General features: G+C 42.1%; 3 protein-coding genes across 9 annotated transcripts in view; 2 read left to right on the top strand and 1 right to left on the bottom strand.

The window, feature by feature from the left end:
• myo6b (myosin VIb) overlaps positions 1-16,496 on the bottom strand; it is a 68,220-nt gene extending 51,724 nt beyond the window's left edge. For 2 of the 5 annotated variants that reach the window (XM_012867810.3, XM_012867812.3), the window contains exons 1-10: positions 16,294-16,494; positions 13,195-13,341; positions 8,274-8,343; positions 8,111-8,184; positions 6,417-6,546; positions 6,129-6,234; positions 3,589-3,644; positions 3,414-3,511; positions 3,163-3,327; positions 572-652 (exon numbers count right to left, since the gene is read on the bottom strand). In XM_012867810.3, the coding sequence (XP_012723264.2) occupies positions 572-652; positions 3,163-3,327; positions 3,414-3,511; positions 3,589-3,644; positions 6,129-6,234; positions 6,417-6,546; positions 8,111-8,184; positions 8,274-8,343; positions 13,195-13,311 (897 nt within the window). In that variant the 5' untranslated portion in view covers positions 13,312-13,341; positions 16,294-16,494. Of the gene's footprint in view, positions 1-571; positions 653-3,162; positions 3,328-3,413; positions 3,512-3,588; positions 3,645-6,128; positions 6,235-6,416; positions 6,547-8,110; positions 8,185-8,273; positions 8,344-13,194; positions 13,342-16,293 lie in introns of all 5 variants that reach the window. The other 3 variants (XM_012867808.3, XM_021319141.2, XM_012867809.3) reach the window with 3 other exon arrangements.
• Positions 16,497-22,980: 6,484 nt separating this feature from the next.
• On the top strand, positions 22,981-26,547 carry colec11 (collectin sub-family member 11). Of its 2 annotated transcripts, none has more exons than XM_012867767.3 (7): positions 22,981-23,039; positions 23,286-23,453; positions 23,542-23,613; positions 23,954-24,025; positions 24,691-24,744; positions 25,157-25,252; positions 25,432-26,547. In XM_012867767.3, exons 2-7 carry the CDS (start codon positions 23,315-23,317, stop codon positions 25,821-25,823), a joined length of 825 nt encoding a protein of 274 aa, XP_012723221.2. In that variant the 5' UTR covers positions 22,981-23,039; positions 23,286-23,314; the 3' UTR covers positions 25,824-26,547. The 2 variants fall into 2 exon arrangements, with proteins under 2 accessions (XP_012723221.2, XP_012723220.2); XM_012867766.3 differs by having other exon boundaries at positions 25,414-26,547.
• Positions 26,548-30,160: 3,613 nt separating this feature from the next.
• Positions 30,161-60,595, top strand: LOC105929853 (doublecortin domain-containing protein 2). Of its 2 annotated transcripts, none has more exons than XM_036150917.1 (12): positions 30,161-30,639; positions 32,924-32,972; positions 33,500-33,576; positions 33,688-33,819; positions 35,814-35,969; positions 37,999-38,047; positions 45,992-46,115; positions 49,082-49,182; positions 50,961-51,071; positions 55,351-55,423; positions 58,459-58,511; positions 60,465-60,595. In XM_036150917.1, exons 1-11 carry the CDS (start codon positions 30,356-30,358, stop codon positions 58,473-58,475), a joined length of 1,173 nt encoding a protein of 390 aa, XP_036006810.1. In that variant the 5' UTR covers positions 30,161-30,355; the 3' UTR covers positions 58,476-58,511; positions 60,465-60,595. The 2 variants fall into 2 exon arrangements, with proteins under 2 accessions (XP_036006810.1, XP_021174796.2); XM_021319121.2 differs by having other exon boundaries at positions 58,459-58,514; positions 60,467-60,595.
• The last annotated feature ends 10,818 nt before the right edge of the window (positions 60,596-71,413 follow it).

The raw sequence follows: 71,413 nt of genomic DNA, 5'->3' as shown, positions 1-71,413 counted from the left end.
TGACGGTGGTAGCCTGGTGTCCAGGATACCGCTGTGGTTGCTGCCTCATGAAGCTCTGACTGCAGCTCAGTCAGTCTCTGCTAAACTCTCAAAAAGGATTTGCCTCACAATCCTCCTGGTTGCCCACCTTACCACTACCGCAGTTTTTCCTTCCACTCAACTTTCCATTACTATGCTTGGACACAACAACCTGTTAGCCTCTTGACCAAAGACCTTTTGTGGCTTACCCTCCTTGTGGTTGGGGGAGACTGTCTGCTGACCAAAGATAAAGTCAGCAGTCCTCTCCATGATTGTGTCGGCCATGACGTGATCAGAACAAAACATTTATGTATTCATAATTTTCTTATGTATTCAGACCAATTTTCTTTTTGGAAATTGGTCTGATTTAATGTTGACACTTTGTGGAAAAACTGCATTGTTTTAAGAAAAAGAAGCTTTAAACGTTGGTTAAATAAAATGAACAGCTATTTACCCTTACAGTATATACTGTTGCAAAGAGTATATATTATTTCTATATTGTGCAGAAAGACCACACTACTAAACATTAGACAGGGCAGGGGGGGAAGCTTACCTCAGCACTTTTGCGGCTCTGTAAGATTTGTTTATCAGAGTCCTTACTGGCAAAGTATCTGGTGCATCCCCGGTTCAGGTACTGCAAAAAACAACAACAATTCACATCATTTAAGAAGTCAATATTTTACTGATCCTTGGGGGAGAATCCTTTGAGGACGCTGCAGCAGGTTTTCACTGTTGAAAGATGCATAACGGTGTTTCTCTGCGGATGACCAGAAGCGAATGAAAGTAGCTTCTTCTGTCAATGTGGACGAGGCCTTGGAGATAAACATCTACAGGAACAGCCCAAGGTGTTTGTTATTCTGGAGAAAACTGTCTGGGATGGGGATTTAAATGTACTGCAACTGCTCCTTGGTTTTATCCTTTTGAGCTGATAAAAACAAGAAAATTATGAATCATGAAATTAAAATAACAGTAAATGTCATTGGCACGTCAATCTATGCAATATTGAAAGGACAAAGGAGTGCATGGGGGCAATATTTGAGTGGCTGTTATATTTCAGGTGCTGTAAGTTTCTGGAAAAGTTGGTTTTAACAGTTTCTAACAGAAAAGTGTGGTGTGCATTCAGACCCCTCTTTACTTTAAAAGCCCTAAATTAAGTCCAGGAAAGACAACAGGGTCAGAAGTAACATAATTGGAGTGTGTGTGTAATTTCAGTTCAGTATAAATAAATATTTAGGTTTTAAAACAACATCCCAAGACTTAAACATCTCCCAGAACTCTGTTCAAGCCATCGTTTGAACATGGAGAGAGGTAGCCTGGCCCGCCGGGCGGACTTACGGCGTATCAGTCTGGTAAGAAGCAGGTAAAGCCCGTTTTTTTTTTTTTTTATTAAAACTGGGTAGAGCCTGGTTTTAAAGGCGGGACTAACAGGGTCAGCCTCATCAGTTTAGAACCAATCGGATGCATAATGTGTAACTCATAAAGTCCCGCCTCCTGCACTGTGATTGGTTCGGTCTGTTTTGGGCCGGAGGAAAAGGAGCCTTTCCAGGCTGACTGTGTAATTCAGTCTGACTGGCCAGGCTAGAAGAGAAGATGGACCACCTGTACACCAACCAAGACATGGACGTCCACCTAAGCTGAGAGGAGACCATTAACCAGAGAAGCAGCCAAGCGGCCCATGGTAACTCTGGAGGAGCTGCAGAGTTCCAGAATCTGGGAGAACAACTATTAGCATGTACTCTGCAAATTGTAGAAAAATGGCGAGGAAAAAAAACATTGTTTAAAAGGAGCAATATGCGGAATTTCATTATTTCAGATAGAAATAACTAAAAAAATAGTTTTGTGATTAAGTAAAGGCATCTTTTTAGATAAACATCAAACACAATCTCTCTGTGTTGTTCTCCAGTCTCTTGTTTACAAGCCGGTGCCATAAAATGCCACCGCCATGTGCAAAACGGCGGAGAGCCCGCCCATCGGATCAGAACGTTCTCTTGCTAACAGCATTATAAAGTTATGCTGTTTCTTCACTAGACATGTTCCTCTGAAAGGCGAGGCTGTTCTGCTGTGTTTTTATCCTTTGCATATATGCATGAGAAGGGGAAATGGATGCAGAGTGCTGGAGCGAGGTAGAGAGAGGTGTGGCTTGATATACATCTTGTTTTTGTCTACTGACAGTGCTCAAGCTCCACCTAGTGGTGAAAAAATAAAAAATAAAAAATAAAAAATTGCTTATTGCTCCTTTAAAGAGACGGCACCAGAAACCACGTTTGCACTTCACCACGAGCCAGAGGGGATCACAGCAAACGTGTACGAATTATGATGATTTTCTCCAGCAGGATATGTAAACTGATCCGAGGTGATAGAAAAATGGATGGAGCTAAATCCAAGAAAGTCCTGGGAGAAAAAAAAACCTGTTAGAGGCTTAAAAAAAGACTTGAGATTTGGGTGCAGGTTCACCATCCAGCAGATCTACCACCCTGAACACACAGCCAGAGATGCAATGAGATGGTTTTCAGATTAAAGCACAGGCATGTGTTAGAATGGCCTAGTCAAAGTCCAGACCTAAATCCACCTGAGAATCTGCTTGAGGACTTGAAGATTGAGAGCATCCAATCTGACCGATGTTTGACTATTTTCCAAAGATGGCAGGGCAAAAATGTTAGTTTCCAGATGTGCAGCTGGAAGAGACGTACTCTGAAAGCAAAAGGTGGTTCTACGAAGTATTAACTCAGGAGGCCTGAATACAAATGCTTGCCACACATTTCAGATTTTTGATTTGTTAAAAATTAGCAGGATAATCAAGGAATTATTAGCCTTCTGCTTCAAAACTATGCACTACTTTGGGGATTCCCAGTTGGACCTAAATCTAGCAGACAAGACCTAAGATTGATGTTTACACACACTCTCCAACCAATCAGAGCTCGAGCCATTTTCCAAATAAGAATGGGCGAACCTTTCTGTTTCTAGACATATAAAGCTGATTTAGCACAACTGCGCTGTACTAAAAGGTAATGATTCAGGTCATTAAATGGTTTTAATGTGACAAAATATGAAAAAGGTCGAAGAACTTGGCAGGCTTAAAGACAAACAGGATTATTATTTCCTGTTGTCGCAGCAGCAGACTTGTTTCCATTGTCACACACTGACCCTGAAATTATCGGGGGAGTCCAGGTGTAAAGTCTTCTTCAGGTCCTCAGACGCCCCGGCACAAAGCCTGTAGAAGATGTGGTAGTTCCTCTCGTCGTTGCTTTGCATACAGATCCTGGATTTCTCCAACAAGTAATGGGAGACGAATCCACCCACAACAGCATTCTGGTGACGCACAAGACAAGTCCCGCCTTAACAGCAGATTAATCAATGAACAACTGACTGAGAAGGGATCAAGCAGCACCACTGACCTTGTCGTTGAAGTGAATTTCTACAAACTTCCCAAATCGACTGCTGTTGTTGTTACGGACAGTTTTTGCGTTTCCAAACGCCTCCAGAAGGGGATTTGCTGGCGGGAAACGGCACAGTCAGAACGACCGCATCATAAAAACAACCCTGAGACGAGCCACCAGTAGCGTGAATTACCTTCTACAATTCTTTCATCAATATCTTGACCGCTGCCATATGTCGTCGTCAGGTATCTGCAGGAGGAGCATGAAGCAGAAAAGATAAACACAGATGGCACGCTTTACCTTGCAAAGCAGCTGCTCCTGCAGAAGTGTCAATAATGAAGTCATACACACACAGGAGACAATTGTTTTAGGTGCGGCATGTGTCTTTAAAAAATACAATACTTACTACTACTTCCTCATCTTCAGGCTCCGCTTTCTTACTGCACAGCTGCAGATTTGAATTTTTCCCTGTCTACCTGACGTGTGCAACTCTGTCTCTGTTTGGTTTGCACACTTAAAGCCAGAGGAATAGATTAAAGGTACATAGCCATGTTATATGCTTATTAAAAAAAAAGACCAAGCACCATTTGATCATTATAAAATAAGGTTATATACACCAAGACTTCCTCCTGATAATGTTTTGATGTCCCAGCGCCAGACGTGATGAGCAGATATAGTGAACACCAACGATCAGACTGTATTCCCAGACAAATTCCAGGCATTTACCTCTTGGAACCAAAATTTAATTTAATTTTTTACATTTTTTTCTCTGAATCATTGGTAATTTTTTCACTGGGAGATGCTAATAGACGTTAGCTGCTTCCTTGTTTTAACACCTGCTGCGCATGCACAGTACATACTTCCGTTAAAATAGTAAATAAACACTAAGGGCTTTATTTACTAACAAATTAAGCTAAAACAAAGCATAAAACATCAAAATAACTAATACACCAGGAGGACGTGATAATCTTTCATAAAACCTTTGTATGCAACCAGAGTGAGCTACTGACATATAAATAGAAAAGTCAAATGACGTGGCTATGCACCTTTAACAATAATGCATTAAGTTTGTTCTCTAAGAAACTTAACCAACCTGGTTTATTAAACATCCTTCTGATGATATAAAAAGACAACAGTTATTTTCATAAGATGAATAAAAAATTGGAAATATGTGCATCCTTTTGTTTTCAGCCCTCCTTTATAGAACCACCTTTTGCTGCAGCTACAGCTGCAAGACTTTCTGTGTACGTCTCTAACAGATTTGCACATCTGGAAAGTGAAACCTCCGCCCAGCCATGTTGGTAAAATAGTCCAACATTGGTCAGAGTGGAGGGCAACCATCCAATTGTTACAACTTTATCAGATTCTCAGGTGGATTTAAGTCTGTACTTGGACTAGGCCATCCTAGCACATGCATCTCTGGCTGTACGTTTAAGCTGGTCGTCCTGCTGGTAGGTGGGTTCCCTTGTCTTCATGATGATGGTTGTTCTGTAATACCCTCTCTAAAGACAATAACTTTTCTTTAACTATCAACATTTCATCAATCTGTCCTTCTCTCCAGGTGAAACGTCTCGGCGTCATTAGCACCATTTCCTTTCAGTCCCACATTAATAACATTATTCGCTCTGCTTCTTTCCACCTCCATCAAACGCCTCCGTCCTTCCCTTATTCCCCTCTCCACCTCAGTCCTTATTCATAGCCTAGTCACCTCCCGTCTTGACTATTGTAACTCTCTGCTCTATGGTCTCCCACAGAAAAACCCTGAATAAACACATCACATGTTCTACAACAGCTACACTGGCTTCCCATCCAATTTAAGTTACTCCTCCTTAATGTCAAGGCCATCCATAACCTTGCCCCTCCTTATTTGTCTAGACTTCTCCACATTCACACACCCTCTCACTCTCTCAGGTCATCCTCTTCCGTTTGTCTCTCTGGTGGCAGAGCTTCTTCTTATTCTGCCCTCCAGCTCTGGAATCAGCTGCATCCTGACATCCGCCATCTTGACTCCCTCCCCCATTTTAAAAGTCGCCTTAAAATGTAAATTTTTAAAGCTGCCTGCTCGCTATAGAGGTTTTATTTTGTATTTGTTTAACATTATTGATGCTTTGTTGTTGTATTGCCATTTGTTTGGTTTTAATTTTGCACAGTGTCCTTGAATGTTATGAAAGGCGCTTTTCAAATAAAATGCATTATTATTATTATCATCATCTAAAGAATCTCTAATAATAGAAACAGAACATCTGCATTTAAACCGAGATTAAATGTTACACATGCTAGCTGTATAAACTACTTAGGCGACTTCCAAAGAGTTGAAATGGATTTTATTTAAGGGTACCAAAGGAGAGGAGGATAATGGCAGAGTTGAGTTGTATTTGTACAAATATTTGAAAACAACCTTTTTTTCCCTTACACTTCACCATTATTATTGTATTTTTTAAATGTTTTTTTTTTGTTTTGATTTTGTTTCTGACATTCTGTTTTTTATCCTTTTGTACGGTGACCTTGAGTGTCCAGAAAGGCACCTTTTAAATAAAATGTATTATTATTATTATTCACTTCTTTGTGTTTGTGTGTCATTGTAACATGACTTTATATAAAAAAAAAAATTCTAAGGCGAGTGAACTGTGCTACAAAGTATTGCAACAATAAGCTGAAGTAAACCAACTGAATTAGAAAGAAGACACCATGAAAATGAAGACAAAGGAAACAGCGAGTGACACGGAGGTTTACCTGAGAACAAACTTGGTGTTTTCAGTCTTTCCAGCACCAGATTCTCCAGAGACTATGATGGACTGGCTCATCTTTAAAACCTTCATGTCCCTGTAGGCTTTGTCCGCTACAACAAACAAGACATAAAACAGATCGCTTCATTTCTGGTCATCATACATGTATAATTTTAAGATGAAAACATGCATTATTGTATTATTCAAATTCTATTGAAGAAAACTGCAGGACAGATGACATCAAAGCGTGCATGCTGCTTTTGCAAACATTAATCTCTACAGTGGGAGCGCTCACCTATAGCATAGACGTGTGGTGGCAGAGTTCCCAGGGATTTCCCTTGGTATGACTTGATGGCGTCGGGACCGTAGAGTTTTGGTACTTCACAGTAAGGGTTGACAGCTATCAGGATGTTTGCCACATACGTCTGCAGGAAACGCACGTGCAAGCATGATTAGGGTCACTGCAGATGAATAATTTAGGTTATTGAACAAAAACAAAAACAGATGTGAAAGAGAGACCACTGAAGGCTAGCAAGACACACCTTAAACCTTTTTTCATGTCTTGAATTTTTCATCTGCCACCTGTTTCAAATTTCCAAAGTGAGTAAGTGAGGCAAAGGCAGGGTTTCTCAGTCTGACCCGTGTCTGACCTTCCTGCGGTACCACCAGGAAGTTCTTCCCAAGCGAGGAAGTCAAGAACTGTGATCTTATCTCTGCTCTTCAACCCGTCTACTTCTTATGAGTAAATAGTCATTTTTGTACCATAAGATCAAACTAACTGGATGATATAGACGTAATAAGAGCAATTGATTGGCTCAGTTTATGTCTTGGTCAACATTTAATACCTTGAAACACAAAAATCTGATCTTTATTCTGATCCGTGAACACACCATACCTGAAGCAATCTTGCCAGCAAGAACGCTCTTTGGAACGGCTGCTGTTACTGAGTGAAGTTGGCTATTATCTATATCAATAAGCTGTTTAATATTAAGAAGAACGAGGCACATGGAGGTCTATATTCTACATGTTGAGACATATCTGTAGCATTCTTTCTTCCAGAAACACCTTTGTGAGGTCAGACACTGATGCTGGATGAGAAGGTCCGGCTCTAATTCATCCTAAAAGCTGTTCTATCAGGGTTGAGGCCAGTCAAGGTCATCCACACTGGCTTTGTGCTCTGCTGCAGTCATGTTGGAAGAGAAAGGAGCCATCTCCAAACTGTTTCTCCCTGTTGTCCCCCCCCCATCGTATATTTACACTTATTTGGCTTAATACAGTCAGACGGGTACCGTTTTCCTGGTAACCAGACTGATCCATCAGATTGCCAGGTGAAAAAGAACCATTCACCCCTCCAGAGAATCCACCTCCACTGCTCTAGAGTTCAGTGGCGGCGTGTTTTCCACCACTTCACCCGATGGACCAGGTGATGTTAGGCTAATAGCTGCTCTTGAGCTAATCTGAAGGCCGCATTAGGTCTGGAGTTCTGTAGCGACTGACTCTGCAGAACGTTGGCGACCCCTGCGCACTAAACTTTCAGTTTATGTGGCCGACCGCTCTGTGGCAGAGTTGCTCTCGTTCCAAATCACTTCCACTTTGTTATAATACCACTGACTGGGAGATATTTAGACGCATACGTCCTCTCAAAAATGTTTGTAGAAACGGTCTGCAGGCCTGATTTTATACAGCTGTGGCTATGGAGGTGATTGGAGCACCTGATTTTTCTGAATTTTATGCTTTAGATATCCGCCATCACAAGCACAATTCTACTTTTAACATAAGTAATGTCTCTCAGAACATGAAGGCTAAAAATGTGTTGTAAATACTGTTAACATTGCCTTATATTCTAGTTCTTAAAGAGTAATCAAAATCAGAAAAAAAAAATTCTGCATAAGCAAGTATAATATATGCAAAAGCAGAAAAAGAAAAATATTGGCCCCCACATTTCTGAATCTTTAGTGAGATATATATGCTTTTTAAAGTAATACGTACATAGATATGGTCTTTATAGTACCGAACTCTGACGTTGTTGAGAAGAGTGCCTTCATTCAGGTACATGAGGGAACCTGTGAAGACAGAAAACCAACAAGAATTTAAGTCAGATTATAAAAGGAAAAAAGGAAAATTTGCTCATTTATAAAGGCTGAGGACTCACAGTTGTCATCGACGTGTTTGTTGACATCATCCTCTGCTGGGAAGACTTGGCTCATTGGAGCGAGAAGCGTCTGTAACATGAACCACATCAGTAATGGTAACATTTACACCGCACCATTTACATGCAGAAAAAAAAAGATACAAGTCATGTTCGGTTAAATTATGAACACATTTTATGAACGCACTAGTAAATTACAAACCATCTAGTGGTTATGAGGAAACATTTTGATGTTTGACTCTGTGGAACGTGTGTGTTAGGCATGGAGAAGAGCAAATCAAACAGGCATAAACATGAAAGATTCATCACGCTTAAAGATTGCTGTAATGATGTTGGATGTGTTAGTTACTGCTGCTCTCCCTCCATTGTTTCTGGGTCTGAGTCAATGGAAATAAACTCAATGGAACAAGTCGGCTGTGAGAGAAACAAGGGGAGACATGGCAGCGTGATGAATAATTTGGTGGCGGAGCAACAGGATCTGGACTGACCCGACTGAGCTGGTGAGCGCTGTGTATGAGGACGGGAGAAGAAGAGGATGAAGCTTTGTGCTGATCTCACAGGAACCAATAATGAACAAACTCCACTTTTTAAAAAGCTCAAGAGACTTTACTACCAGGGGGGAAAAAAAAAAATCAATCACACTGCAAAAATAGACCTAAAAATAAGAAATTTCTTCTTGAAATTAAAGTATTTTTCCTTGATTTGAGCAGATAAATAGGACTATTTGCCAATGGAATAAGATTTTTGCTCTTAAAATAGGAAAAATTCATCTTCATCACCTTATTTCAAGTGCAGGATTTCTAATTATCTTATTTTAGGGGTAAAAATACTCATTGCATTGGCAAATAATCTTATTTACCTGGTCAAATCGAGGGCAAATACATTAATTTCAAGAAAATTTTACTTATTTTTAGTTCTCTTTTTGCAGTGCAAGGCACGCTCACGTTTTTATTTTGATTTAATAAACTCGGATTTCTCCATCATATTTAATAGTTAGGACCGTCCAGTCTCTATAATAAAGCGTGTCAGAGTAAATGCAGGGCTGCGTGGTTTATCTCCACAGGGAGCCGGTAAACAAGGGGAGCTTTGTGTGCCTCCTGGAGGACGTTGGCACCAACACACACACGGTCATCCACAGTAACAACAGTATGAATAATGTCGGACCAATAAAAGTTGATGCAAAAACAGAGCCGCTAATGAGTCCGCTGGAAAAAACAAAAAACAAAAAAAAAAGGACACGCTGTGGACGTCCACTAAATGGGACACGCTGTAACACAAAGACGTCTTAAAGCTTTGAAAACAATGTTTGTCTGCCTCCTAAATGTCTTTACAAACCAATAGGTTGGTTCATCTTGGTATCTTAAAAACACTTCAATGCAAATCCAGGATTTTAATAGGAGCAGGCACTGACAAAGGTTCATAGGAAGCAGTAAAAGCTAAAGTAAATAATACCACACCGGCTTCTCTAGAACTAATTAAACAAAATATCTGAGGTAAAATATGGAAATGTCGCGCCTCAGGCTTCCTGAAAAGGCTTACTGTTCTTTTTCTTCCCACTGGTTTTGTCAATTTGAGCCACAGGTGCAACACAATAAATTAAAAATATAGAGTAATATGAAAGTGTAAATGGTTTTAATTTTAGTTACATTAAATAAATGTATTTCAAACACATGGTGATATACCTGACTTGATTTTTTCAGTTAGTTTTGATGATTAAAAACTCATAAAAATAGAAAATTACAATTTGACCAATTAAAAACATTAAAACTGAACTCATTTCTGCTAAAAAGCCTCTGGTTTAACAGAAGGAATCAGACAGTTGGAGCCCAGGTCTGCAGACGATTCACCTCCAGCTGCAAAGCTTTGCTTCACAATATTTCTGTTGCTTGTGCTCCCATTTCTAACGCACTTTTTTTCTTCCACACAACTTTCCTGTAATAAGTCTGGATAGTGCACTCTGTGAATAACCTACTTTTCAGTACTTTTTCTCGATGATTGTTAAGGCCGTAACATAATATTTCTGGAGGAAAATCCTCTAATGTGTTTTATGTAATTCTCTGAAATCTGAATTTTCAATCTTTAGCTGTAAAACTGTGGTCATCAAAATTAATAGAATTAAATACTTTAAATGCAATAACTGTGAAATCACTCAGTAAAGAATATACACATTTTGTAGATGAGATTCACTTTTTTTAAACAAATATAATAAATTAATTGATTGAGAAAGTTCTAATTTATTGAGGCATATCTGTGCTTGTAGCACTGAAAACAACACAAAGGCAGCCATTATTAAGAGATGTAGAAAACCTTTTCTGCCAATTTAATATGATTAGGCATAAAATTGTCTGGAGAAGTTGGGGCTGGGCAATACATTGATTAATTTGAACATGAAGAGTTTAGTTTTTGCGAAATCAAGCTATTTTTTTTCTTGGGTTTCCATTTTGCTCTGTATCAAAAACTGCTTTGGTAATAGCATGCGATGTTGAAAACGAGGCCCTTTAATTTTTTTAATTTAAGTTAGTTTGAAGCTACACAAGTGAAGCCTGTTCTTACTCCCTAAGCTCATTATATAAAACCACTGGCAGCAACCATGTTGTGGGATATTTTCATTGTTTACTACGGCAGGACCTGCCATCTTGTTTTATGAGCATGTTTCACAGCTCACATTTAGTTTCACTTTAAAGTCAGATCAATTTCCAGATGACATGATTTCAGGAATTTGTTTTTATGAAACACAAGGGAGAGAAAAAAATTTAATAATCGGCTTTGGTAGATTAAAATCCTACATTTTATTTGTAAGTCATATCTCTCAGCCCTGGTTCTTGTAAATAGAAGAATGGAGAACTGTGTTTTGAAAGACTAAGCACGGGCAGGTGGCCAGTAGAGATGCACTGATCCAGTTTTTTGTGATCCGATGCAATACTGGGCTGAGCATATCGGCCGATACCGAGCCGATACTACTGTTGGATGAATGAACCGTGAACCTTGCCAAGCTTGTGGTGCTGAATTTACCAAGTTTATCATCACCACCCCTCACAATTTTCACATTGCAGATACTGAATGTTGAAGTCGGACTTGTTGGCGTATCAAATTGCAGACTTGGCTCAGTCCGGCGCTTGCTCCATGTTGCTCCATGTTGCTCATCACTAGCTGCTGCGGCTGTTCTGCGTGACGTAACCGGAGTTGCAAACAGAGAAATGAAGTGACTAGATCTTTGTAAATGTATTGCTGTGTATGATATTAATATGAAAATAACTGACTGGAGTGGAACGCTGGATCAGTGTCATTCAACCGATATCAGATCCAGCTAATTACTCAATATCAGAGCCGATATCTGATCCGGGTATCGGCTCGGTGCATCTCTAGTAGCATGGTTTAACATTTAATTTTTTTTTTTTTTTTTAAAGAAATTACATAACTGCTTTTACTTCAAAACAGAAAAACAACATTAGCTATGTCTACATGGACAAACGTAATTGGAATAAACAGCCAATCGGAATACGATGATCAGATTAATCTTAATCAGAATGAAATTGTAATCCAAATGAGAGAGGAGGTTTTGTTGATTTATAATCTGATCAACCTACATGTAACTGCTTGTCAGGATCAAGTTATTTCGAATGTGGCTAACCGACCCGAGTGCCAACGTGACATATTTCCACATTGGATAGTGGCAGAAATACATTGTGAAGCAAAAATTCGGGGGTTCTCGATACAACCTTTCTGTTCGGAAACATAAAAGGAGCTCAAAATTATCATTCATTCAGTAACGACTCAACCGAATTAGAACGTTCTCCAAGTGCATCCTGGGCGCTCTGAAGATAAAAACTGGTATAATACTGCTATGTTTACTATTTTTGTTGTTTAGCAAAGATGGACATTTTTCTTCAGGTGTTTTTTTTTTTACAGGGAAGTTTGATAACTGCGAATGTCAGAGTGGTTCTATTCTGAATAAAGCCAGGTGCATTAACACGCACATTATGATCGGATTCGTTTATTGTGTGTGGCCATATGAACGTTACGATCCGATTATTTAATCCAAATACATTTTAATCCAATCATGAAATTTTGTGCTTGTAAACATCGCTAATCAGTCCTACTGGTATAAAAATAATTTGAAATACTGGGTTCCCCTCCCCCCCTCGTTACTGGAACCACGACACTCTCCCCCTGTTGAGTGCTGCTTCGGGTCCAATTTCCCGGAACCTCCCCTACAACCCAGATTTCTGGGCAGAACCCTGAAATACTATAATAATAGAATAGAATTAAGTTGGATCCAACTATTTTTCGTTGGCCGAGCTTTTTGCAAACGCCAATATTTCCCTAATTTGTTTTAGTTTTACGTGAGGAAAACGTGCAACAGAGAAATCAGTTTTCTACAGAGCTTCATTTAAAGTTAACTGTTTTAACCCATAAATATTCAAAATCTTATTACATGTTGATTTAAATCCTTTTCTGGAAGTAAAGCAAACTTCAAGAATATCAGGCAGCATCAACAGCAACCAGAGAAGCAGTCGGTAATCTGCTGTTCAGCTGAGGAGCTGGGTGACTGCTGTGCACATCAGACGGCTGCTTGTTGTGGCGACTCAGGTGTAACAGGTGGCCTTTACCTCCTAATGAGCTGCTCGCTCTCTCCAGGCAACGCTATCAGCACACCTGCTGCTTCTCTTTACTTATTTATGTTTCTGTACATGTGGTCTCTCCTGTTTCTGCCTTTATGCACATTGCTGTGCTGACACCTTCCAGCCTGAAATCGCACTGGAGAAAATACGTTTTTGTGTCTAGAACCAAATGTTCTCTGAATCTACGGTTTTAAATGTGACGTCTGTTTGAGAGCAGCGATGACGGGTGGAACAGACGTCCGGAGTCAAACTTGCTTGTAAACTGAGAGTCCCAGCTTGTGTGCGCGCGTTTGATGGCCCACCTTTCCCTTCTGGTTCAGCGGTTCTATGGTGAGCGTATCGGCTCCTATGTCAACGATCGTCCCCAGCTGGAACCCGTCTGTCGGGTGGGGCGCCCACACTGGCTTCCCGTCCTCCATGGCTCAGCTCCGCTCAGCACACCCACGCTGCTGTGGAGAGAGGGACAGAGACAGGAAAACGGGCGACATCAAAGAATAGCCTGCTTTCAGACAAATATGCAAAGTTAGACAAACGGATTTGCATTTTATGTACCTGTTCCTAAAACTGGGCCTGATTCTTAGCATCTGAAATGACCGACTTTCTAACCCATGATCCGATGCACAATGAGGGCTTCAGTCTTTCATCCGAGCTGCACAGCTCATCAAAGTCAACCCTGCTGCTCACAAACGTCTGACAGATGAATTTCCAGCCTAATCCTAAACAGACTGAAATCAACTCTCTGTACTTTATCAGGATATTCATTCATTGATTAAACAGTTAGAATATCGTTTGTGACACAAAAAGACTGCCTCCAAGTAGCTGCACGTACCCGAAATCTCAGCATGAGAAGCTAATTGATCAGCAGTGACGTCTCCCCTTCCTGTTAATTAGTTGAGTGGGACTGGACCAGCTGCTGCTGTCTGCCCTGCGCTCCGTTAACCTGTTACTCCCCCACTGAGCTTAGAAAAGAGGATTTATCTAGTCCAGTGCATCTCTGAAATGGACCACATGACGTCTAGTGACCCAACATGACCGTCCAGATGAAGATGATCAGTAATAGGTTTTAAAGTTACAACTTGAAAACTATCAAACTCACTGCTCCTTCTGTTTAAAATCCTATTAACAGGGTGACCGGTGTACCCCCCCCCCCCCCCCCCCCGCCCAAACCTGTAGCTGCAGACTGCCAGTCAGCTGATTGAAAGACTGGCTACAGCATTTTTATTTTTTTTTTTCAAAATGTAAAAGAAAGACCAACTGGGCTGTTTGGAAACGTGAGCGCTGCTTTAAGACTGAGCTTTATGGCGACACAGTTGGCAGCTCTGTTGTCTTGCAGCAACGTAGTCTGGGTTTGAATATTTCTGCATGGAGTTTGCATGTTCTCCCTGTGCATGTGTGGGTTCTCTCCAGGTACTCCAGCTTCCTCCCACAGTGCAAGAAAACGTCACGGATTATGACTTTTGTGTTGTTCTATAAAGAGCTAATAAGATGGTAATATTCTGAGCATGAACTACTCGAAATCTACACTAATGATAATTGTCCTTGGGTTGATTTAATAAACTGGAATAAATTATTATTACAGTTAGTGGAATAACCTTTGCACTAACTGTAATAATCAATATTTAACATGATTTTAGAGGCAGTAGAAGTGCTAGATTTTTGTTTTCATTAAGCATTTGAATTTCGCTCAAATGTACATTGTGAGGGTGCAGATGAATGACAAAAAGTCTAACTAAAGTTTAATTCTGTTAGGGTTTGAAAAGTAGTGTGGATTGGTGATAAAACTACTAATAAAACCTCAGGTACATTATGTCATTGGTGGGGGGGCTTTGTGCTCACAAAGACACGGCTGCTGTCTCTCGATGTTCTTCTACCACTGAGTTCAGGAAGATTGTTGGCTGAAAACTTTGAGCTGAAAAGTCTTAAATGTAATTTTACAAGAGGAACTGTAGAAACAGAGATTCAGCTCAAAGTAGATTTTACATACATTCATCTGGAGCTGCTGTTAAAACCCATATTGACACGGAGCTTGGTCTACAACAGGTTTAAGCCACTGTGAGATACTTGCAGCGTTACGAGTTATATAACTTCTGTACCTCACAGTGTTGCTCTGTGAGGGACTGGTGACCTGTCCAGGTTTTCCCTGAAACCGTCACCCGCCTCACCGCCGGTCTAGAGTACAGGTTTGTGTCTGAAGTAGACCAGCTGGGTCAGGATCCAAGGGTCAACCGCTCACTGAACCCAAACCCTTACCAATAAGGAAACCAGCACCTTTTACCGTTACTTATAAAAGCTTATTGATAGTGACACAAACTGTGAAGTCACTGAGAGCAATAAAAACAGAAAGCCGGGAATGAAAAACTGATAGGAAGTTGATAAATGCTGCGTGGAGCTTTAATTCCCTGTACTGACTGGAACAAACTGTTGGATCCAGTTAAAATGGAAACCACATCTGAACAAACAGCAGAAACGTTGATCCTCTCGGTCTTTTTCCATCGGCCTTGAAGTGGTAGATCAAGGCTGTGAGGGGGAAGAGTGTTGGAGGCGCTGTTTTGGTTAGATGGCGGGATAAGCAAAAAAATAATAATAATACTAAAGTTCACAACCTTGATCCACTTTACTCTTCAGCTCATCCACTTAGCTGAATACGGCCGTAATGATTTTCTTAGATGTGAATAATGTCTTACAATTTATGGCCATAAATTGTAATACATCATTTCCAGCAAGGCCCGGAAAAAGACGTCTGGACCCTTCAGAGGCACGGCCAGATCTCCCTGAGAAACTTTGACTCTGCAGCCTTAAATCCTCTTAGTATCTGACCCTAATCCAGACAGAGAGGTGAGAGGCTTGAGGTTGGACCTAAGTCATCCAGCCATCGGTGGAAAGGAGCATGCAAACCAGAAGGGAACAGATACGGACAGTGACTCAGAGTGAAAGCAGGACACAGGAACACGCCTCCTGTTTCCTGCCACTTGTTTCCTGACTCCAGCAGGCCCAGGGAGCAGGGAGCATGGAAAAGGGTCCGGACTGCACAGATTAGCGGGCAATAAACACATGCAGATAAAGGTTACATTTAAAAAAAAAAAAAAAGTATAAAAGCCGGGGTCAAGATAAACTCTTGGGTTACTGGAGAAGCTTAAAAAGTGAGATTTCAAAGACTGTAAAACACAGAGGAGAGGAGGCGGGCTATGAATGGACACTGAATGAGAGGAGACCGCTGTTACTCCAAGGCAGCAAGAACGCAACATTTACTTTGACCTAAAACTAAATAACAGAATAAAAGTCAGAGAAAATCATCCTAAACTGACATTTCACATGACAACTTAGTAAAATAAAACAACCCCAGGGAGGTGCTGGGCTTATTCGGTTGAAAAAGAAAGTTTGGTCAAATCCTGCACACGTACCGGTTTATGTCGCTCCAACGGCCCGGTTCTGGTTCGGCGGGACGGTGACAACCTGTGCGCCCCGCATACGTGTCCGAAATGCGGCTCCGCTCCGGGCTCCTCCGCGTTTCCTGGCGCTGCTGCGGCGCAGGACGCACACATGAAAGGCGGACCGGCAGCCGTGCCCGTGCTCCGGTGAGCGCCCGTGACGTCACACTGGAGGTGCGTTAAGGTGCTGCTCGTAAGATCCCGTGTCAGGTTCTGCAGCTTTGGGCGCTTATGGGTCCGCTGCTGCAGATCCGCGCTTTGAAGAGGAGGCGAAACTGCAACGAACTTCTGAATATTTCTTCTATTGTGATGTAAAAATAGTCACAAACGAAGCTGCTTTTCTTATTTTTCATTATTTATAACCTGCACTTCAAGCTACATATTTATACATGCGGTAGCTTATACAATTATCTCATGTTGGCCTGTGTGTATTTAAATGTTTTATTTAAATGTATTTAAATGTTTTAAAGCCAGGGGCGCATACACAAAGTTTCAAAGGGGCTGACCAGGTGGGGCCCCTATGGTGTTTGGGTGGAACCAAACTGAAAATGGACCAGCTCTTACTTCCATGATCTTTGTTTCCCCCTTTTCTCTGTTCATTTCACGCTTGCTCAGTCCAACATATCTTGACCTGCCACAATTATTCCACTGCAGTGTCCTTTCCTCTGTGTGATTTATTTTTAATGTTCTGTCCATGTACAGCACTTTGAGTTGTTTTGCTACTGAACTGTGCAATACAAATAAACTCGCCTTGCCTGGTCTGTGAGTAAATTTTGCTCCTGTGTATGCAGTAAATTAGAATTAGGGCTGTACGATTTTGCCAAAAAACAAAATTGCGATATATTTCAACCACGACTGCGATTTAATTTAGATCATTTAATTTCTGCACTAACCAACAAAAATAGCCTGTAGATAAAGACATTTGTAAACAAGGACTATTTAAAACATAAAATAGTTTTTATTTATCAGAGTATTATTATTCAAGAGAACAGCTTGTTGAGTTGGACATCAATCCTTGTTGAACATAAAGTGCGATCAACAAACAAGTCTATGTATTAAACAGTTTGACCGCTACTTAATGCTATGGTGAGATTCCTGAAAGTTTCTGGTAAAAAGTATTGATTACATAAACGTTAAAACAAATAATAAAAACCAGATTATCTCACTGCTGCAGCTCTCTTCCCTTCCATGTGGAGCAAACCCACTTTAAACATTTTACCAACACATAAAGGACCCGTCGGATCCATTAATTAGTTACATATCATACCATATTTATTTCTAAAGCACTTAAAATACAACATAGCAGCTGAACCGAAGTGCTGTACGAATACAAAAACAAACAAACAATAAAACAGTAAAATATGCAAAATAAATAAAAGGAAAAAGTGCAATATTAAGACTCAGATATTAACTAGTAACTCACTCTGGGTTGAAAGCCAAAGAGAAATAATGTGTTTTTAAATGACATTTTTAAAACAGAAACATAGCCAAAAATGATAAATTAATTATTGAAATTGTGATTATATTGCAAATGCGATTTATTATCCAGCCCTAAATCGAATGTTATTAAAAAGTTCATTTATTTCAACAACTCAATTCATTTAGTAGAAAACAATAAATAGATTAACAATTGCACACAGACGGATGTTTCAAAGCCTTTATTTCTGGCAATTATGATGATTTTTCTGCTTACAGCTAATGGAAGCACAATATTTAAGATTAGAATACCATCAGACCGATAAAACATTTTAATAAATATATGTGGGTTAGTTTAATTAAAAGCATGGTTATAATCTGCTTTGAAGTTTTAACTTACTTTTATTCTGAAAAATGAACCTTCTGAGAATGCATTTTTAAATTTATTGAATATTACTGAACATAAACAGCAGTTTTTTTTATTAGTAGTCAAGCGTTTCATTGTTTATGGAGAAAAATACTCATAGGAATATTAAAATCTCTAATGTTAACTTTTGAATACTTATTAACAGCTTGTATTAATTTATATTTGAATTTATTCTGGTCTTGGTGGCTCCAGGTTAAGGCCTCTCTTTGCCATTTTAAACCCACATTCTGTATTTACACTTTATTATTTTGTCCCCTCCTATATTCATATTTGTTACCTGTGAATAACCCCTTTTTGTAGCTAAACCATAGTGTATGCCGTAAGCATTTTCACAAAATGTAAAGATAAGAAGTCAACAAATGCTTGATTCCAATGCGTCCTAATACCAGTTGTTTATTATTTTCTGAAAACTTGTGATCTCTGACTAGTATTATTTAACTGAGCCACATAAGCACAACTCTACACAACACACCAGGAGTAAATAAGGAAAATGACTTTAAATCTTCCAATCTTCTGATCTTTACATTTTCTGTGTTATTAGGAACCAAAAATGAGAAAAGCATAAATACAAATTTGATTCTGTTTTATTACATTTGTTCTCTGGTTTATTATTGATGAGAAATATTATAAATACAAAGGTGAAATATTTTATACCTGGCAGGGAAGTAAATGTATGATGGACTCTGCCCCTTCTTTGGTGGCACCACCGTATAAAACTGAGGCAAAGCAGCAAAAAGAGAACCCTGCATCACCGATGAAGTGACGGCAACTGCTGCTTGAGAGCCATGAATATTTGAGAAGCAGGTAATCTAAAACTTTTGGGGGGAATTTTGAAGGAGACACTCAATCCACAGCTGAAACACTGGCTGCCACAGGGTTTGTAAATCTAATAAGGACACCGGATACTCCCATGTTGGACCGTATCTGATTACTGACACAAGATGACAGCATGTTAAACGTTAGCTGGACATTTTTGTTACCATTTTAAGTCCAGGTTAGTGACTTTAAGCAGTCCCAGACACCACCATAAACAGATATAAAATGAAATGGTACAAAAACATGTCCTCTAAGTACAATTGGACCAGCACATCAGAGTGGTTTACTCTCACCTCTCTTATGGAGGATGGCGCCCTCAAGTGGCCATACAAGTGTAGTGCGTGCACAGCTGGAAAAGCGAGATAAAGACAGTGGCAGGAAATGTAGATTCTACAATAAATAAATAGAATTAAAAAAAATAAAAAAATCTGACCAAAACGTTATTTTACATTAGCAATTCAGTCAAAAATATAATCTCATATATTCAGAGATATATTGGAGGCATTTTTTATGTTTTGGCTAAAGAACAGGATACAAATATTTCAGAAGACAAATCCACAAGTATTTTAAGACACTGACACCCCCACAAAGGAGGTAAAACAGAAAAGATTATTGCTACATAAGCTGGATCTAGAGTGCTGCATGCAGCCATTTTAATGGAAAGTTTAGCGGAAGGAAAAAGTGTGGTAGACTGTGAAGCAAAAAACCTATTGAAGAGTTGGGAGATGTCATTAAAGTGGGAACTGCAGCTGGAGTCAAAGATTCAAGAAACGGCACACTGAGAAGCTAACAGGACTCGAGCTGCCACCGTCACAATCCTCGTGTCAAGCCACTCCTGAACCGGAGACAGTGACAGACGCGTCTTACCTGGGCTAAGGAGAAAAGGAGAAAAGGGACTGGACTGTTGCTCGTTAGTCTGAAGGTAAAAGTATATTTTGTGTTTCATTTGGAAATCAAGGTTCCAGAATCAGTAGGAAGGAGTGGAGCAGACAGAATCAAAGCTGCTTCAGGTCCAGTGAGAAGTTTCTACTGTTAGGGTTTGACTTATTGGTGGAATCTTTTGCTAAAAGGTGAAGCTAGTTTAATCAGATAAAGTCTGTGTGGGGTTCTTAACGGAGCAGCTCTGCCGGTGATTTAGAGACGTGCATTCATCTAGTCAGCATTAACACATGCTGGAAAACAGATAAGGTCTCCATGATGTTGCATTCTTTCTTCAGACATCACTGAGGAGACCACCCCCGTTTGGAGGGGCGTGTATAAGCTTAGAAAAAGCCACGTTTGAATGAGAACAGGACGCCGCCTCGGGTTGTTTGTTGTAAGAGTCCAGTGCTGTAACCTTGTGACGGTTTCTCTGCTGTAATAGAATAAATAGTAAAGCTGAACTCTGAAGCTGCGTCCCCCTTAGAGGGTGTTTATAGTGGTAAGCTGCTTGGAGGAGTTACAAGAACCGGGGGAGCAGCCATGATGTTAGTGCTACTGTGGCAACCACACACAGAAACATTACACCACAGTCAGTAATGAGTTGGTCCACTGGGTTTTTTCAAGGTTAACATCTATCAAGAAGTTCTAGAGGCAGACACCCTGTCTACTTTTAAGACTAGGCTTAAAACTTTCCTTTTTGACAAAGCTTCTAGTCAGAGTGGCTCATGTTACCCTGAGCTACCTCTATAGTTATGCTGCTATAGGCTTAGGCTGCTGGAGGACATCAGGGTCTATTTCTCTCTCTCTCTGCTGAGTTCTCCTACTGCTCTCCGGTTTGCATTGTTTGACTGTTATTTCATCTTTTAACTTTTTGCTATCTGTCTTTTGTCTCTTCATATTGTTCTGTTAGCTGTGACATCATCAAGGGGAGACAGATCATCCACTATTACCCTCTAACATAGAAAGTACTCCTGGGTCAATGTGAGCTTCTGTGCTTTCTGTGTCTCTGCTCTGTCTTCTCTAACATAGAAAGTACTCCTGGGTCAATGTGAGCTTCTGTGCTTCCTGTGTCTCTGCTCTGTCTTCTCTAAGCCCCAGTGGGTGGAGGCAGAGGAGCGTTCACACTGAGCCTGGTTCTGGTTCTGCTGGAGGTTCTCCTCCCTGTTAAAGGGGAGTTTTCCTCTCCACTGTCGCTTCATGCATGCTCAGTATGAGGGATTGCTGCAAAGCCATCAACAATGCAGACGACTGTCCACTGTGGCTCTACGCTCTTTCAGGAGGAGTGAATGCTGCTTGGAGAGACTTGATGCAACCTGCTGGGTTTCCTTAGAGAGGAAACTTTCTGACCAACCCGGAGGATCTGATGGAGTCTGACTTTAGAAAGAGCCTTGAGATGACATGTTTCAATTATTGGTGCTATATAAATAAAATTGAATTGAGCACTCCCAGCTTCTTTCTGCTGACCAGATAGAGATGCTGATTTCGTTTTCCTGCAGGACTTGGTACCGGTCCATGCCGCCAAAGGTACCAGTACCTGCATTAATGACCGTGGTACTACCCTGTGGGAGTGGCCAGCAAACTGGTCTGACTGGAAGCTCAACGGGAATCTATGGAGCGTTGTCAAGAAAAGACGAGAAACACAGGAGCCAACAATGCAGCTGAGCAGGAGGGTAAAGGAACCGGATCGTCCTGAACACCTCAGCAGGGAGCAAGCACTGAGTTCTGATCATGTACAGTTTACCTTTTTTAGTAGGACCACATTTATGTGTAAGATAATCTTTGTTATTGTTCTGATATAATATTATAATTTTCTTTTATTTACTGTATCTTTGTTGGGGAGGGGGGAATCAACTAAGTCATAACCATCAGAACTGTCATAAATAAATACTTACATTTATCACTCTGTGGGTTCTAGATCTTTCTATGGGTTTAGGCTTTCTGAAATGAGTGAATGTTTCAGTTACATTCAAATTTATGGAGATTTGCCTGTGCATAAAACACAAAATGCAGCTTAATTTTGTTTTTCCAGAAACTTCCTCAATAAATACTTCAACAAGATTTGTATACCAGTCTGTCTAATACAAAATGGAGTTTCTTAAAGAAAAGGTACTTTTATGGCCATTTAATTGGCTAGTGTATAAATATTGATTTACATTTTAGTTTTGATTTTTACAAGCATCGCAAATTAGCAAAAAAAACAACCTTGTACTTTATGGGAAACTATAACAACATTTCAGTCTCTTGATCACATTTACCACCAAACAAACCCTGAGTCAAAAATCCTACAGCTGTCCGGTTTGGTGTGTTGTTATTTGGTCCTGAAGCAGGAAAGCTGCATGTGAAGAATGATTTTAATATGTAAATTAACAAGGCTTACAGGCAGCCATGGAGCCAGGACCATGGAGGAGCTCAGAACAGGGTAGCATGACAGCAGGACATGACAATATAGCATGACTGGCTGACTAAATAGTGGAGGGAAACAAAAGGGACAGCAGGTGGAGCAATCAAATGCAGGTGAACATAAATAAAGCTAATTAGGCTGCAGGGGAAGTAGGACAATGAACTGGGTGCAGCAGGAAAACAGAATCTAGCATGAAATGGAGAATGGACCATAAAAGGGAAGACATTTTAATAACTAAGAAATCACAGATATAACCAAACTATCAAAATAAGAGCACAGCCCAACAGAAACAGACTATAATAGAAAACACCAGTGAGAAACTAGACAAATAAACCCAGAGACTGCTGACAACAGCACTCTGTTGTCTGGATAATTAACTTTTAAAAATGAACGTAAAGAGCTACTTGATTATTTAAAATAATTATTCTATTCTTTTAAATAATCACACTGGGTCTGTGTATGAATCAGACCTCACTGACATCCATCACAGGCTACTTTCTCAGCCAATTATCTGCAGGGGCCCCCAAATGCTTCAGGAGCTTATCTGTGAACTGTTTACAGTTGTCCTATCACACACACACACACACACACACACACACACACACACACACACACACACACACACACACACAGCCGAGGAGGACCATGAAAACTTCTCAGTAGGACCAGCAGCGATCACAGCGGCTGCAGACCTTCTGGAGCTGGAATAACCTTCCAGTCTGCAACGTACTTCTCAGGGTAAGCGCCTGATTATTCTGACCTTTTAAACATAGACAGCGAAGCATCTCTGAGAAGACAGAGCTTGAAAATCTGCTTTATCTGCTTTTATTACTACAAAGCAAAGAACGTGATTGGTCTCAGCTTTCTAAATATGAAACTGGCTCCAGTATCACGTTATGAACCTTGCAGGGAGTGAATGCTCTTGAAATAAATGGTGAATCTTCCTCTAACCTGGTATTTTCTAATCACGCTCTGATTCTCCAGTAAACGGACCATCCAGCCCATGCAGAAGAATGGCAGGATGGAAGTTTTTACTCCATATGATGCAGATATCTGCGATTACGATGACTTTGTTACAAGTGCAGGTCATAAATGGGCAGCACGTGGCAGAAGACTCTTGTACTATTCAGATCCTTGTCCCTGGACTCAAAGGCATGTCGTCACACTTTGCATGATGTCTTACGGAGCTTAAAGTGGAAAGTGAAATATGTCTGATTGGCTTGATTTCCTGCTGCTAAAGGAGAACCAGGAGACAAAGGGCAAAAAGGAGCGCCTGGCAGACCAGGGAGAGTCGGCCCTGCAGGAGAGAACGGTGAGCCTTCATGTTGCTTCATGAATCTTTGTGTCGTTTGTTTCCCTGAAGCCTCTCTTCTGTATTTTAAGGCTAGCAGCAGTAACTGGGGCAAAGATCACATTTCTTGCGCTGATAATGTGCTGTTAATTTGCCAACGGTCCAGCCAGAGACCTCCATCTGTTTACATTTGAGTGAAAAGTTGGAGGAGGAAGAGTTTGAGGAATGCAGGGATATGGACAAGTGTTTACTGGAGAGATTAATGAAGAGTGAACGATGTTTTCAGATTAAGATGCATTCTGCTTAAGAGCTATACAGGCCTTTTTTTAAAAAAAAAGTATGCAATGTGCTTTTTTTCCAGGACAACCTGGGCTTAAAGGACAAAAAGGAAATATGGGACGCCATGGAAAATTTGGGCCAAGTGGAATAAAAGGTAATCAGCATCACAGTGAGTCAGAAGCTCACATGAACTCATCGTAGGCCGAATATTATATTAATATCAGGCTTTGAGTTTAATGTTGGTTTCCTCTAATCCATGCAGGGTTTAAATTATACATATATGGGTTCAGTTACATAAATTTGGCTGAATTCCTCAGCATTTTATTTTATCCTGAAGGGAAATAAAATGTTACTGTAACTCAAACTGGCCAAGTTCCTTCAAAGAGTCATTATAGATGGTGATGGACTTGAACCTCAGCCACTCTAGAAAACAGATCTGTGTCAGAAAACCAGTTAATTTCAATTACCTCCAAAGAATAGAGTCCAAATATCCAAACAGTCTGGGTGAATGTTTACATTTAAGCTTTCATGAATTATTCTGACCCTGTGTGGAGAAAATATGCTTTAAATAAACGTCTGCTTTTATAAATAAATTATAGTTTTATTTTTGTATCATTCTTCCAAAAATGAAAAAAAAAGAAGCTTCACATGCATCAAAACACTCAAATTAATTTGTTATTCCTGCTGGCAGTAAGTGTATGTAAACCTCTGGCTGATACTGTATTTGAGATTAACTTTATGACTCTGTGCAAGAATATATTCGTTTTAAATAGGATTCCCCTTATTAAATGAATATTTTTTTAAATCTTTTTATCTCAGGAGTTAAGGGTGACATGGGCGACCCTGGTCCACAAGGCCCTAACGGAGAGCCAGGTGAGATATGAACACTGCAAAAACGGATCTAAAATAAGTGAAATGTTCTTAAAATGTGTGTTTTTGTCCTAGATTTGAGCAGGTTAATAATATTATCTGCCAATGGAATGAGTATTTTCACCCTTAAAATAAGATAATTAGATATACTGCACTTGAAATAAGATCATGGAGATGAGTTGTTCCTATTTTAGGTGCAAAAGTCTTAATCCATTGGCAGATCATCTTATTTACCTGCTCAAACCAAGGACAGATACACTCATTTTAAGAGCATATTACTTAGTTTTAGTTCCGTTTTTGCAGTGAAGCAATCTTATTTATTTTGTCAAATTCCTTATTGCAGGGTTAGACAGACACAATAGTGAAAAATGACTGAAGTCCCACCTGATAATATCTGACATGTTTGCCCTGTCAGGTGTTCCTTGTGAGTGCGCAGCGATGAGGAAGGTGATTGGAGAAATGGACATTGCTGTGGCCCAGCTGTCCTCAGAACTGACCTTCATTAAAAATGGTACACCGCAAACAGTCTTCACCAATCTACTGCACGACTTTCTCTGAACGCACATTATCACGTGTATTTGTGTCGCGTTTGCAATAACCGCTCGTCCAACTACCATTGGTGTGGGCATGTCAATAAAAAGATTTACAGAAAATGAAGTGCTCATTTTACAGCACTGCCCTCCCCTGCAGCTGTTGCAGGCATAAAAGAGACAGACAGTAAGGTCTATCTGTTGGTGAAGGAGGAGAAGCGCTACGCCGACGCAGAGGCTCACTGCCAGGCGAGGGGAGGGCACCTGGCCATGCCGAAGGACGACGGAGCCAACGGCGCCCTCGCGGGCTACATAACGGCAGCGGGCCTGAGCAGAGTCTATATCGGCCTTCACGACCTGGACCGCGAAGGCGTGTTCAACTACGTGGACCGCTCTCCCATGACCACCTTCAGCAAGTGGAGGAAAGGGGAGCCTAACAACGCCTATGACGATGAGGACTGCACTGAGATGTTGGCCTCTGGGGAGTGGACGGATGTGGCGTGCAATCCGACCATGTTCTTCATTTGTGAATTTGACAAAGACTCCGTGTGATTGTGATCAACAAGCTGGGAGAGAACGTGGGGGAAAGCAGGCACAACTTGATGCACTGTTTGACGTCAAGCCTTCCTGTAAATAACAAGACAACGACCTGCGAGTTGTACAAACAAGAGGATGTTCTGTTTTATTATGGATCTAAAAAGCTATTTATTTCTGAGCTTTCAGGATCCTGAAGTTTGTTTTAGATTCTTTGCGTTCTAATCAAATCCTCGGTACTACATCCTGTAATTCTTTAACCTTCCCAGCTACAGGCCCGTGTATTGAGTTTTTATGGTATGCAAATATCCTGTAGGAGTCTCATTGACTAACAGGGCAAATAAGCAGCGCGCTATAGATTGTGTGGAGAAATATCCAATTAAAAAACACATTTTGGTTCCAGTTGAGTGCTTTTAATCAAACAAATAGAATGCTGCATGCATTCTGCATTTATATTCAACGTGATAAGAAATGTGCAGGTTGTACAATAAACATTGATGGATACAAAGCAAAGAAAAACAGGACATTATTTCCTACTGCTGAGCACGGTGTTTTAGTTTATTGCTGCATCTGTGCAAAAGCCTCAGACTGACTGTAACCAGAGGAGAACTGCTCGACAGATAGCCTTGACGGGGGAGAATTTCACATCACTCTACTTCTTAAAAACTTCTAAAGGTTACCACGATGCGCTACGTGTGTGTAATACGTTAATTCATCAGGGCAAACAAACACAGAAGCTGCAGGAAACACTCTCCATATTCAAAATGATTCAAAATAACCTATAATAAAGAGCTTCCACAAGCATGCAAGAGAGGTAGATGAATACAAGTGGAAACAGAGCAAAAGACAACCGAAGCAATGATGTAAATTAAAACACATCTCAGGAAGAGTTTAATTGAGAAGCAGATCCAGTGTTGGGCTTTGAGTGGTGAGGTAACCTTGGGAAAACACTGAGAGCTCGGGACTGGCGTAAAAGCGGGAAATCACCAGGGATCAAATGCAAGAGGAACCTCGTCGGTTGACACGCAGGCGTCAAATGACCGGCAGCCAGCTGCTCCTGTACGGAACGCCGTCTGGCTCAAAAACACGTCTTTTTGAGCCAGACTGCGCTCCGTATAAGAGCAGGTGATAAGTACGATGAGGAGCAGGTGTGTGGGAGGGAAGAAGGGCCTCCAGGGACGCCTGCAGCTCAGCAGGAGAGAAACGTCACACAAACACAACTCCACCCAGATCCCCGACAGACAGACAACCATGACGGCAACAATCTGAGCTCGTTGTTCCTCTGGCACAGCTCTACTTTTTAACTCCTTTTTTTTTTTTTGTGAACACACCATCCTATATCCATGTACTTAAACCACGGTGGATTAGTGCTTTCATGAATCATTTAAATAAACAGACAAAAAAAAAGCTCCAATCTTGAATACTAACATATCCATACTTTGAACTTTCAACTCAGTTGTATAATATTATCAGAAAACTTTGTATTAGACTGTAGGCCAATTTGTTCTGGTTTTGATCCCGATTAGGGTCTGTTGACTCTATAAAGTATTATTTACTTAATTATTGGAGTCATATAACCACTTTTCTTACAGAAAAGGACTTTAACCTGTCTGTTGTCCAGGCAGGTACGACATGTCCCCCTGGGGTATGAGGTGACACATGGTGAAACTTCAATATGAAACTTCCCAGCGTTGATCTCATCATTTCGTACCTTGTGGCATTGGCTTTTTAAAGACTGCAAAGGATCCTGCTTCTCCACCTGACAGGAAACAGCAGGATTTGAATAAAGAAAGTTTATGTTTTAGTTAAATTACAGCAAGGCATTGGCAAAGTTAATCTTAATGTATAACGCTGGACCTAAATGCCTGCTATCTTTAATCAGACAATACTAACATAATGCTGTGAAGAAGTGGTTAGAAGGCCTGGGCTACTTGTGACTATCAAGGTTTTAAAAAGTTACAGTTTGAAAACTGAAAAAAAGCAAAAATCTTTCATACTGTTCCTACCTGCTGGAGTCTCCGCTGGACCCTCCCCCACATATTGCTGTGCATTGCTGTTTGCCAGGCTGAGAGAAGACACTTCCCCTCACTTAAAAAGTAGGAAATTTTGGCTTTTTGAAAATATTACCATTATAAAATGACTAGTCACTGTTTGCAGATGAAGTGAAATCCACCTTCACTGTCATTTTGGTTCCACTGTTTTAAAACTGTGGTTGACAAGTTAATATCTACTACAAGCAGACTGCAGGCTGGCTATTTGAGCAGATAGCCTGACTAATTCACCATCAGCTTGTTGTATTTGTTTAACTCCATGAAGAAAATTAATGCAAATGGTGACATATTTGGCTAAACAAACATTTGAAACCTACAAGGGTATAAAATGTTGCGATTTTGGAATTGAAATCACAAAGACAATACATGCATATTATATTCACTGTATATACCATTACTATAAATGAGATCATGTATGCTTTGTTATTTTAGTAACAACAATTGTTGTATTTCTATTTAAAATAAAAGTGATCAAGCCAAAAACTGCGATGTTTGCTCGAGGTTACCATACTGTGAGGATTTCAAATGGGCCCAAAAGCTGTTAGCACTGCTGCTTCACATTCAGAAGAACCTGGCTTCAGATCTAGGCTGTATCAAAAAAACGTTTCATCTTCAAATGCAAACCTTATTTACAGAGTTACAATGTGGTGGCAAATGTTTTCTGAATGATAAAAACCTGAAGTTAGATTTGTTTCAAATGCCTCTTCTTAGCTTACCTCAAGATGCCTCACAGACATGGCAGCCATTGTTTTTAAGACATGAATCCCAGCTGAGATGATATCCTAATTTGTGGATCTCCAGGAAAAGGAGTTTGAATATGCATGATGCACTTCTTCAAATAAAGAGCACCACCAGTCCCTTAAGAAATGAATAATTAATGCTGAGATGAATTATGCAGCCACATGACCAGGAGTTGTCTAGCATACACCAATTAAGCGTTGTGGTTGGTTCAATCTCTGGTTACCTTTGTAGAAATAAGAAAAAAAAACTGTTTTGAGGGCTGCTCAAACAGTGAATGCTTAAATAATGGGACCCTTAAAATAGAGAGTTAGTATGAAATGAAGTTTTGGAAAAGTGTTAATGATGAACAGAATCCATACCAGAGAGCCAATATGGTGCAGGCATGTTAAATAATACGTGCTTATTTTTCTATTTAAAATATGGAAGTGTTGAAACATGATCCAGAAACTTTTCTTTATTCTCAATTCATATTTATAATAATAATAAAAATAAAACACCTGGACTAGCGATGTTAACTCAATGACATCACAGCCCATAAATGGTAGGGGTGAGTTTAACTCCACAACAGGCTCACAATGTAAAAACGTACATGTCTTCATCCAAGATTGAATTTTTCGAATAATGTTTATTGTATATATTACTGTAATATTTGTGGTGCAACATCTTTGAGACGTGCAGAAGAAACAGCTGCTCCTACCGTCACAGAGTGCAGCTGTCACAAAAAATGAATATGATTAGAATAGCTAGATTTATTTTGTCTAATGTTTTATTATGTTAAGCATGACAAGAAAGGACAACCAGGGAAAAACATCTACAAAAAAGAAGGAAAAAAAACCCTGCTTATATTTTTTTATTTAATATTTTGTGTTACAAAAACACTTCTTACTTTTAGTTTCTTGTTACTGGTTTCTTGTGAGAACCACATATGACCAAAGGTTACACTAATCAGTTTAGTATAGAATTATAAATGATAAAATATCAAAACATGGATACAGCCTATGTCAGAGTGGCAAAAAGGTCTGAGCACATATAAGATGTTTTAGATGTTTTTTTATGTTTGCAAACGGGTGTGCAGGAACTTAATTCAATTTAATTCATTCCAGCTTTAATTATATAGCGCCAATTCACGATACATGTGTCAAGGCTCTTTACAGAGTCAAATCATGCAGATTAATCAAAAAGTTTCCTCTCTAAAACTTAAACGGACTTGTTAGTTAAATCAAATTCACATCAACAAAATGATTAAATTGAAATTAAAACAGACAAACACACCAACCAAAAAATGGCCCCAGCATCCTCCCACCTGTTCTGACAATGTACGTCACTCTGTGACGTCACAGCACAACTGTTAGTCAAGGTCGGCTCAAATTGCAGTGGAACAAATGCAACAATTATTATATATTTTTTTAAATCAAAGAAGTTTTTGATTCTATTTTGATGAGAACATCAGTCGAGCTATCAAACCATGCCTGGCTGGATGGACAGGAAATAATAACAAAAAAAAGTTTAATTAACAGCATTATTGAAATAGGCTTGAATTAAAATTGAAGACGAAAACAAAAGCATTGATTCTTGTTGCCATGGACACGGCTTTTGTTCTGGGGGTTAAGTAGCAACGAACAGGAGGGATAAGTTTCAAGATGACGCCCCTCTCCTGCGGATGAGTTGTTTCCCGCATCGGCTGCCAGCTCCAGTTGCGTCTCCAGCTGGTTGCGTCCCAGATCCACCTGGAGCACATTTACGCGCGTCCGGTGAAACATGCCGGTGAGCGCACGGAGGAAAGCGGCTCTGCCTCCGACCAAAACAGTCACCGTCTACAGGAACGGAGACGCCTTCTATCCCGGGAGACAGGTGGTGTTGAACCCCCGGCAGGTGTCGACCTTCGACAACCTTCTGAGCACCTTGACCCGGCACCTGGAGGCTCCGTTCGGCGTCAGGAGGCTGTACACGCCCGCGCAGGGCCACCGGGTGCGGAGCCTGGACCAGCTGAAGCATCGGAGCGCGTACGTTGCAGCGGGGAACGAGCCGTTCAAGCTGCTGGAGTGAGTAGACTTTACTACTCACTATAAAAATGTAAATGAAAGTACAGACATAGAAGTTGATCATATTTTTCTTTTTATTTTAAGATTTTTTATTTTTTCTGCAAATGTCACCCTAAAACAAGATTGTATCTGCACCAAACCCAGTGCTGCTTGCAGGCCAGATTTGCTTCTTTGCTGAATTGAAGTCAGGGAACAAACAAAACCATAACTCAGAGTGCCCACAAATGTGCATATAACATTATTTTATTGCGTTAAAGAACACTTAAAATTGTTCTATTATGAGAAACATTCTTCGTGTTTAGTTTTTTTTTTCACATTTATACTCCAGTAATTCTTTGTTTACTGAACTAGATGAGGCTATACGCTGTGGCCATGGTTTAAGATGTTACCACAATCTCATATCATATGACTCTTGCATTCAATGACAATGGGTTCCTGTGGAGTTTGGACTTGTTTTAAATTATTACGGATTACTTATCGGATCAGAGATAGACAAGAGGCTGAGTACAGGACAACTCGGTGTCATGGTGTGGAAACAATCATTGCATGAAGGTGAACAAAACGACAGAGATGACTGTAGATTTCAAGAGAAACAGGAATGTGGCAAACAAGGTTTCCATCGTGGGAGAAGTGGAGGAGCTTACTGTAAACACCTCAATGTATACCTGGAGAACAGAACTGGAGACGGAACAGTAATGACGTCTACAGGAAGGGAACGAGCAGACTCTACTTTGGTCCTTCAGTGTTTGCAGACCATATTTAAAAGAGCAATCAGTAGGAAGTTTATTGCAAAACTAATCAAAATCATTGTAATTTGTCACCCAGGATGGAGGTAATGTTCCCTGTAAACAATCCATCGACAATGTCTTAGTCACGTTTTCTCCTTCCAAACTTAGAGGTATGATTCTGAACTATGTCGGTTCAGACTGTAGCTCGTGTTTACTTCCTGGTTCCTGATCCAGTCGTATGACATTTCCCAGGGTTCCCAAACACAGAATGCAGCATTTGGTTTTATTTTGTGTTGGCAAAAGAGCAGCAGCCTGCAAACATGGAAGCCAGTAAGAGAAGCGGACCAGAAAAAGTCTCAACAATACCTGAGAAATCTCGGCGTCCTTCAAAACCTAATTATTTCAAAAATGGATGCAGGGTTGGCTAAGTTTCTCCTCGACAGGTAAGCACCAGTTGCTGTTTTTGTTTTATCTGAACTAACAATTCTCTAGCGGCCGGCTTATATTACTCCAACCAATAAGCAGAAATTGAAATATGCATAGTGCCTGCCAGTCTGACAACAACAGCTTGTACCTATGCTGTGTAAGTAAAAAAATCAGTGGGGTCAGTGGGAAGAGTATTTGGACGCGTTCCACAGCAGCGATGGACTGTTGCAGAAACAGCATAGGCTGTTGGCAGAGACCAGACGTCCCCATTTTCCGTGTACTGTCCCTGTTTGGGACGGCCTGTCCAAGCAGTTCCTGGCTTCAGAGGTTTATGATTGAGCAAAAAAGGTGTGCGCAGAAAGAGCTACAGGTAGCTGGTCGCTCAGCCATCAGTGATACAGAGAGTGGTGGAAGAGGTGAGCGGCTCACCACGCCCATTAGCCTTAAGCCACTTCTGTTGTTTGATCGTTCAAGTGTAAAAAGTTTGAAGCAGTCCAGGGTTTTATATCCTTTAGACAACTGAATCTAAGGAGAAGCCCTTGGTTATTTTAAGACGAAGATAAACTTGGGAATCATCTGCATAACTGGAAGGAACCCACATGTTTCCTGAGGATAGAACCAAAGGGAAGCAAATACAAGGAAAAACACAAAGGAGCCTAACATTGACCCCTGTGGGACCCCAGAATGAAGAGGAGCAGCAGAGGATACAAACTCACCCAGTTTCACTGAGGAAGGGTTATGGTAGCAGTAGTACTTCTTTATTATCTTCTAACGGGGGTTCTTTATTTCTTTGTCATTTATGCTTTTATAACTTTTATGCTCTTGTGTTTTACGTATTTCTCACCAGTGATTTTGATTTGTATAACTTGTATTTTCGATGATTGATTATTTAAAGTTTTTTTTTAAGCTTTACCAGATATTGCCTTTTTACAGATAACTTGAGGTCTAACTGTATCAACTATTGATGCTTAGTTGTTAGCATGTAGGTATTTCTAATAACAGTTTAACAGAATTATTTAATCATTGGTTTAATTTCTCTTTAGTGATTCATGTAGGCAGTCAGTTCTTTACATTTCCATCTTGCAGGCCTGGATTAAATCATTCTTTATATTTTTCCTAATTTCTTTCAGTTATTCTGGCATAGCCACCATGAAGGCACGGAAAAGCAGAAATAAACTGGTAAGAGAGAGTTTTCCGTTTTTGATCGTTAGCAGTAACAAAGTACTTGTTTTCATTGTAACTATAGAGCTGCTGTCTTGCTAGATCCCATTTGAAAAAGGTATTTTAGTTTTTTTTACCAGGTTAAATAAAGGTTAAATGGATAGAAATCATAAAATCAATGATAATGGTCAGATTAAATTATTTTGTATCATTAACACTATTGGGCCTGAAAACTAAACAGTAAAATATTTACATACCTGATATAACAAACAGCCAAATAAATGAATGAAGAAAATGCAAACAATACTTTTGAAATGTTTTTAACATTTAATATGAGGCAAAAAAGGTGATTTGTTCAATTCTTCTTCAATTTTACTTAAAAGCTTCGAGAGGATTTTATATATTTTATTTTATTTTACATTATTTAGTCCTCTGGGCTGCTGTGTGGTGCAGGACCTTTATCCCAACTCCAAACTATTCATACTCAATATCAGAGATGCAACAATCAGGATTTTAGTGGCTCTTTATTTGATTTTCTTTCACAGATCCAGCCGATGGCTCGCTCCAGAATAGTTGCTTCAGCTCGCTGGAAGAAAATCACAGATGGAACCTGCACAATAAAGTCAGTATTGTTCTGAAACGGGTTAGAGAGTCATCCCTGTATAAAAGCACTGCTGCTCTCTGTCTCTGTAGGTATGTCAAGGATTTTTCTGTGTCGTGAATTGTGTTTCAGTGTCTTTACCAACGGCGAGCTTCTGGTTCCTCCAGCTCGGGTCCGGATCCCAAAGCACACTCTTAAAAGCTGGGAGAACGTGTTGTCCATGGTGACGCATAAAGTGGATCTCCGCACTGGGGCTGTTTTCAAGTAAAGTGAATCATCTGTATAACTATTAGTGTAAATTAGTATTAAGAGAGGCAAGCAGTACTTTTTGCTTTTTTGTTATTTTTACTAAAATGCTCTGATATAGCTTTAGCTTTTCCATTAAATGTATTCACTGAGCTGCTCAGCTTACTGCTGCAACACTTTTTAAAGGCATACTATGCAACATTTTTCAGTTAATTAATGTGTTCCATACCATTTTGGATGATTAAATGAGTCATTTCAGGTGGAAAAAAGGTTTTCTCGGCCGCCCTGGTGGTCTGTGGGGGAAATACCGCACTTGCAATTGCGAGAGCCCTCGGCCCGCACACACAGGCTCAGAAGTCTCGTGCAAGACCGCGAGAGTCGGTCTTGCTTTACGGCGAGAACTCCATGTGTTTTTGCCCTGCCATTCATATGCACGACTTTCACTGTGTTAGTCATTGTTTGTACTGCCGTTTTTTCGACTTTTCGTTGCGTTCGCCTGTCTGCTAAGCTCAAAACAACCCCGCCTGGCTTGACGGAGAAACCAGAACAGCTGAGCATCTTTATGACAGTGCACTTTTACTTTCGCCCTCTGGGGGAGCCTCGCTGGAAAATCAACCCCGGTTGCATAGTATACCTTTAAAAGCTACTCAGCAATTTTTTCTGTAAGATCAATCAAGCCGACACCTATCCAGGAGTTTTTGTGAGGGACACTTTTTAAAGCAGCCAGCCCCGCCATGCATGCGGCTGCAGACACCACCAGACAGCAGAATTTAGTGTTCAGGTTGCTCTGCAGTCAGTGAGAAAGAAAACGTTCAGGTTAACTAAAGAAGGCTGCGTGCTGAGCTGCTTTACTAAGTCATACAATTACTTAAAGTGACACAAGCAGAAAACAGACCTAATTTCATGAGTAGTTAATGTCCACAGATAGAGTTAGAGAAAGATAGACAAAGGAGATTGTTGCCATCCAAAGTCTTGGTCTTCAGCTTTGCTGTCCATCACAGCTTGTAGGTCAGAGGTGAACCAAGACTCACAGGCTGAATTCCAGCAACTCAAACAGAGTTCGACTGTTTCCCAATAGTAGTTGTAATAAGTCAAAATAAGTTGGAAATCAAGGTCCGGTGGGTGTGGAGGAAGAGCAGAGAGGCACATAATCCACTTTACCTGAAGTGCAGTAAGATGTTCCACTGTCAGTGATGATTTGGAAGCCCTGTCATCTGCTGGTGTTGGTCCTCTAGGTTTTATCAAGTCCAGAGTCTGCATAGACATCTACCAGGAAGTTCTACTTCCCACTGATGACAAGCTTTATCATGATATTAAAACCATTTTCCCGCAAAACTTGGCACCTTCCCACACTGCCAAAGGCACCAAATGCTGGTTCAGTACCATGATGGTACTGCGCTTTATTGTCCATGAAACTGGCATGACCTGAAGCCGACACAGACTCTATGGAGTATTGTCAATGGATGGATGAGAAACAGCCGACCCAGCAATGTGGACAAGCTGAATCGGTCTGTCAAAGCCACCTGGTCTTCATTACACAACTTTAACAGCGCCACAGGCGGATCACCTCCATGCCACGCCACAATAATGCAGTAATTCATGTTCAACCAAGCCTTGAGTGGACAGGAATGGACAGTTCAGTTTAAATTATCCTTATTTTTTTATTTTATTTTACTTAGATCTTAGTGGGATCCAAGATCTAATATTCAAGAGAAACCTGTTTATGTAATACCATAATTTTCTAAGACTCCATGTTCTAAAATGACCAACAAAAACATTGCTATTTCATGATAGTCTAACTTTTGGATATTTTCTTATAATTACCCAGCTGATTCCATGCCAATGAATGTAAAATTTGGTAGTGAGAAGAAAAAAAAAAAGAAATAGAAAAAGCACTGGAAGGTGTCCTTTGAAATGGCAAAGTTTGTCAAATGGTATATATTGTGTTTATTCATAAACTAGAGTGCTAAAACTGGTATACTGATATACTCTTTTTTTATTTGACCTTACAGGCTTTGCAAGTTAGATGGGCAGCCTGTCTGTGGACCTTCTGAACTGGAGAACCATCAACATTATGTTGCAGTTGGTGCGGAGAAGTTCAAACATCTCCCGTATGATGAGTGGGTTCCCTGCAGGAATTTGATCAAGAAGAAAAATGCAACTCAAGGGTAGGAGACATGTTTTTATTTGTGAAGATGGTCCATTCAGGTTTTCTACACCAATACCGCAATTTAAGAGTTTCTTGACCGATTGCATTATTTCTGTAGAACTGCAGGTTCTTTGATACAGTCAGTTATGAACAGAACAGAAAATATAGGGATTACAAGATAATTCTGATTTATGCATCAAAGCAGTGTTGTGAAAACTAATTCCCTTCTTACAGTTTTTTTTGTTTTTGTTTTTGCTTCTTGTCACACTTGAATATTTCAGCTCATTAGACAAATTTTATGTCAGACAAAGACAACCAGAGTAAATTAAACAGAGTTTTTAAATGATTAATACATTTTTTCATTGAAAAAGATATTCAAACCAATGCAGAGCTATGTGAAAATATGATTGCTTTGTAAATAAGATTATCTGCCAATGGAATAAGATTTTTGCACTTACAAAAGTATTAACTCATCTCCGCCATCTTATTTCAAGTGCAGTATATCTAATTATCTTATTTTAGGGGTCAAAATACTCATTTCATTAGCAGATAATCTTATTTACCTGCTCAAATCAAGGACAAATACACTAATTTCAAGAACATTTTACTTACCTTAAGTTCCCTTTTTGCAGTGCGTTAGATATATGCGTTAAAGTACGAGTTAACTGACCGACGCCATGCCCTGCTCAGGTGTGATAAGTGTCAGACCTGTAGAATCAAGGAATCACTAAAGGACAACCTGTCTGACATGAAGTAGGCTAAATGATCTTAAAAAGCAACACATGATACCCCAAAGTTTAAATAACTAGAAGGGAGGAGAAATTACAAAGCTGTATTTAAGGTGTTTGGGACTCTAGGGAACCACATTGAGAGCGATTATCCTCTGATGGAAAAAAAAAAAAAAAAACCTTCCTAGGAGAGTCCGGCATACCAAATGTACTTAAAGAGCCAATCAACAACTCATCCAGGAAGTCACATCATGAACTCAGAACGGCATCTAAGGGTCTGCAGGTTTCATTTGCCTCAGTAAAGGTCAGAGGTCACCATTTAACAAAAAAGAAAGAGATATCATCAATGGGGGGTCAAACTCACAGCTGACCGAAAAACCCAGCTCATATTTCCAAAAAAAAAAAAAAAAAAAAAAAAACATCTTGATGATCCCCAGCCAGAACTTTGGGGAAAATTATCTGTGGACTGAAAAGACAGAAGTGGGACGTTTTGTAAGGTGTGCGTCTCGTTACTTCTGGACTAAAACTAACACATGCTGATGGTAAAACACAGTGGAGGTAGTGCGATGCTGTGGGGCTGCTTTGGACCTGATTGGCTTGAGTTTTGCCCTTTACCAGAAAGTCCTACAGAAGAGAGTGTTTCCATCGAACAGTGATTTTAAGATCAAGAGCACTTGAGCTACGCGGCAGGACAACGAGCTGAAGCACCCCAGCGAGTCCTCCTCTGAATTAACAAAAATACAATATTATGTGGAATGGCCTAGTCAAAGTCTGGACTCAAATCCAGTTGATATTGCGTGTGATAACCTTAAACAGCCTGTCAATAATCAAAAATGCTGCACCAATCATGGCTAAATTGAAACGATTGTGCAAAGATGAGTCGGTGGTGCAAAATGAAAACTGCTGTTTGAATATGTTCAAGTTACACCAGTCTGACAATAAAATGTATCTGATGATCTGAAACATGTGGGTATAAAAGAGAAGAAAACCAGCAGAAATCTGTAAGGGGTCGCTGCTATAACCTTTAACGCCCAACAAATTAAAAGAAGTCCATAAAGTTGATGATGTTCTTTGCCGTGTTTATGGTTTGATGCATTTAATGAATAAAGAAATTAAAATCTGTCTGATGTGCCAGTTATCAATCAGAGACAATCAACCTAAAATTGTCCAATTCTGATTTCTTTAAAGCGGTATAGCTCCAGTTTTTCTCCTGATAGAGGTTGTTTTAACATGACTGTGTATTAAAACAAACAAAACTGCATCATAGATTTGTTGTGAAAAGGGAAACAAATTGAACAGTTTTCTCTTTTGCTCCTGCAGCCAAGCTCTCCCGCCTGCTGCTAGAAACAAAAGACTGGAAAACAATACGGTGAGTAGTCCTACTTCAAAGCCGGCTACAGTTTGCCATGAGGTTGTTCACCTTCTCGTTAAACATGGAACTGATACCTTTTTTTCCCCACATTCCCTTCGGTTTATTGCTGTAACACCTTGGTAAATCCCAACCCTTTGCACGCGACGCATTTCAATTAACATCTCCCACTTGTGCGAGGCTTGTTGTGGGGGCGCGATTCGTTATGAAGGAGCGCCGTCATCAATCACTGTCTGCAGGAGGCATTGAGTTACCGTCGCTTTACACTTTGATGGGTAATCCCCAAAAGAGACCGGCTGGTCCACTTGATCAAGTGCAGTGAGCCTTGGATCTCACTGCATGCAGCAGAGGGACTTTGCTGGCTGGGGGAGGAAAAAAAAAAACGCTATTCGAACTAGAACCAGGACAATTTGTTTTGTGATTAAGTAGGCAGTGAAATGTTCTGAATCCATATGAGGATTTGCTCTGCTGTGGGCCAGAAGAGAACACCAAATCAGATGGTGAAGACGAAAACATGCGCCGTCAGCAGGTTTAGCCGCAGATGGCCCCTCCTTCCTGCGAGAGATGTGTCTGACATCTGATTTCTCTAACCATGAAAGATGGCGAGGCTGTCGCAAGTGCCAATTTTATTAGATGGAGAAAAATACCCCTTGCCTTATCTGTAGCAGTACCTTTAGTCGACTGGCTTTTGTTTCAGATATATGGATTGATATTAGCGGTGTATTAGAATGAACTGAAGCGTGGACGCTGTTGTAAGATCTCTTTATCATGTCAGCAGCTACCCGGGCAGAAAATAATCAATGAAAATAACTTTTGCATCAAAATAAACTCAGAAAATAATCGACGGGCTTAGACTAAAGTTTCTGTGGTTTGGTTTGGTGCCTGTAGGTGGAGACAGAGACAGATCTATGGCTGTGAGTTTGCAACAACCAGCTCAATGGAGCGGTGCTCAACAGGCACGGCGCCTCTTTCCTCCGTGTCTCATGAATCTGCAAGCATGAGCTGCCAGGTTAATAAGAATCTTCCATAGGGGAGAAATACATGCAACAAAAATGACTTGCTCGCCCCTGATCTGTGACTTGTTTAGCTTTCTGATTACACACCCCTTTATAGGGTCACATCTATCGTTAATTTCACTTTGACCTCACAAAACAACAGCGGCCTGGCTGGAGATGCCTGTAAAAGCATCCCTTAAACATGCTCACCGTGGCTGCGTTAAATGTAACCTTGCCCTTGCAGCCTGGCAGTTTGGGGACGGTGCGTGTCCCGGTCTGTCGGCACCAGAGAGGGGAGTATCTCCGCAGGGCTGCATGGGACATTTGGTCTGGACAGTGTAAAGATAAATCTCAAAAGGTTGCCATGTTCCCCTAAGGAGGGCAGCGTGTGAATGTATGCTGACTTCACTGCAAACGGGGAACTAAACTTTAGTGGAATTTTCCTGAAATTTGTTTATTTGTCCTTGATTGGAGCAGGAAAATAATATGATCTGTCCATGGAATAAGATTTATGCACTTAAAAAAGGAACAACTCATCACCATCGTGTTATGTCAAGTGCAGTATATCTAATTATCTTATTTCAAGGGTTGAAATACTAATTCCATTGACCAATAATTTTATTTACCCGCTCAAATCAAGGACAAATACACTAATTTCAAGAAAATGTTACTTATTTTAGTTCCCTTTTTGCAGTGTTGGATGACTGCAGATGTGAAGTAAGAAATGATTAGAGAATGACAGATAAAGAAAAGTTTTGTGCATCAGAAAATTAAACTTACTAGTCAGACTTACTAGTTGCATTAAATTATACACTGATTAACCACTTTATTAGATACAGTTATGGGCTAATCAGATGGCAGCAACTCACTGCATTCAGGCATCTACACTGCAAAAACGGATCTAAAAATATGTAAAATGTTCTTAAAGTTAGTGTATTTATCCTTGATTTGGGCAGGTAAATAAGATTATCTGCCAATGGAATGAGTATTTTTATCTATAAAATAAGATAATTAGAGATCCTGCACTTGAAATAAGATGATGGAGATTAATTGTTCCTATTTTAAGTGCAAAAATCTTATTCCATTGGCAAATCATCTTATTTACCTGCTCTAATCAAGGACAAATACACTAATTTTAAGAACATTTTACTTATTTCTAGTTCTGTTTTTGCAGTGTAGACCAGGTGAAGGCAACATGCTGGAGTTCAAAAGGAGCAGAAAGGGGAAGAAAGCGGATTTTAAGTGACTTTGAATGTTGAATGTTTGTCTCAGACAGGATTGAGCTAGTTTTGGGATTTTCACACACAAATCAGCTCTCAGGTTTAGCCAAAAAGAAAAGAGAAAATGCCTAAATGAGTGGTTGTGTGGACACCGCTGCCCTGATGATGTCAGAGGTCACAGGAGAATGGGCCGAGTGGCGTGAGATAACAAAAAGTCCACCGTAGCGCAAATAACCAGTCAGCACAAACAAGGTATGCAGAACTCAATCTCTGAACGTCTGACAGGCTGAACCTCGAAGCAGGTGGGCTACAACACCAGAGACCACTCTGGGCGCCACGCCTCTTAGCTAGGAACGGGAACCTAACTCACATAGATTCAGCAGAACCAAACAATAACATAATTCAGAGCAAAAAATACCACCTGGGCAAATAAGGGGATTTGAGCTGCACCATTCAGATGGTAGGATCGGTATTTAGCATAAACATAATGAAAGGGTGGGTTTCTCCTGCCTAACGTCCCCCATTCAGCAGCTGATGGTGGTGGTGTCACAGTGTGGGGGATATTTCTGGCCCACTTTGGCCCCTTCGTACCGCCTAAGCATGGATTAAACACCACAGCCTGCCCGAGTGTTGCTGCTGACCATGTCCCTCCATGACCGGTGTCCTCATCCTCATCACTGCACCCCACAGGCCGCCACGTCACCAGGCGATGCCTCAATGCCAACATTCAGAATGTCTGAGGAACAAATCTGACACGTTGTTGAATCTGTGCCAGAGTCAGAATCCACAGAGGAATTTCTCAGAAGGCTGGTGCTAACTAGAGTCCCAACCAGCCCAACACTCACTTCTCTGTCAGTCCTGGTTGTCTACAGCTGTTCTGGTCATTTATGGCCCCGTGACATCCATGGCTTAGATGTTAAAAAATATGTATATTTCTAGCATGTTTTTTTTTTTTTTTTAAAAACATGACATTTCAGATTTTCTGATGACTGTATTTATATTAAAACGGTACAGTTGATGAAAAGGAAGGGGCGCCTCCATCCATTTACTGTCTCTGTGCATCAATAATCATAATGTAGCAGCAGGACGCAGTAAAAATAATCCACAGCGGCTGACTAACGGTCCAGAACTGCACCTTTTACCATCAGGAACACGTTGACGCTGCTGCTCATTTCTCAGCTCCTCATGGATGATGTCAGAGGTGATGGGAAGCAGCAAAGCCCTGAGGAAAACTGTGGCTCCTCACGGCTGCCAGCATGTCTGCTAAGTGGGAGGCAGCGCTGGGAGAGGCTCCTCCTGATACCACAGTCAGCGAGGCTGCAGGCCGCTCCGCCCACTTGTTTGGGACCTCCATCGTCCCCTGGCTGTCACCGTCTTCTCTGGTCCACTCCTGATCTCCGCTACTTCAGAGGGCCACAGATTACTTTCTGGTGGGCCCTGTTTGCGCTGCTGATACACCCAGTCGTCTGCTCCCACAGGATGCGATGCTGCGGATATGTAGCGCCGCAGAGAGGCCGGATGACCTCAGCTTTTCCACCGCCGTGCCTCCAGTCGTGCGTCTACTTTCCCAGCTCTGCTCAGCTTTTTTTTTTTAATCCCTCCTCTGCACCCTTCCCAGCGCCCTCCCTGAGCGATGAGTCCCCATTCAGTGTTGATTTAAATGGTATCTATTTACATCTCATCACCAGGCCGTCGCAAAGCAAAACAAGCTGTTCCATATTTGATTGGCCAGATGTGTTTTGACTCGGAGCTTCACGGCGACGTTGTTTCACATTAGTCAGTGATGAGCGGAGGTTAGAAAACCCGCGCTCTTCCACGTGAACTCTGCCTCAACTCTTCGTCGCTGAGTACACCGAGCAAACCTCGGTCTTCTTTTTGTCCTCAAGCTTCTCCTCCTCAGCCCACTGACGGCTGCAGGATTTCAGAAGGATATCAGCTTCTGAATATCGGCGTTAAAGGTATACTATGCAACCGGGGTTGATTTTCCAGCGAGGCTCCCCCCAGAGGGCGAAAGTAAAAGTGCACTGTCGTAAAGATGCTCAGCTGTTCTGGTTTCTCCGTCAAGCCAGGCGCGGTTGTTTTGAGCTTAGCAGACAGGCGAACGCAACGAAAAGTGGAAAAAACGGCAGTACAAACAATGACTAACACAGTGAAAGTATGAACATCAAGCTTCCCGCTGCGGCCGCCTCGCCAGTTTTATTATTATTATTATTATTATTATTATTATTATTATTATTATTATTATTTTATGTTGGCGAGACACTACCGCCGCCGCCTCGCCGCCGCCGCCACCGCCTCGCCGCCGCCGCCGCCGCCGTGGTAGCGTCTCGCCAACATAAAATAAATATTAAAAAAAATAATAATAATAAAAAAACTCGATATGCTTGCATGTTTATTTGACGTTAACACGCGGTTCTTTGTTGTTGCTCTCGCGCGTGCATATAGTGAATGGCAGGGCAAAAACACATGGAGTTCTCGCCGTAAAGCGAGACTTCTGAGCCTGTGAGTGCGGGCCGTGAGCTCTTGCAATGCGGTACCGCGCACGTGACGTCACCGTCTCAAGAGCAACGCCCCTTTTGCCGCTTAGGTAGGGCATACAGGAGAGAACGCACGGATAACCCAGCTATTACAAGCGCAACAGAAACAGCGATATGACCGACTTTACAGCCGTTAAACTTTCCCAAGACGATGTCCCAGGCACACGGTTTACTGGTCGCACTGTCGAAGAACACACCAACCTTCAGCTCAAACGATGGCTTGAGGTTCGATGGCTTAAAAAGACTGGAAAACTGGCCGAGTTGATGAACGGTAAGCTTTGTTTTTTTTTCCTTCGCGGCGATCATGGCGTCGGCCGTTTTTTTTTGTTGTTGTTGTTTGCAATCACCGTCCAGGAATGGGTATATGTTTAATGTTTGTCTCATTTGAAATGTTTTTGAGTAAGCTATCCTGGTAGCAGGCTATCATGTTAGCGCCTGCTACCATGATAGCCTATATGCTGTCATGGTAGCAGGCGCTACTTTATTAACATGTCGGCCACCAAAATACTCTTACCTTGACTTGATGTCGCTGGAATTGGGTCAGGATGTTCTTCGGTTGTGCCCTTTCCTCCGACAAAATGCTTGCTACATATGTACTTGAATTTGGTAACTTTTTCCGGGTTGAACTGTTGTGTAGGCCTGTTGTGTAAGCGTACACATTTCTCCTTGGCAGTCTTGAAGAAAACATCCTTCATATGCGGCCGATCAGCGTAACTCGAGTCGCTGTTGCACGTTCCATAGCAACAATGTTTAAAAACCATGGTCTTAGATTTGGAAAAAGCAGTCGTTTACCGAGTAAAACCTAGGCTAACGCACGTCTCTTTTACAGCAAAACAACGGCGGCTTTCCGGAGTTTGCCCCACTGCGTACCACGTGATGTGACGTCATCGTGACGTTGTGTTTCTAAAAATAGCTTGCGCGCGGTACCCCGTTGCAAGTACGGTATTTCCCCCACAGACAACCAGGGCGGCCGAGAAAACCTTTGTTCGACCTGAAATGACTCATTTAATCATCCAAAACGGTATGGAACACATTAATTAACTGAAAAATGTTGCATAGTATGCCTTTAAAGAAGGCAAACTGGGCTATTCCCCAGACTCCATGTTAGTGAGCTGGGCCACGCCGCAGCCAGGAGTGTGTTCTGGTGGAAGCCAGAGATCACTCCACCATCCCCTGAGCCAGCTCAGGGACCCCGCAGTACGGAGCCAAAGCCACAGTTTGCTCACTCTTAGTCTGTAAGGGAGACATCCCTCACCTTGCTACCTCCAGACGGGAAGAGGAGCCTGTGAGGAGAAAATTGCCTTTTGTGGAAGCATTAATTCAGATGTGTACCCTGCTGTCTGAACATCAGACTGAACTCTCCCTCCTTTTCCTCTCCTCCTCTCTCCCACTGTGCAGCTCAACCCCCCCCCCCCCCCACCCCACCCCCGCCTCTTTCTTGTGTTTTGTTTTGCCTTCCCCCTCCATCAATAACCTTCTAGCGTCTGCAGCTGAGGAATAAGTTATTCCGCGCAACTCCCTCCCTTTTCCTTTAAGCTTGTTTGGATTTTCATTGTTTGATCTGGCTTGATAAATAAGACAAATGCAGTTAGAAATCCACGCCTGCCCCGTTTCATCAATAAATGATTTGTTTGCCACACTCCCAGGTGATTGATAGGTTGAGTGTTTGTGATGTATTGGAACCAGAGGAATTCAATACAGTGGAACATGTCAGCTCATGAAACTCCGAGGTTGAAGGAAAATGCAAAACAAACAAACCAAATGCTATTGTAGCTTTGATAAGACAACGTCTAGAAAACAGCTGGGACAGTTTGGCATTGTCAAATTTTTAATTTCCGGACTTTACTCCCTATTCCATTGACTGAAAGTCGTTTCCATTCATCCATTTCTCTGCATGTCCATGCATCCGTGCGTCCATTTATCCATCCATTCGAAAATTGCACCCCAAGATTTTTGTTCCAATCCATATTTGCGCAAGTTCACTCATGAAATATGACATAATGTGCCCCTTAGACCAAAATAAACAAGTGACCTTCTGCTGGTAGATATTTTTTGGAGTCACATTAAAGCAGCACTGTCTAACCTTTGGCCACTAGGGGCGCTAGACCTGTAACTTCCAGGTTTAGCACCCCTGCAGGCCACTGGCAGCACTGCACCATCACAAACTTAAACCGTCTCCCTCCGTGTTTTGGAATCTGATAGCAGAGCAGTTTGGACCATTAGATTCAGAAGCCATAGAGTTACTTTAAAGACACATTCAGTCCTCAGGATTAGATCCTACATCAGAGAACCAAAAACATGCCTGAACAGGTAAGTGTCATATCTGTTTTGTTTTGCAACCTGTAACCTAGAATGGCTCATGAGACCTAGAGCCAAGTACATCCAGCTTCAGCCATGGATACTGCAAAACATCCCCCGTCCTACTACTATTTAGTTAGAGGCATGTTTTGCAGAGGCTGCGGCTGATGCTAGGCCCCCTTCTCTCTAGAGCGGGTTTTTTTTAGAGGGGGAGACAACAAGAAGTATCGATACATGACAAGTCCTGTATATTGACCTGAAAAATCATTTAATCTATCTTAAAGTAAGGTAATACTTGGAAAATCCAGCCAGTAAAAGGCAGAGTTTGGCCCTTTATGGAGTAAAATGTATCAAACAGTGATTCTAGCCACAATCTTGGTGCTTTTTATATAATATATATAATTTCAAAGCAGTTTGACAATGTGAGGAAATGAAATACTTTCAAAAATCATCTTATATTAAGAGAGCTGCTCTAATGGCTTCACTAAGCGTTTTGGCTAAATGATAAAGTCCAGCTGAGCAGGTCTGATGAGCAGGAGAGGAAAGAGTCTGTTGGTTAGATTCAAATTGGAGCTTTGTGCTGCGGCGCCGTCCCCCAAAGCTCTGGAAGTCCATAGACATCTTCTTTATGGCAATTTAAGGTTCACCAGACCAGGCTATCAAAACTTAGCCTAAACCAAAAATTGGACACGATTTCACCTAGCATGGAAAGCAACGTCATACTTTCTTTGTTTAATCAACAAAAACTGATTTAGTTGCTCTTGCTTTGCCTTTTGTCGTGTTCCTCTCGCAGAAACCAGCAAAATTTATATCACAATCGCAAAAAGTCAGAGGAAATGTGCTGTTTTCGGCTCTCATGTTTCCTCTTTCCCTCTCTCTTCGCTCCGTGCTCAGGTATGCGTTCGAGAGGACCTTGAGCTCGCAGTCGGGGGCCAGATGAAGGAACATGCAGCCAAGACGGAGCGAGTCGAGCAGCAGAGGCAGGTGTCCAGAATCCCAGCGCTCCTCACCGCAGGAGGTAAGCAGAGCATTTCACCAGCGATGTTTCTCCTAACGTTTTGCTCTCCTGTCTCCTCGTCCTCTCTGTTTGCTCCTTCATCACAGGCTCCTCCAGTGTGATTACACTTAAAGAAACCTGCACCCTTTTGATTACAAATTTATGTTACGGCTTTCATTTTTGCACGTGTCTAGACGGCTGTGCTTCACTATACTTTCCTCTTTGTGTGCGTAAGTAAAAGGATACGCATCTAGTGTGCTGGAGTATAAAAGAATCTATTATTTGGAAGGTGAAGGAAATTGCTTTGGATTCTCAACCTGATCTGTGAGACCAAACAGAAGATATCTCATTACTCTTCAAAACTAACCTGACTCTTTCTGGTGAATATTAAACAGAAACAAGACTTCAAATGTTGTCAAGGGGGCTAAACTCATAGAATCAGATAATTTTTTTGGAAATTAATCCCAAAAAGTCTTGATGGGGAAATGAAATGCTTTCTTTTTCTCAGGATGTGCAAATTCTTATGATCATACAATAATACTAAGCAGGTAGTAATACTGTATAAACTACATATGTTATTTTCACTTTGCAGATGTTGTTTCAGAGGTGTCCAATAATAGTTAAAAAACTAACTATGCCTCATTTTAATTTAAAGGTTTTGCTCGTCATGGAACAAAAAGAAAAGTGTCATTATTGATCTATTTAAAAAAGGCAGAAAGTTGCCAAATTCAAAAGAAGAAAAGTTAATGAAGCAGCGAATTGAATGAAGAGCAAAAGCCTTGAAATTAACCTCCATCACATTTGGTTAAATCTGAAATGTGAATAAAAAAATCTAATATTATGGATCTCTTCCTCTGAGATAACAACATAATAAATAAATCCAATATTTTTTGATGTTGAATGAATAAAATCAGAGTGTGATCCTTTTACAAAATCTTTTTTTTTTTTTAACCATACCTGGCAGAGTTCACCTTAAAAATCTACATTTGTGACATTTGTCTTCTCATATAAAGTTTCATGGCGTCTCAGACAGATTAACAAAATGTTCATTTTATCACTTGGACCTACATAACCTCTGTTAAAAACATTCTAAAATGAAATCCTTAATATCCTTGTTTTTATGTGCTGAAACTTTCCAGCCATCCTCAAAATTGGCTCCTACTTATAAAGATGTAGAATTTATCACACCAATTAAAAAACAAATGCAATATAACTATTAATAGGCTTATACTCAACTGTTTGCCGGAGGTTAAAATATAGATTTCATGTATCCGTAGCTGGACTCTGGTAATAGAGACTAAGAACAACAATATCAAAGGAAAAACAGAAAGGGAAGCAGAAAGCAAGTAAAAATCTTCTTGGACAGTCTGAAGAGTCCCAGAGATAATGATGCATAGATGCAGGAAAGCAAAGCGGAGCTTCAGTCTGTGCTTCAGTACGGTGAAGGTTGAATCCTGCTGTGGGCCAGCCTCCCTGTCTCGGATAATAGAGACACTGAAGTTATCAAAGGAATAATAAAGTCGGAGCACCGCCTGAGGCACGCAGAATAAAACTTGTTGTACCGAGTCAGAACAGTAGGCTGGAGTTGGAGGCCAGCAGGACCAGCAGAAGCCGACAGTGAGCCCTGAGTCAGTTCCTGTTCAAACATTTGGATGGAGGGAAAGTTTCCCGTTCTGGAGAGGATTTAGAAAACCTGAACACTGAAACGGGAAAAAGCCCAAAATATCATAAACGATGAAGAGCAACCTTAGAGACGAGAAATGGTTGTCTGTCTGACTGCGGATATTGGATCAAAATACAAAAAACATAAAATTATGCCTCTGAATCTGGGTTCTCCATCCATCCATCCATCCATCCATCCATCCATCCATCCATCCATCCATCCATCCATCCATCCATCCATCCATCCATCCATCCATCCATCCATCCATCCAACTAACTTTCCTTTTCAGTTTTTTTCTCTAAAACCTTAAGATTTTGTTTTTAAAGTTTGATATTTTGAAGAAAACCCCGTTTGAACCCTGCAGTGTCTATATTTTCAGTCAGCAATTCTGACCAGACCAGAGACAGACACATGCTCAGTGAAACCTGCCATGTTTTGTATTTTCTCCTAAAATAACAAATGTAAAGATATGATGATGGGGCCTAAAATCTTTACCACCTAATGATAGTAAAATGTCCTGTTTTCCATGGGATAATACCCAAAGAGTTCGCCATTATCACAGAATATCCTTTTGTGTAATCTTCTCCCTTTAAACTCCACCACCAGCAGCTAAATTTGGCATCCTTATTACTAATTCACCCCATTAGACCCTTAGAAATACACAACAGCTCTTTGTAGCATCATCTGGTAAGGGATCAGAGACGTACGCTTGTCTTTCATCACGTTGTTTTTGTGAAATTTAGTCTGGGAGCAGATCTAAAAATAATGCTCGACTGAAAAAGAAATGACAAAAAGCTAAACACACTTTGAGCAAACCTCCAGCTAAAAAGTATTGTTCTGTACACTTTTTAGCCTCACCGCTGTGAATTCTAACAGCCGCGGTTATTTATTATTAAAATGAAATCATCTGAGGCAGTTCGGCGGCGTGTTTCATTATTAAAATTACACCCTGTATCAGTTTTAGCACCTGCTGCCAGAAAGGGAATTTGTTTACAGGAGGAAATCTGTATAATGTAACAGAATGAGCTATATCTCCGATAAATCAGGAGCAGTCTGCGTGTGGAAGGACTGCAGACGGCGGGGAAGATTCACGATGACGGCCCGTATTCGCGGCGTATCTCTGGCTCTCTGTGGTCCTTCCTCCAGTGGGACCTCTCTGAAGGAATAAATGGCTCAACAGCAGTATTGATCTCCCGCGAAGTTGAGCAGGAGAGGAAAGAGAAGGGGACGGGGCGGTGAGGGATGAAGAGGGACGGAGAGAGCAGCAGAATGAGAGGGCAGATGCCGGTAGATGCAGTAATTGTGATTAATCCCTTCTCCTCAGCCGGCAGCATTTTCAATGCAACACGCAAAAGAAGTGAGGTGGAGGGAGCGGCGGAGGTGCACGAAGACCCGGAGCTGAAGGCGGACCTGCCCATTGATCAGGTGAAAGATGATCACCTTCAGCCTCCGTCTGATCAGCCGTTCGGTTTTTGAACAGCTTGGCCTGTTTATCCGACATGAGTCTGAGCTCTGATTCCTACAGACACAATGTTGGCACAGACGGGAAGGGAACTTAGACACATGCTGAATTATTTACCCTGACAGTATGTCATGAACTGTAAAAGTATGTTTTTTAGTTCACGCCGTCGCATGATCATTCATCATTATGACAGGCTGTTTATGTTCTCCCTGTGAAGCTTCACCTTCCTGGGCCTTTTTCCATCTCCAGACAGAATGGAGAAGGCCTGATCTGATTTTATGTTTACACTCATAAATGCTCGCAGGAACACGCTACACAATTATAAAGATTACAGGATTAAATAAGTGCAGCTGCACAGAGGAGTGATTACGCTGATTCTTTTCTTCATTTTGTCACATTACAACCACAGACTTCTATGAATCCTAGTGGGATTTTACACGTTAGACCAATGCAAAGTGGTGAATAATTTCAAAGTGGAAGGAAAAAGAGCCACGGTTTATAAAATGTGTTATAATACAACTCTTAAAAGTGTGGCATGCATTTCTGCCTCTTTCACTCTGATACCCTTGGGGGTAGGGGGGGAATCAGTGCAGCCAATTATGTTTAGTAACCAAATTAGTACATTGAGTCCATGTGAGTGTAATTAGTGAAGAAAGGGTTTCACGAGGAGCCAGGAAACACTGCAGACCGGATCAGGGTGAAAGTCCTGGTTCAGTTTAAAGCAGACTTAGGTACTAAAATAATATCCCAAGCTTTGAACATCCCCCGGAGTTCGGTTCAATTCGTCATCTGGACCTGGAGAGAGGACGGAGCGGCTGTGGACCTACCAGGACATGGACGTCCACCTGGACTGACAGGCTGGAGTGTCGATCAGAGAAGCTGCTCCTGTGAGACAAAGCTGGCTTCTACAGGAGAACAGAAAAGAGAAAGCCACAGTTGAATCATAGTCATTGGAAGTCCTGTTTGCATCTCACCTCTAGCCATGCAGGTAGACCAGCTGATGCTCTAGTCAGGTGAGACTAACGCTGCAGATCACCCTCAAACACGTGATCCCGACTGTGAAACAGATGCTTTTCTTCAGCAAGGACAAAGAAGCTGTCAGGGATTATGGGATGATGGATGGATGCAAATCCAGGACCATCCTAGAAGAACTGGAGTCTGCAAGCGACTTTATACTGGGGTGGAGGTTCTCCTTCCTGCAGGACAACCACCCTGAACGTACAGCCGGAGCTATGATGGCATGGTTTAGACCAAAGCATACCCATGGCCTGGAATGGCCTAGTCAAAGTCCGGACCTACATCCAGCTGAGAATCTGCAGCAAGATTTCAAAATTTATCTTCACCGATTTTCTCTATCCAGCCCGACTGAGCTGGAGCTATTTTGGAAAGAAAGATCAGAAAGTTCAGTGTCTAGAAGTGCAAAGCTGGTAGAAACATTCTCCAAGAAAATTGCTGCTGGAATTGCAGTGAAAGGTGATTCTGCAAAGTTACTTACTCTGGGAGGCAGAATTAAGTTTTTAGATTTTCATTTGTAAAAAAAAAAAAAGAAAAAAAAAGAAGCCATATGACATTTTCCTTCTACTCCACATTATTCACGACACAATGGTTGATCATTACATGGACATTGATTTATTATATATTGATATTTGGGATTGTAATGTGTTAAAATGAGAGTTTTGTGTCTAAGGATAGTGTTGCCCGGCCCTGTGTCTACCGCTCTCACGTTTTCCCATCTGAGCAGGTCGAAGCCAAGGAAGTTGAAGAAGAGCTTGAAACAAACAGGAAGGGCTTCCTCCAGGATTCCGACGCCACGTGTCTGCCCAACCCTTCGGCTGCAGGTCCCAGGAAAGATGTGAGCGCTCGTTATAATAAGTTTTATGTAGTTCTGTCTCACATTCAGTTCATTTTCACTTCATTATTATGTCCAATTTCCTCATTTGCTCTGGAATTAGGTCACATGAAAATGGCCTAACTGGCAATTATGGTAATCATCATTTTCCTAATTGTGTGGGGGTCAGGCAGACCTGTTCCCTGCAACCATGCTTCCTCTAATGCGTGCATAACCTGTTTATTTTGCCTCAGTGGCTCTCTCTGCGTATTATTACCAGCAGATCTATTCTTAAGGACAAGGGAAGTCAGCAGACTGTCCCTTTGACAGTCATATTAGATTTTGATAGTTAAATATGTTTTGCTGATTGCTGAGAGCTTAGCTGTAGGTTTTCTAACTGTATACATTCTGGATGCAGTCATGGTAAAGGTAGAAGCCCATAATGCCTTGCGCCCTGGTTTTTGTCCTCTCTTATGGTTATTGTGCACGGTCACGGTGATGAAGCACAGCTGAGGCGAGCATGCAGATGTTTCTGCACAGATCTCTGCTTCCCAGAAATTACACCCATTTAAATACACTTATTTTACCCTAATAATCCTCGAGGGACAGCAGCGCGGCGCCGCGGAGCCGTGATGGATGCACACAATAGTTGGCCGATATTACTATTCCCCGCAATTTCATTCGGCTTTGAAAATGAGAAGATATTGAGTCTTATTTAAGCAATCAATAACCTTGAACAGTTCTTTTTAATGAAAACTATAATTTCAAGCAGTGGCAATTACACCGCAGGGGGATGTTTTGGTGAGGTGATGATTTTTGCTGCCGTATGCACTTTTGCAATAAAGATATTCTGTTTGGGATAATTATTGACTTCTGGGGGCCAGTTATGACCCTGGCTAAAGACCTCATCAATACCTTAATGCATTACTTATTGCTTCTAGTCTCACAAGAATGCTGCTGATTCAGATTGGCTGTGGATTACAGGCGATGACCATTAGATGATAGAAAATAGTAATAATAATAATCCCTGGACAGACTCAGCGACGTCTTGCAATAGTTATCTTGGCAGGCAGATTTTCGTCCGTCCTTCAGCTAATTGAAAGTGGCAGAAAGGAGGCGGTGGGCTCGCTGAGAGCTGCCTGAAGGCTGTTTTTCAGGACGCACCTTATGGTGCCTGACAAAATGTATTTTCACCCCTTGAATTGTTTTCACATTTTATCAGGTTACAACCACCACACAACAACTAAACTCGTATGTATTTTGTCAGAATTTTTTGTAACAACCCAACACTTAGTATCACTACGCTGCAAAGTGCAAAGGATAGGATACATTTTTATTTTTTACTAATACAAATCTTAAAAGTGTGGCATGGATTTGTATTCAGCCCCACTGAGTCGATAACTTGTAAAACCATTTTTTCATTACAGCTGCATTTAAATTGAAATTGTGTCTTTACCAGCTTTGGAGACTGAGATTTCTGCTCATTCTCGTTTAGAAAATAGCTAAACATCACAAAAACATCAATATCCAAGTCTTGCTCCAGATTTCCAATTGTGTTCAGGTCTGGACTTTGACTAGGCCGTTCTGACACGACTATTCTATGAAACCATTCCATTGTAGCTCTGGCTGCATGTTTAGGCCTGTTGTTCTGCATTACGTCTCGGGTCTTCTGCAGCATCTAACAGGCTTTCTTCCATGATTGTCCTGGACTTTGCTTCTCCTCAACTCTGTCCTGCTTCCCAGTCCCTGCAGAAGAGATGTACTCCCACAGCATGATGCAGCTACCACCATTTCACAGTAGGGGTGGTGTGTTTTCCATGTTGGCCAAAAAAGTCAACTCTGATCTGATCGGATGTTCTTCACCTCATGACCTGCTCTAAACTGCAAATGAGACTTCTAAAGGCTTTGTTTGCCGTTCGTGCTCTAATGTTATCTAAGAAACCTCTGAGGCCAGAAACAAAACAGCTGGATTTAAACTGTTTTCAAAATACATGCAGCTGGACTTGTGCATCAACTAGGTGATCTCAGTACATATATTATTACATTAAAGTTTGTGGCTGTTTGATGACATGTCATCCTTTTCCATGGCCCTGTATTAGGCCTGGGCGATATATCTATCTATCTATCTATCTATCTATCTATCTATCTATCTATCTATCTATCTATATATATATATATATATATATATATATATATATATATATATATATATATATATATATATATATATATAAATAAAACACAAATCATATTGGTCGATTTAGATAATTATCAAAAAAATTCAAACATACATTTATGCTGTTAGTTAATGACCCATTTTTAGATAAAGACAAAAACCCTGGATTCAAACTCAACTCTTGAGTTAACCAATTTTTACCAAAACAGCAAGTTTTAAAAAAAAGAAAAAAACAGAACAGGCGCTCTCTGAACTGTTTTGAAGGGGGCGGAGCTTAGGGTTGGAGTGTTCCTGGGTCTGCCTCTGTGATTGGTTGGGAGGATGTAATGACTAGTTTTAACCTACATGAGAGGCTAGAATGCAAAAGGAATAAAAACTGTTCTATTGAACCTTTTATTGACCCTTTTTTCTATTTATATCTATCCATCTCTGGTCCTACTCTGTATGAATTGGGGATCTACAGTACTGTAAAATTACCTGAATCTAAGTACTTTCTATCTGAACACCTGCGACCTAAAAGTGGATTTTGAAAATAATACGTGTAAAGTCAGCTTAGCACGCAGACCCACAGTAACAGTTGTGAAGGTACTACGTAACCAATCACAGAGTCTAATTGTCTTTCCTTCATACCGTCCTCTCCTCTTGTCCCTTTGAGGCTATATAGACTGTCGCCGTCTCATCGTCGGCAGCCCTATCATTTAGAGCGCCGTAAATAATAATGAGGCCTAACTGCAAAGCTATGACTCATGCTTTCGGCTGAGATCTGACAGATTTCCTCCCACCCCGGGGTTCGTATACACTCGTTAAATGCCCCCTCTACTCCACATATGTGCATGTATATAGTAGATATTGATGACCAAATCCAATTACATGATTACATTTTCAGCCAAAGCTTTAAATGATTTATTACATAGAATTTAAATGCATTTCCAGACAGCGGCCCCCGGTGAAGAGCTCGCCGTGCTTGTGATATTGACCTGTGTGGTCCGGGCCAAATAAAGAATAACGAGATTCAGCGTCTCTGCCAAGCCAAGATGTCCGCTGAGAGTTAGAGCTGGCTACCTCGGTCGTGAGGAGCAGAAAAAAAAAGACGGGCTGGAGCGTGATGCACATTTATCAAGGCCTTTCTATAATCACCTGACGGGCTGTTGTTGGGCTCTCTGAAGGTTGCCTTTGGAGGGAAGTCTGTTAAAGTGCTGATTGATTTCCTGACGTCTGTCTGTGTCGGAGATGTCATACACTTTGAGGAAATGTGGACAAGGGTAGATTTGCACCTTCTGTTGCAGCTTTGTGTTTACAACTATCATTTGTTTTGCTTTAACAGTATTGGCTGCTTCATCAACCGGTCAGCTAAGCATCTTTCTTAATTAATATTGTTAGAAATGCCAATGGTGCTAGAGATGTTTGATCAATTGTCTTCCTCTTCCTAGGAATTTTGTGATAAAGAAATCGAACCATTATTGACCAAGACATTGATCCATTCCTGTTCTTTTCCAATGCGAGTCCATTTCATTTGTTTTTCATCTGCTTTTCCATGCTCCTAATCCCCTAAGGCTTAGGGTAGCCATTACAAAGGCCTCAGTGTCCCCATGCAAGGTCAGCCGTGATCAACTCCAGACAATGTCACTGCCTCGCTTACCCAGAGAGCTCGGCAGAGGAGGATGACTCCTCTGGGCTTGTAAGGACCTTCCGCGTTATGCCGTTCAATTACTGTTCATTAGACAGTCTACAGCCATTTATCAGACCGAGACGTTGTGCCAGTCCTCAACCGGGAACAGCGAACCGCTTAAATTATTCCGGCTTCCCGTCTAGTTCAGTATTTTTAGTGGTAAGAGGAGGAAGATGCATCGGGGAGCACTGAAGCATTCAGCAGAGAGATATTCAAGGCCGAGCTGGTAGTCAAGTCTCAGTTTCTGTTTCTAAGTGAAGTTCTGCTCTTCATGCAGCCCTGTCTTTCGAATTTCAAGAACCATAGGCTTCGTCCCAGATTTACTGCCTATGTGGAGGAGTCTTACGAATCTGATATATCACTGCAAGCCGAGAAGGCTGACAGATTTACTGATTAGAGCTGCATATGCATGGAATATGACTAGATGATGATATGAGAAACTGATTTATGTTTTCCAGGACGGGCAGGAAGAGAAGGAGGCGACGCGTCGCTTCGCCAGGATACGGTCACGGATGTCCCGCTTTTTCAAGGGTAGGTTCAGCAAAGCATTAAGCCTGCGAGCGGCTCCTGTGGCAGGACCCGTGTTCCCCTCCACAGAACCTAATGCACCCATAAAGACGCCACTAATACGCACAGCATCACCAGACCCTCAGGATCTGCAACTACCCCGCAACATCTGGGAGAGCTTCACACAAGGCTGTATGGGGACCATCTGTTTTGCTTACATTTGCATTGCTTTCCCAATCTCATGTGACTTATTCTTGTATAAAGGAACCTGTATGTCAAGGTTTGCCATGTTGAAAGCCTGTCTTTCTGATTTGCCTCTGTCTTTAGAGATTTTTAAAATGATGGTTTTACTCATGAGGGGGAGAGACATCCAAACCACACTTCCTCTATGCAAATAAAAAACGTTATTTCCCTCCTTAACACAGTTACTGTTTGTGCCGCAGCTTGGGATCTACGACAGTCAGCATGCCTGTCGTATTTTCAGCCATCATGAGAAGGCGTTCTGTTCATGGTTTAATCAAATAGGGCAAGTTGTCCAGCGCTCTCAGCAGCAGAACAATCTCACACCATGTGCATGAGGCTCTTTTCCTCCACTCCCATGTCAGCTTTACTGCGATCTGACAGCATGTACACCTTTGAAATAGTTCCACTTTTTTATTGGTCAGCCCACATTTTCTCGTTAATCAGCGGTAGTTTTCAGTCTTAGAGCTCTCCCACGGGAGTCTCTTTTTCTTATTGTTGAATCTTGTATTCTGACCTTAAAGGGGGCGCATGATGTCTGCAGTGGTTGAGATGTTTTTCTGGGTTCTTTTGTGACCTCCTGGATGAGTGTCCATGAGCTCTTGGAGTCATTAGGGCTGGACAAATCAGACCAAAAACAATATCTTGATATTTTAGGCTGAATCCTGATATACTCAACATATCTATTTAGTAATTATTTCGTAAGTAAATATTAGCTTTATCCCAAATGTCTCACAGGCAATTTTTTAACTATCAGCTGTAGATAAATATGTGAAACAGTTAAAAAATAACCTATAACTATGATGCAACATAGACCGTCTCAACATAAACGATATAGTCTCATCTTATATCTTGTTTAAACAAATCTAGATCTTTTTAAAATCCCGATGCATTTCCCAGCCCTAGTGGTCGTTCCCGCGAAGGTTCTCCAGTGTTCTGTGTTTTCTTCATTAGTGGATATCGGTTCTCACCACGGTCCTCTGGACTCTAAATGCTTTAGAAATGGGTTAGTTACCCTTTCCAGATTGATACGTGTTCTTGTTTTTCATTTTTTATATCTGAGGATCATGCGTTACTGTTTGAGAACAAACTTTTTGATTCCACAGGTTTATCACTAATCAGGCCTCGGTGGGGCCAGTAGAACTGATTATAAACTGAGCTTACTGTAATCTCTGGTAATATATGAGTTAAATGGATGCTTTGAATAGCTGTTTTACCCACTAAATGAAATCATACTTTTAAAAATTGTTTGTTTACTCAGGCTGTCTTTGTCTGATATTAAGACTTATTTGAAATATGTCAGAATCCAAGGAGAAGCCATCTGCACGGAGGCAAATATATTTCCACAGCTCTGTATCAATGTTTTGGTCTTAACTACAAATAAAAAAAATTTCTACCCTTGATTTCTAATTTGTGACAGAACTGCATGGTCTTGCTTTTATATAAGTGATCTAGAGGGAAGCACACCTGAAAGAGAAATGTAAGGATTAAAGGAAGAACAAGGCATTAATGCAAACTCATCATTCTCCCTTTTAGGAGCTGTACCTTTTAGTCGGCGAGGCCAATTTTAGCCCAATTACCTTCTAAACATCGGCTTTGTTTGTCGGACTCAGTTTGTGTTTTGCGAGCAGCCGTGAATATCCTTTGTGAGAACGTCAGGGGTGTTTAAATGGAACTGGATGCAAAAGCCTGCAGATTGTTATTACTGTCTGCCCTTCAATCCGAGGTTCGGTGTCGTTTTGACACCAGGAATCATTGCATCCTTTGCCATGTGGCAGGTTTCCTTCCCTCTGCGTGTCATACAGTACATGCTGTCTGAAACACATGAAACAGGCCCAAGTTTTCATTGAACGTTTCACAGCCATAATGTTTACATGCTATACAGTCATGGTATTTGTGCAAATCACGGTGTTATTGACAGCAGGTTGAGATACGGCTCTGTACGCTCCGGTCATGATTTCCCAGCAGAATATCAGCGGGCACTGTGGGGGGCATTTCAAATAAATCAGAGCATATTATTGCTTGCAGAACAGAGGTGTGCATACTCACTTTTCTGTCAATATCACATTTTAATGTTGCTTTTTAGCCTCTGATGGGTGGCATTCGTGCCTCGTGTTGTCTACATGTCGTAGTGGATCTGCAGGGGACAGAAGCGCAGAGCTGATGTGGAAAAAAATGCAACCTGCTACCTGCTTGGCATCCAAAAACCAACATCTGGCTCATAATTCATATTGACTTGAAAACAGTAGATTTTTGTCTAAAGGCAAATCTACTGTCAACGTTTTTTTTCATAAACTTTGCTGAAGGGGCGCCCCATGACTGAAGGCATTGCAGTCCTGCTTGTTCGGTTTTGCAGAGATTCTCCTTCAAAAGTTATTGGCACCAAGTACAATGGCCTTATAATTTATGAGAACTGTTAAGGCCTCTGACAGAAGTTGTAAAGCATCTTGACTGATTGGGTAGATGTGAGATGTGTGCCGTTATGGCATATTGTTGCCCCGTATGCGTGCGCGACATGCAGATAGTTCCACGACTTCCTCTGTCACAGATAAATTGCTCCGCACAGTCAAATTAAGTTGTTGTAAATCATCTGGTGGACCCGAGAGCAGTCCCAAGTGACGACCTTTACGCCTCTTTGACTTTAACTCTTATTTATGTTAATCACATCTGCATTATACTGACAGTAAAACTCTGTCATTAAAAAAAAGCCACAGACACGGAGGGCTTGATTTTAAAGACAAGTCTTATTAAGACTGCTGGTGAGGGCAGGATTTTTCAAATGTGTCTCTAATCCATTTTTGTTTTCTGTCTCATTTCAGGATTAATGAAATTCTGACGCTTTTTTCTTCGGTCAATGCATTTTCAGTTCAAAAAGGTATGTATACTTTTTATCATTTAATTATGGTCAGTTAAACTTTTAGTCTAATCTATCTCACATAAAATGAGCGGCGGACACCTCAGCAGGGCGTCATGTCACCGCGGGTGTTTGTCCTGTTTTCTGGTATTGACACTAAGGAGGTTCAGTTCATCTATTTGTGCTGAGTTTGTTAGTTTTGTCATGTGTTTTTCTCTTTGTGTGTTTAGTTAGGGGTTCCTATGTTAGCTTTTGTTTTAAGATCAGTTTGTCTCCTGTTTAGTTCCCTTTGTTAAGTTCTGCTTGGTTCTTCCTCAGCTGCTAGTCTCAGTTTATGTGCTCTTCCTGTTCTTGTCTCTGCGTTAAATGGCTTCATTCTATATCCAGGACATGATCTACCAATGATTTTTCAGATCAAAGACCGTTTTCCTCTTTATTTCTCACAGAGAGGTAAAGAATGTACATTGCTTGGGGTCCAGTGTGAAGTTTTTGCAGTCCGTGATGACTTTTGGTGTTCTGCTGGTTCTGGTCCGCCGGGTTTTACCAACTTCAAAGTCAGACTAGAACATTTTAGAGCACTTAAATGACTTAGACTTAGAAATGGTAAATGGAATTAATTTATATAGCTTTTCCAGTCATACAGACCACCCAAAACTGAATAAGCAGGATTTACACTAGAGCCACAGTCACCCAATCACACATTCATACATACACAGATAGGTGGGCTAGTCCCATGCCCAGGGGCACATCGGCATGGGACAGGGGGAGACTGGAATTGAACCCTCAACCTTCTGCTGACCAGCTTTGTGGAGACGCTGATTGGATTTTCTTGCAAACCTTGGCACTGACCAGTACCTGCTTTAATCACCACAGTGCCAGAGTGTGACTCAGAGGAAGACAGTAGAGAGCAGAGCCAACAATGAAGAAGAGCTGAATGCTGCTGTCAAAGCAACCTAAACTTCCTCTAATGGTCTCATCTAACGTTCAGATCATCAAAATGACCTCAAATAAATGCTTCGGTTATTGCTCTGCGTATAACAAATCTATTTACAGTATTTTATGTTGATTTTTCAAACTGAAAACTGAAATAAATTCACTTTTTTAGAATAACACAATTTAATGAGATGCATCAGTATTTTATGTTAATCTAACACATTGCAACAAAAGTGGTAAATAGCTTGTACTTTTAAAATAACTGTCTCCAAAACAGCTTAATGAAAGCAATCCCGCTTCAGTAATAAAATCCACCGTATATGTTAGTCCATTCAACATTTGTTCTGCTTTATTCTCCCAACAATAGAGTTTTTGTTCAGGCGAGGCCCAGCAATCATCTGTCACCGATAGTCTTTGTTAGCTACAGTAGAGCTGGTGGAAAATGGCTGCTTTCCCCCTCATTCATCAAACACGCGTCATGAGAGGCCTTCAGTTGTTCCCACAAGCAGCAAGCCTGTTTTTTCCACTGTGAGGAATAATAAGTTCCAAAGGCGGCGTGTCAGAAATGAAGAGGAAGGGGAGTCTGCGTGTGATGGGCGCAGCTCTGGAGACGACGCGGCCGTACGCAGCGCACCGCTGTCCAGTTACACATTAGCTTTGATTGCCGGTTTGTTCTGCGCGCAGCTTTGAACTACGCCTCAAGATGAAAGCCAACCTTGTCTACAGTGTGTCCACTGTGGAGCATAACTTTTGCTTATTTGCTCCAGGCACATCAGGCCTGTGTTATTTTTTTTTTTTTTACAGTTCTTTACCATGCTGAGAAGAGCGTTATACATAATTCATCACACAGCGCATCTTGTGACAGCGCCCTGTCTCAGCTCCATTTTAATTTAATGCCTTTTCTTCTCGTCTTGGTCTTTTGTTGACTGTGGTCAGTGTAACGCAGCACTAAGGTGTGGTAGCCTTTGATGGTTCCTATAGTGAGGGCATCGCCACGCAGTACGTATTCTCTCTCTTTACTTTCTGTTTCTCCGTTGCAGAGCTGCAAACACGTCGCAGGACTGCTAAAATCCCGCCGTCCTTGTTCTCATCCGTCTCCGGAGGCCAGCTTCTCATCGATGAGACAAAACAGCGCTGTGAACCAAATAAAAACGTCTTGCCTCTTGACAGCCCCGCTTTGGATATATGGCCTCTTATTTCAGTGAATATATTGCATAATTACGTGCGGTTATGAATATTGCATGGAGCCTCACACTGAGCGCATGGTAAGGCGCCTAATTGCAGACTTTAATTATTTAAGAGCAAAGGTCCTGCGCGGGTTTTTGGGGAGAGACACTTTTGATAAATTATTTTTTGCAGTTTTCTGATGAATTATTTCAGGGGGCTTGTGTCTAATCAGCAGGCATAGTGGACCGACTAACTGCTCTTGAGAGGGACTTATCACTCCATGGAGAGGAATTACTATGCTGATTAAATCCACTGAAATCAACTAATAACTTAATGTTATTGGAGTGGATCAGAACAGACCCTCTCACAGCAGAGCTGGGTAGAAGGAGGGCTGTTGTCTCTGACCTTGGGGCAAAGCTTTAATATTTCGATCTAACATAAGGGAGGCAAAGTCTGTGATGGTAAAGCAAAGCTCATTTTAAATAGCGTCATGCAGCTTTTGCTATATAGTGCATAAGAAGTGCTGCAGGGAAAAAAGTCCACAGAGGTTGACTAAACAAGGAATAATAAACTAGATCTCCCTCAAGTAGCCACTGGGCAGAGCTGCTTGTGTAACTACAGCACCACTGCCACATGTTCCAGAGCCAAGACACCCACGCAAAAACATTCCCATCTCATTATACCGAATATATAGTTCAAACAAACTTAGTGTGCAGAAAAGTTTAAGGTTTGACCTCGGTGAATGATGCAAACTTCACTCGGCTGTGTTGCACCAAATATATTCTTCAAACTAACAAAATAGAGCTGTGGAGAAGTGTTTTCACACTTAAAGGTTTTTTTCTGTGTTTGCTTTTTTTTTTCTTGCTCTTTAATGTTTCAAATCCTCAAACTAATTTTAAAACCAGACTAAGATGACCCAATCAAATGCAAAAAAGCTGTATTCAAATGATGATTTCATTTATTCAGAGAAAAAAGTTAGAAACCAACCTAACTGCACCTGAACGTAATAACTTCCAGTGTTTGTGATAACTGGAAGTGAGTCTTTTAACTTCATTGTTTTTCTTCTGAGTCATGGAGAGGTGGACTTGGTCTTGTGCTTTGGATCATCGTCCGGTTTAACTCAAGTGTGTTTGAGCAAAAGGTCAAACACCGCCAGTCAGACTGTCTCCTTCAGGATCCTCTGGTAGAGAGCCGGTTTCAGGTCATCCAGCTCCTGAGGCAGCGAAGCCGCCCCACACCATGACTCTACCGCCACCGTGCGCGTCTGACCGACTGTATGCTCTTTTTTCTGAAATGCCGTGTTAGTTTTACTTCAGACGTAACGAGACAGACACCTTCCAAAAACATCAGCTTTTGCTCCATCAGTCCAGAGACTGTTTTCCAAAATGTTCTGGAAGATCATCAAGATATTTGGCGAAAACATGAGACCTTTGTGTTCTTTTCAGTCAACAGAGCTTTGGGCCATTTTTGCCCAGTGTGATTTTTATTATTGAATCATGACCTTTGACCTTAACTGTTCATTTTGTTGTCAAACTTTTGAAGTAAGTTTAGCTGTCTGGCCTTTCCTGGGAAGGTTCACAACTGTTCCATGTTTTCTCTATTTGTGAATAATAATAATAATAATAATAATAATAATAATAATAATAATAATAATAATAGGTGTTGTTCTCTGGAGTCCCAAAACCTTAGAAATACTGTAGCTTTGGAACCCTTTGCAGAGAGATAGATGACTCTGGCATCATGTGTTGCTTTTTTACCCCCGCTCTTTAAGCCTCCTTAAAAACCTTCTCAGATAAGTTCTCTTTGAGACTTTTCTTTATTGTGTAAGTCTGACAGCAATCAGGCCTGTGTCTGGCTCATGGAATTAAACTTTGTATTTTATTTATTAGATTATTTTTTGTCAGATATTAACATTGGTTTCATGATCTAAAACCTTTAGGCGTGACAAAAATGAAATACAACTGTAAGGAGGTAAATAATTGGTAAAAAATTTAATTTATAGAGTGGTGAATATGTGTTCATCAACTGAGATACTCATGGGTCAGTGCATACCTCCTGACATTCATTTAATTTTTATTTTAATTAAATAACAAAACCTATAAATTTATAATGTAATTTTGGTATAATATACTGGAGGAAATATCTACTGATTAGAGTTTGACATTACATTTATAATTTAGTAATGCAATGTAGTAAAAACTAACAATTTAGAATAGAGATTTGTCAAAAGCATCTAATAAACTGTTCAGTTCTACCGAGAGAATTTTCTCTCTTCATTTCATGTCTCAGACTTTAAAGGGCTAATTGCTTCGCTGCAAACTGCCACCCGCTGACCCACCTAATCGCTGCTCCGTGTCGTACCGTGACAGAAACCAAACCCGGCTCACTATAACAGTGGGATCAAATGCAGGGTAATAGCCCGGCGCGCTTCATTCAGCTCCTACAAAATACATGTGGGTCTAGCACGTGTGAAATCTAGTCAAGCTGCTTTTCACAAATCCAGCACCAACAGGTAAATAATAGATTAACATTGATGTAAAGATCGAGTGGTTGTTTGTTTTGGAGGGCAGGCGCTGGGCTATTTGTCAATACGGCGTCATGGCGGACACCGAGCAGCTCAGACATCTCATTAAGTGTTTGAACAACAGTTTCGGTATGAGGTTATTGTAAATCATCTTTGAACTGAGCCTTGGACATGTTCTGGGCTGTCCGTCAGAGTTATCTGTGTAACAACGGCATACTGCTTCTCCGGCTCTGATAAACAGAGCCATGCAAAAGTAAACATTATGGGTTTAGATCCAGACTTTAACTAGGCCATTCTAACACTTGAAGATGTTTTCATGTGAATCATTATACACTGTTTAGGCTGTTTGATATGACAAAAATGAAAGTTAAATCTATTTACTAACAAAGACAACGACTTACACTGGATATTTATTAGGGGACATCAAACTAAAAGGGGTCTAAATAAACAGGGATCGAAAGGGTACGTGAATCTGCAATGCGTTGTGGGATATGATCACCATTTTCTGAGGCAACAGCTTTTGTTCACATTGATGATTTGGATGCCGTGCTGTTTGAGATAGACATGCAAAGTATTTGAAAAATGGGCCATAATGCAGAGAAAGGTGATGGACTGTACCGAGACAAGCTGGACCCTGTTCTGAAGGTTAGTTATCTGGAAAAAAATCTATAGGATTGATGGGATTGATTCATATGAGCATGATAACTTGACATAGTATTTAGATAACCTGCTGCAGCAGACTGTCATTTTCTGAAGCTCAGCTTGCTTTCTATCTCACCAATGGAGTTAGTTTTTATGCTGCCGATAAATTCAGAAATGTTACGTTTTAAAGAGCTCATGGGCAAAGCAACTTTGGGTGGGTCCAGGATCTCAGAATTTTTCATCTTAAAGAGAAAACTGTCATAATTTCAGAGGTATAAACAGCACACTTTCATCTCACAGTGTCCTCCTGTTGTCTGCAGGATAAATTTGAGAAATAAAATGTTAAAATAATTATAAGCCTGGCATCCACTCTGCATTTATGTTAGAAATATATCTAAAAGCTGTAAGAAAGACACATGCCCAAAATTAGACTTTTAAAATTACTTAGGTTATAATGAAATATCACAGATGGCCTCCACGAGTGAGGACAACTTATGATGTAAAGTCTAAATTAATCTCCTATTGGTGGAGGAAATAGAATGTCTCCTTGTTTTTAGCCGGCTGCTAGCCTAGCCTAGCCACGTTGGCTAGCAGCTGGCTAAAAGCTCTGTGTTAAACAGCACAACAAGCTCTGATTGTAATGACCGGGGTCCGAGCCCGAATTCAAACCACACACAGAGCCGGATATTTAGGAGCTTTATTGCCACAAAGAAGGTAGGATATCAGGACCGGGCTGAAGAAGACTGGAGATGGTGGAGATTTAGCAGGCAGACGGGTACGGTGGTCCTCAGAGCCACCGCAGACGGGACGCTGGAGCACCGACAGAACGAGCCTGATGAGCTCCGGAGCTGGGTCCAAAACGTGCTGACGAAGTGGGACAGGTGGTGCGTCGGTACAGGGACCAGGATGTGAAGGAGGACTGTGGCTGTGGTGCGTCAGGGTGAAAGCCAGGACGTGCTGGTGGATCGAGACAGGAGGGAAGACTGGAACACAAAGTAAAGAGGTGAGTGGGAGGCAAGATCCACTAACCTGGGATGGCGTGAGGTAGCAGGCTGGCTGGCGAGGAGTGCACAGGCTGGGGAGCAGAAGGGAAGCTGGACATCTGGTGATTGAGGGAGTGCAGAGTCTTGGAGATCAGACAAACCAGCAAAGACAAACTGAAAGAGGAGTGCTTATATAGGGATGGGCTGACAGGAGTAATTAGAGCAGGGAATTAGTTGCAGGTGACGGTGATCAGTGGGGAGGAGGTGATCAGGCAAAAACTGAGGTAGAATCATTACAGAACCCCCCCCTCAAGGGCGGATTCCAGACGCCCAAAACCGGGCATAATAGGGGCAGACCTGACAAAGACCAAAAAACGAAAAACTACCCACCCAGGGTGGGCGGAGGGAGGCATAGGACGGAGGGCCAGGAACCAAAGAACAAAAGACAACCCCAACCGGGCGTACAAATATGTGGGGGCGTGCTGGACTGCGCCAACTTGGTGAGGCGTGCCGAGCAGCGCTGGCTCGGAAGCGGCGCCCAGGGGCGAGTCCGTTGGGACCCGGCTCTGGGGAAAGGTTGGGTCTGCAGGGGGGCGCCTGGCTACAGGCGACAGACGGGGAAGCCTGGCTACAGGCGACAGACGGGGAAGCCTGGCTACAGGCGACAGACGGGGAAGCCTGGCTACAGGCGACAGACGGGGAAGCCTGGCTACAGGCGACAGACGGGGAAGCCTGGCTACAGGCGACAGACGGGGAAGCCTGGCTACAGGCGACAGACGGGGAAGCCTGGCTACAGGCGACAGACGGGGAAGCCTGGCTACAGGCGACAGACGGGGAAGCCTGGCTACAGGCGACAGACGGGGAAGCCTGGCTACAGGCGACAGACGGGGAAGCCTGGCTACAGGCGACAGACGGGAAGCCTGGCTACAGGCGACAGACGGGGAAGCCTGGCTACAGGCGACAGACGGGGAAGCCTGGCTACAGGCGACAGACGGGGAAGCCTGGCTACAGGCGACAGACGGGAAAGCCTGGCTACAGGCGTCTGGAGGGAAAGCCTGACTACAGGCGTCTGGAGGGAAAGCCTGACTACAGGCGTCTGGAGGGAAAGCCTGACTACAGGCGTCTGGAGGGAAAGCCTGACTACAGGCGTCTGGAGGGAAAGCCTGACTACAGGCGTCTGGAGGGAAAGCCTGACTACAGGCGTCTGGAGGGAAAGCCTGACTACAGGCGTCTGGAGGGAAAGCCTGACTACAGGCGTCTGGAGGGAAAGCCTGACTACAGGCGTCTGGAGGGAAAGCCTGACTACAGGCGTCTGGAGGGGGAGCCTGACTACAGGCGTCTGGAGGGGGAGCCTGACTACAGGCGTCTGGAGGGGGAGCCTGACTACAGGCGTCTGGAGGGGGAGCCTGACTACAGGCGTCTGGAGGGGGAGCCTGACTACAGGCGTCTGGAGGGGGAGCCTGACTACAGGCGTCTGGAGGGGGAGCCTGACTACAGGCGTCTGGAGGGGGAGCCTGACTACAGGCGTCTGGAGGGGGAGCCTGACTACAGGCTGTCGTGGAGGACAAACCCTTGGCAACAAAAAGTCTCAAAACCAGCCTCTGGAGGATGTCAGACAGTGACAGCCAGTAAAGTCTCTCCCAGAGCAGGCTGTCTACCAGGGCGACCAAAGGCTGAGGCTTCAGAAGAACACCAAGGGGGGCAAAGCCTCCAGGAGATCTTGGGTGCTGAGCCCTCTCCCGAGGATCGGAGCGCTCGAAGGAGGAAGCGTCCACCTGGGTTCCCACCTCACAGGTGGACGACGGACCCTCCTGGGTCGTTGCGTCGCAAGTCGGCGACGGACCCTCCTGGGTCTCACCTGGAGGCTTGGGCGCAGGTCGGTCCTCCAGGACCTCCTCTTGAGGCCTGGGCGCAGGCCGGTCCTCCAGGACCTCCTCTTGAGGCTTGGGCGCAGGCCGGTCCTCCAGGACCTCCTCTTGAGGCTTGGGCGGAGGCCGGTCCTCCGGGACCTCCTCTTGAGGCTTGGGCGCAGGCCGGTCCTCCGGGACCTCCTCTTGAGGCTTGGGCGCAGGCCGGTCCTCCGGGACCTCCTCTTGAGGCTTGCGCGCAGGCCGGTCCTCCTGCGATGGCAGAGCAGGGAGGCCTTCGGTGGCTGCAGTGTGCGCAGCCCCTCCATGGGCCGGAACAGCCCTTATCGAGAACAGGTCCTCCCTGTCCCCATAGAAGAAGTCCCAAAGGTGAGACTCCTCAACATGTGGTGCGGCCATGGTAACATCGTGCCAAACTGGGGCATGTGCACCTTCACAAACTTGCTCTGGGAACGAAGCGTCCGCTGGACCCTTAGTGACTGGAGCAGAACGGCTGTAGAATGCCCTGAGAGCTGATCTATAGTTGTCCTCCAACTCCTTTAATTTTCTCTCCAGCTCCTCAGAGTACTGAGAAAATAAAGTCTCCCTCAGACGCTTGATTGTTGGGGCAAAAGTTCTTATTTTGTCCTCCAATCTTCTGTACTCTGAGCTGGGGGCGTCACCAGGGGGAGCTGTGGAGAGCTTGGCTCCGTTGGTCTGCGGGCTCCGGACTACAGAGCAAGGAACTGGGCAGGAAGTAGCAGCAGGAGCAATGGAGTCTACCGACTGGGACAGGGGCTCGGCAGCAGACGGCAGCCGGGTTGGCTCGGCTAATGGCTGCACGGAGGTGAGAGAGACCGGACAGGCAGGCTGACGTCTTCGTCTCCGGCGGCGAGCCGATCCATGCAGGACGGCCGAATCCAATTGACTGGACGGGACCGCTACAGCCTGCGGAGCCCTCCGCGGCTCCTCGTCATCCGCCATTACGCTCCGGTCCCCGAATCGGCTCTGTGTGGGTGACGGACTCTGTCGTGGCTGGTTTGTTCTGTAATGACCGGGGTCCGAGCCCGAATTCAAACCACACACAGAGCCGGATATTTAGGAGCTTTATTGCCACAAAGAAGGTAGGATATCAGGACCGGGCTGAAGAAGACTGGAGATGGTGGAGATTTAGCAGGCAGACGGGTACGGTGGTCCTCAGAGCCACCGCAGACGGGACGCTGGAGCACCGACAGAACGAGCCTGATGAGCTCCGGAGCTGGGTCCAAAACGTGCTGACGAAGTGGGACAGGTGGTGCGTCGGTACAGGGACCAGGATGTGAAGGAGGACTGTGGCTGTGGTGCGTCAGGGTGAAAGCCAGGACGTGCTGGTGGATCGAGACAGGAGGGAAGACTGGAACACAAAGTAAAGAGGTGAGTGGGAGGCAAGATCCACTAACCTGGGATGGCGTGAGGTAGCAGGCTGGCTGGCGAGGAGTGCACAGGCTGGGGAGCAGAAGGGAAGCTGGACATCTGGTGATTGAGGGAGTGCAGAGTCTTGGAGATCAGACAAACCAGCAAAGACAAACTGAAAGAGGAGTGCTTATATAGGGATGGGCTGACAGGAGTAATTAGAGCAGGGAATTAGTTGCAGGTGACGGTGATCAGTGGGGAGGAGGTGATCAGGCAAAAACTGAGGTAGAATCATTACACTGATTCAAACTTACCAGTCTGAAAACACCGTGAACACACACATATCGGGATATGGTGTTGAAAGTGAGGTTTGGTCGCCTCACAGCTGCTTCCCAGGGACCATTTGGCATCTCTTTGTCAGTGCAGAGCTCCGACCTCCTTGGCTGTGATTCCACATTAGAAAACTGAAAAATCACAATCCATCGTTCTTTTTTCCTGAAACGATTGTGTGACAGTTAATGACACAACTCGTTGCACCATATTTTCTTTTTTAAAATATTTTTAAATACAAAAGAATAGAAAACAAAGACAGTGTTGTGGATGAAGGTGACGTAAACAAACAGAAGTCCATTTCCAAATGCCCAAATATCCCACAATGCAATGTGGTTGTTACATCACCTTTTTAAGCCCCATATGCACATCCCACTCTTTTATTTCTAATTGGTAAATGGAATGAATTTATATAGAGCTTTTCTAGTCACACTGATCACTCAAAGTACTTTATCCTAGAGCAGGGGTATGCAACTCCCGTCATTGAGGGTTCTGCAACGTTATATGTCCCTGGTCCAACACACCTGAATCAAATAGCTGAATTAGCTCTTCAGTACATGGTCATGTTCTCCAGAGTCCTGCCAATGACCTGATTATTTGACTCCATTGTGTTGGACCAGGGACACATCTATAAGTTGCAGGACACCGTCCCTCGAGGATTGGAGTTGTAGACCCCTGCACAAGAGCCACATTCACCGAATAGCGCACACATTCATACAGTGTGCAGATCGGTAGGCAACTTGGGGTTAATTGCCCCAGACAAGTGAATGAAGAATAAAACCCACAATCTTCCAGTAGCAAGACAATTACTCCACCCACTGAGCCACAAACAGCCCAAATTTTTAATTTGTAAACATTTTTATGAATTGCCTCACTTTGCTGCCACTTCACAATTAGTCACTACTTTGTCTTGGTCCATCACATCAAGTCTTTATAAAATGTATAGAAGAACAAGTTCAGACAGTTTGAATATTTTTACAGCAGTAACGGCAGCTGAGGGAGGCAATTTCCTTCAGAACTGTCAGAATAATAGTCGGGTCCCATTTTAAACCGATTCCTTGCCCACAGAACCTAGTAGCTGCCCAGCAGTCTGGCAATCACATTCTACTAAAACAGCTTTTGTGCTGCTCAACAGCTTTTGAATCGGCGCTGCGCTCAAGGACACATACCGGTGGCTGTAAAGCACTTTCTTTCAGTTTTTCTGTCTCCAACTAAAATGAAAACAGTTAAAGGTCATTTTATACAGGAGACCCGCATGTCTTGAGAACCGGCATTGTGCCTCCTAGCAGACAACATGGGAAGGTGGCGTTATAAAAAAGACCTTTCCTGACTGACATCATCCAGAGCTACGGAGGAGGCCACTTTCCCTCACTCCCTCTGTTCCAGCTCGCCAGCTACCCACTGTCTGAAGCTAATGGCTGGAAGCACAGCTAAAAGCTCTCAGTGTGATAACGTAATGTGGAGTCAGAGAAAGAGAGAGAGAGCAGGATCGTTATATCAGTGCGACCATATACACTGATTATACAAGGATGAGGAAATGGTCTAAAAATAAAAACAAATGGAGATGCTAGATGATATCACTGACCCCAGATTGCTGACGGCGGCGTCTTAAGTCGTGTCCAGATGGTTATGAGGCAGGGACGGTGGTGGAAGCTGAGACTTACTGCTGTCCTCTCAGCTGATGTCATGCTTAATAAAAGAGAGTGGCGTTCTGTCTTGCAGATGCTCCAATAAATGATGAATATTAGATTAAAAATGTTGCCCACTCTCATTTTATCCTCACGAGATCCACGCCGTTTAATCTCAGTAAACATTCTGTGTCATTTCATCTTCACTGTATGCTAAAAACCAGGAAGTTCATTTTTGTGAATTCTAGTTGTTTTCTCACCTCCTGTCTCCCTAGTCGGTCCTCTGCAGGTCCCATATGCTGCTAACACATAAAGGTTTGTTCGTCCATTTCTGCTCAGATCCCTGCTGCTTCCTTTTCTGTTCTTATCCCCCTTCGTCGCTCTCCCCTTTAACGGTTCCCAGACTGGACCGGCTGTGCTTAGTAAGATGGATGTGTGCATTCCCAGGGCAGATGGTCGCGTTGTTACTCCATGCACCCGGCTCACACTTTAACACCCAGCCTTCTTGTCTGGCCTGATGGGGCCACTGCCTGGGGAACGAACTCTAGCGCTGCAAAGTGCAGTAAATGTGTGTCGTGCAGCTAAATGCATGGACCCTCATCCGTTTTGTCAGAAAGTGGACCTTAGAAGACTGCCTTGCAACAAAGGCAATAGCTGGTTTGTTCTTTAACGGCCGGATCTGTGCAATGTGTGCTTTTGTTCTTAGTTGTTTCTAGATTTGGTTTTGTCTCAACAAGGAGGATGTATGTAATTTACTGAGATTGAGAATTTGGTGTAGCAATAGCATCTTATTACTTATGCTTAGTAATCAAACTTGCTTAATAGTGAATCTTGAATCCTGAATCCTAGCATGGTTATCAAAAGTATTCACATATTTTGTCACATTATAGCCAAAAAACAACAACACTTGAGACATGTTGAAACTTAATTTATTTTTCTTTTTGTGTGTTCTATATGGCAATGTGGCAATAAGAAGTGTTGTCTTAATACCAAAGAGACCCCAACCGATTTTACTTTCACAAGGGGAGCCTTGGTGCTTTCCCCATAGTGCTCCACTTGATTTATATATGTAAGAAACTTTATTAGATTTTATGCTGGGACTATTTCATGTTCAACAGACACTGAAACGGAAAGGTAAGAGAGAAAAAAAGGAGAGAAACAGATGAGACAAAATGTTAAAAGAGAGAAAAGGTGAGAGAGAAAGAGGAGAGGAAAAGGAGAGAACAATATAACATAAAAAACTAAGAAATAAAAAAAAGAAAATGAATTTCTTGCCTATTTCTACTTTGCCTATTTCTACTTTGAAAATTACTTAGTCTTGGGGACAATAAGATGTAAACTCTTTCCCCAGACTCTCACTTTCATTTAGTTCTGCACTTTGACTAGACCTTTCTAACACGTAAATAATTGATCTCATCCATCCTGTTGTACAGCTGGCGGCATGTTTTGGGTCGTTGTCCTGCAGACTCTAACA

This window comes from Fundulus heteroclitus, chromosome 19 (assembly GCF_011125445.2).
Source record: "Fundulus heteroclitus isolate FHET01 chromosome 19, MU-UCD_Fhet_4.1, whole genome shotgun sequence".
NCBI classification, from domain to species: domain Eukaryota; kingdom Metazoa; phylum Chordata; class Actinopteri; order Cyprinodontiformes; family Fundulidae; genus Fundulus; species Fundulus heteroclitus.
The sequence above is the reverse complement of the archived record's forward strand: the minus strand, read 5'-3'. Positions and strand labels throughout refer to the sequence as shown.

Bases quoted from the DNA above. Each gene is read 5' to 3' on its own strand.
- colec11 (XM_012867766.3), top strand. From the start codon at position 23,315: ATGGCAGGATGGAAGTTTTTACTCCATATGATGCAGATATCTGCGATT. The intron at 23,454-23,541 runs GCATGTCGTCAC...CTGCTGCTAAAG, and splicing joins CCTTGTCCCTGGACTCAAAG to GAGAACCAGGAGACAAAGGG. The intron at 24,745-25,156 runs GTGAGATATGAA...TTGCCCTGTCAG, and splicing joins AGGCCCTAACGGAGAGCCAG to GTGTTCCTTGTGAGTGCGCA.
- LOC105929853 (XM_036150917.1), top strand. From the start codon at position 30,356: ATGCCGGTGAGCGCACGGAGGAAAGCGGCTCTGCCTCCGACCAAAACA. The intron at 49,183-50,960 runs GTGAAAGATGAT...CCATCTGAGCAG, and splicing joins CGGACCTGCCCATTGATCAG to GTCGAAGCCAAGGAAGTTGA. The intron at 51,072-55,350 runs GTGAGCGCTCGT...TATGTTTTCCAG, and splicing joins CTGCAGGTCCCAGGAAAGAT to GACGGGCAGGAAGAGAAGGA.